This window comes from Python bivittatus, unplaced genomic scaffold, assembly GCF_059951505.1.
Source record: "Python bivittatus isolate LINGU-HERP-01145 unplaced genomic scaffold, Pbiv_v1 ctg000850_np1212, whole genome shotgun sequence".
Lineage (NCBI taxonomy): Eukaryota > Metazoa > Chordata > Lepidosauria > Squamata > Pythonidae > Python > Python bivittatus.
Window position 1 is genome coordinate 30,153,033 of NW_028277112.1, and position 72,089 is coordinate 30,225,121.

Sequence of the window (72,089 nt, forward strand, 5' to 3'; positions counted from 1 at the left end):
GATCTGAGGCATTTTCACACTATCTTTCACCTGAGTCTAGAGAAAGAGAAGCCCAAAATGTATGATGTATAGAGAATAGGGGTATTCATGTATATATCTATTTCAAATGCACTTTGCATATATGTATGTGAAAGACTAAGGGAGGATGGGAGGAACATCTATTGCTAAATTTCCAATCATCAAACTGAGAACACCTCCTCTAATTACATGTGACTTTGAATAAAGTTTGTGTGTGTGTGTGTGTATGTATGTTTCTGTGTATAAAAAAAAAATCCCCTGTCATCTCTATGGGTAGTATGTGTCTTCCTCAATCTTGGGTCTTCTACCAGAGGCCTGGGAGTTTGAGGGTTCTGTGTAGTATCTTAGCTGTTCCTAGCACCACACTCTTCTGGACAGAGAGCTCTGATGTTGTTCCTGGGATCTGTTGGAGCCACTTTCCCAGCTTAGGAGTCACAGCCCTGACTGCTCCTAGCGCTACTGGGACCACTTTGGCCTTTACTTTCCAAAACCTTTCTAGTTCCTCCTTCAGGCCCTGGTACTTGTCCAGCTTCTCATGGTCCTTCTTCCTGATGTTGCTGTCACTTGTCACTGCTACATCAATCACCACCGCTGTCTTCTGGTCCTTGTCTACTACCACAATGTCTGGTTGATTGGCCAATACCTGCCTGTCTATCTGGATCTGGAAGTCCCACAGGATCTTAGCCCTGTTATTCTCCACAACCTTTTGTGGAATTTCCCATCTGGGCTTGGGAGGGTCTAGCCCATACACTGTGCAGATGTTCCATACACAATGACAGCTACTTGGTTGTGCCATTCACTGTATGCTGTTCCTGCCTGCATCTTACACCCTGGCACTGTGTGTTGGACTGTCTCTGAGGCTTCTTTGCACAATCTGCACCTTGGGTCCTGTCTAGTGTGGTAGACCCCTGCTTCTATGGATCTGGTGCTTAGGGCCTGTTCTTGTGCTGCTATGATTAGTGCCTCAGTGCTATCTTTTAGTCCAGCCCTTTCCAGCCACTGGTAGGATTTCCTAATGTCAGCCACCTCAGCTATCTGTCAATGGTACAGCCCATGCAGGGGCTTGCCTTGCCATGGCACTTTCCCTGCTTGAACTTCCTCCCATGTCTGTTGCTGCCTTAGGCATTCCCTCAGAAGCTTATCTTTGGGTGCCATTTTAGTGGTGTACACCTGGATGCTCTGGGTTTCATCCAGGACAGTGGCTTTGACACTAATCAGACCTCGCCCACCCTCTTTCTGCCTGGTGTACAGTCTCTAGGTGGAAACCTCCATACATTGTGAGGAGCTTCTGGGTCTTCACATCGGCAGCCTCCATGTCCTCCTTTGGCCAGCTCACTATACCGGCAGGGTATCTGATGACTGGCAGAGCATATGTGTTGATGGCATGGATATTGTTCTTCCCATTGATGGTACTTGGATGTTGCTGTCTTCCTTGCCTCCTCCTCATGGTTCCTATGTGACTGTGGGATACCAAGGTACTTGTAGCTGATCTCTATGTCTGCTATGTGGTTTGTGATAGTTCCACCCCATCAGCCTTAATTACCTTCCCTCTTTTTACTATCATTCGACCACACTTCTCCAGTCTGAATGACATCCCAATGTCCTCACTGTAGGTCCATGTCAAGTGGATCAGTGAGTCAATGCCTCGTTCACTCTTAGCATACAGCTTGATGTCATCCATGTAGAGGAGGTGGTTGATGTTAGTTCCACTCTTGAACTTGTATCCATATCCAGTCCTTGTGATTATCTGGCTGAGGGGGTTTAAGCCTATGCAGAACAGCAGCGGGGACAGTGCATAACCTTGGTATACGCTGTACTTGATGGCCACTTGTGTGAGCTGTCTTGAGGTGACTTCCAATGTTGTCTTCTGCAGTCCCGTTGAGTTCTTGAGGAAGGTCCTTAGTGTCCTGTTGACTCTGTATAATACCAGGCATTCAGAAATTCATGTGTGTGGTATTGAGTGGTAGGCTTTCCTGTAGTCAATCCAGGCTGTGCTCAGATTGGTCTGCCTAGACCTTGAGTCTTGCGTGACTGCTCTATCTATGAGCAACTGGTGTTTTGAGTCTCTGGTGTTGTTCCCAATGCCCTTCTATGCTCATGTACCCATATGGTCTTGTAGCTTGGTGGCTAGGATGCCTGATAGGACTTTTCATGTTGTGGGGAGGCAGGTTATTGGCTGGTAGTTGGATGGTCCTGTTCCCTTGTGAGGGTCTTTCATGATCAGCACTGTCCTTCCTTGTGTTAGCCAGTCTGGGTAGGAGTCTGCTGCTAGCAGCTGGTTCATCTGTGCTGCTAGGCATTCATGAACCGCTGTTAGTTTCTTTGGCCAGTAGGTGTGGATCATGTCTGGGCCAGGTGCTATCCAACTCTTCATGTTCTTGACCCGCTGTTGGATGTCTGCTACCGTGATGGTGACTGATTCCTGTTCTGGGAGATTGCTGTGGTAGGTCCTGCAGCCACTTTGCACTGATGTTATATGTCTTCTCTTTCTCCCATATGTTCTTCCAGTACTGTTCAGTTTCCGCTGCTGGTGGCTCTGCTGTTACTGTGTGGTTGCACTGCAGTTGGGAGTACACCTTGGAAGGTTCTTTGGAGAAGAGGGCATTTATCTTCTTGGCCTCTGCTTCTCTAGTGTATCTCCTTAGCCTGGCAGCCAGTGCTGTGAGCCTTTGTTTAGCAGTCTCTAGGGCCCATGTGTTTTTTGTGTGTGTATACACACAGACATACACACATGTATACCAATATACATGCATGCTTAGGAAGAGCACTTTTCCATTTTTCCTGAACCATTTTGCTTCCTGAATATCACCCACTGCACATGATATATTAAACTGGAAAGAACTTAATTTACCTCAGGCTTCATATCATCCACACTTTGGCAACAGGATCTTCGTGATTCCTTTTACATCCACTCTGAAAACTTACCAAGTTGTCAGCTATGAATTACTGCACATTGTCAGCTTATTACCTTAGATAGTAATGATCTGCACTTCATAAAATGGTAGTACTTAAATCTCCAGAAAGTACATTTCTTTTTCTCCTTCATAAATGTTGCAGCGCTTGCCCTCTGGAATGACATCCCTCCAGAGGTATAAGCAGCTCCCACCCTCATTATGTTCTGGAAGACCTTAAAACTTGGCTGTTCTCACAGGCCTTGAGGTAGGGCAGTTGTGGAACCCCTGCTGACTGTATTTATGAAGTGTGGTTTGTCCAGATTGCTATGAACTTTTTTCTTACTGATTTGTTTTTTTTTTTCAGAATAAGCTGCCTGGAGTCATTCTGGAATTGGACAGCATCTAAATCTAAACAACAACAACAACAAATTTCTCACATTCAGATAAAGGACATATGAGTTGTTCAGTTGCCCAGGCAATATAGGAGATGAACAAAAGCCAACGACTGTTTATCCTACGTCCAGAAAAGAATCCAAAGAATTTTGAAAAATGCGTAAGAAAGCTGGAACATCTGAGTTCTTTTCCCTTCAAGAAGATCTTATATGCTCATAGCAGCAGAAACATTTTCTTTGCAGAACTTCTTCTTCAACTGGCCAAGTGACCACACAACTTTATGTGGCCATATTCATGGCATGGGATCAGGTTATCTGAGAGACCGCCTCTCCCTGGTTACATCTGCCTGCCCCATTAGATCTGGCAGACAGGGCATGCTGTGGATCCCATCTGCTAGGGAGTTACACTTGGCGGGTCCCAGGAGGCAGGCCTTCTTCATTATATATTTTAATAATGATTGTTTTTATATTTTTTAATAATGATTGTTGTTCATATATTTATTGTTTTACTTCATTGTTTTATGCCGCCCATTTTTTTGTGAGATGGGCGGCCATATAAATTTGATAAATAAATAAATATTGCTGTTCTGAGAAGTACTTCAAAGAAGGTGAAGTCTTTGCAGAGATCCCATATTGCTGTGAAAAGGCAAAGCCCTATTTGTTGGTTCATTTATACCTCTTTATGGGTATAAATGAACCAATAAATTTATCTCCAGATATTTTACTATTAAAAAGAAAAAAGAAATCCTGGTCATAAATCTTCTACAGCACATATCTGCCCTACAAATTGAGTAGCAAAGAAGACTTGATTCATATAGATTTGCATATTCCTCTACAGTAATATCACCCTCCACAGGAGGGAGAGAGGAAGAGGAACAAGAGGAGCTGGAAAAGGAGGAAGGATAATTGAGAGACAGTTGCCTCTGTAAACAGACAGAGGAGTGTGACACATGCAAACATCAACACAGAGAGCACAAATACATGCAGCATTAAGCAGGGAGAAGCCATACTTAGAGACTCGTGCTTGATCCAGCTGTTCATTTATTATACATACAGTTTTCAACAACAATATGCTAATAGGACAATAGAACATTGATGGAAGAGAAAAGATGTGAAACCCAGCAAGTTGGAAGATAATCTTTCTATTGTAAGATTGAGGGCTGATCTGCACTCCCTGCTTGTCCCAGCTCAAGGACTGGCTACATATTGTTTTGGGAAGTCAGGAATTGATATAGTTCTCAATCTGTCTCTAGCCCTCTGGGAAGACAACATCCACTGGAATTTTCTTGTTCTGCATCAGAATTAGTGTTTTCTCCCTCCACTGATCCAAGCAGAGCAATCTGGTCTGCCTGTGGCACTTCATTCTGCCTTACATACATGCCTCTTTGCCAGTTGACTGGGGTGTGTTTTAGTAGGCCGACCTGTTCCTCTCTGCCTTTGAGGCAACCTGCCACTTTGTTTTTCAGTTGTTGTTTTCCCCAGATTCAGTAGTGGAATGGGGAATTGAGGCATTTTCTTTGTTAGGTTTTTTCTTTAAACCGGATGAAATTGACAAGAGTCCAGCAAAAGCGATAGGAAGAAATGTAAAACAGATGCATGTTCTGTTCAAGCATTATTTTTCTTCAATTATCATAGTTGTATCAACTGAGCTCTTTGATTTGATAAAAGCTTCTCTTTTCATGTATAGTGTTATACTTCCAGTTCTTTCATTATAATATTGATATTTTTTCCTCATTGTGTATTACTCAAAGGCAGAGTTCTGATTTGACACTGTTCTATGGTTTTTGGTATCCTTCAGAGATGATAATGATGAGAGGAGGAAGATAAGCTTCTTTCAAGGAATTTGCTTGACAATATTTTGGCTTAAGGCTTCTTTTAAAAAAAGAAATATATTAAGGCTACTTCATACATGAAAAAGAAAACATCAAATATTTATCAGCTCATTCCTAACCATTTGAACTGAGCCTAAGAAGTGGAAAAAAACAGACACTGGTACTCTGAGCATAAAGGTAAATGCTCACTGGAACTGTGAAGTGGGATACATAAGTCTGCTCCATTATTTTTCTCTTCTTTAGTGTAGATCTCTGATACTCCTAATTTTTTATTGACTGGATCAGACTTGGGGTCTGGAGGGGATTTAACCCTATATTTTAGGACAGTGGAATTTAGAAATAAAGCAACAGAGCTAGGGTGGATCAGTCAGGAACAGCATTAGGTCTTAGCTTATGAACATAACTATGAAGGGTTAAAAGCAATCAAATTTTCATTGGATCAGGATTGGCATATGAATGGAAAGAGACTTTGAGAGCCATGGAGTAGGAACAATGGAAAAGAAATGACACCACCGTAGATCAAAGGAAGCAGAACAAAACACCTGATATTAATTCAAGACAAAAATATTGAAAATAGCCTAGCTGCAGTCAACATATTGTCTTCACTATACAGCTGAGTCTTTGGAACCCTTAAAAATGGAATGTCTGTTCACATTTGTTTCAGAAAATTAAGTAGCAATTTTAAAGCCACCCACATCTTTGGGCAAAGCTTATTTGTAAAGCTGTTTTTCTGTGTGAACCCTTTTTAATATTCATCTCCATCCCTGGAGAAGTATGCATAGACACCCTGCAATTTAGTGGTGTGCACTTATAGCATTTCTTAGAAGAAAGAGCCCCAGAGAAAATACTGAGTTGCTATAGCAATATGTTTCTGTTCTGAAATGGTATGATACTGCTTTTCTTTCCCAGTTTATATTTTCTGTAGGCTGTAAATGGTTGCTGTACTATGCTGTACTAAATCAAACTGTCAGTAAAATTTCCAGCCATTATCCTTTGCTGTGGCTATATTGTTCGGAGGTCCTGGCATTAACATATAGGTTGACCACAAAGAAGGCAGTGCATGAATTGTCTTTTTGGCCAATATACACCTGGGGTCATTCATGAGCAGTGTGAATTAGTGAAAACTGGATCCAGTGAATACTATTTGAAAATATATTTTCTTTTTTTCCTCTGAATATGGTGCAGAGAGGCCATGCAGTTGCTGCAACGATAGTTCAGATATTATTTGATGATGTCATGTCAAAGGAAGAATAGATGATCACAATTAAATCCCCGTGAAATATCAGGAGCTGAGAGGAATGCTAAACAGGCATACTACCATGAAGTCTACATCTACTGCTAATGGTGAGTTGTCTTCATTAGATGGAGACACCAAGTTTAAGTGACAATTTAATATGGCTTATACTTACTGACCACAATTGAGACTGGCAACCCGGTCAATAACAGTGCAGTCGTTAAGCACAACATCACATGACTGTGCCAACTTATGATGTCAGTTCTAGCTGTGGTCATTAAGCAAATCACACACATTTGTTAAGTGCAATATCATGTGGTCACAACTTGCAACTTCCTGCCAGCTTCCCCATTGACTTTGCTTGTTAGAAGTTGGCTGTGAAAATCACAAATGGCAATCATGTGGCCGTAGGACACTGCAGCCATCATAAATGCATGCCAGTTGCCAAGTGCCCAAATCACAATCATGTGACTGCAGGGACACTGCAATGGCCAGAACTTCGAGGACCCATCATAAGTCTCCTGACTATGCTTTTAAGAAGATTAAGTGTTTCCTGCATGGTGAGCAGCATTATGACATCCTCAGATTCTTGAGACATCTTCCTAATAATTATTACTTCTTCCCTTTCCAGGGTATCTCAGCTATTTCCCTGAACTCTTTGGGCTACAAAAAGTCTCTGCTCTTTTTTCTTCCACTCCATTTTCAGGGTTCAGTCAGCACTGATCAAGCCCTTGGACATCTTTGCCCAGCATACAGATTTGTTAACTCTCTACAGCAGCTGTTAGTAAGCCAAGCAATATCCATGTTCTTGGAAACTGAAGCTATGACTTTTTGTTCTAATGCCATATTTGTGTACAATGTCTGCCTCTTGCCATATTGCAGGATAGGAGAGATGAGGCATCCTCCTGTTTCTCAGCCTAAGAGGTTCCAGTTTATCTCAGGTCAATTTGCACAGTCAACCTGATTTTATAATAGGAGCTGTTTATGGCAGGTGTACTTAAGGACGCCATAAATCTAATGATAGGGGCTGTCATTTCTTCAAAAGAACCATTGCAAAGGGATATGCTATTAATTGATCAGGCACTTTGAATGTTTTAAAGAGTCTCATCAACACATTCAGAACATTATAGCTCAACCATATCTTCTATGACCTTTTGTATACTTTCAAAGATAACCTAATATGGCTGAGTGAAGAAACATACTGACTAGGTCTTATATAGCTCCAACAACCCAGAAAGCTGTTATAGTACAGTAAAAAAAAGGGGGGGGAGGGAATAAAATATTTGGAAGTCGTAGATTTACAATCTATTAAATACAAGAGTCTGATGATAAGACTACCCACAAAGATTATGAAAGGATGGATGTAAACTGTTGAACCTGGAGCCCTCTTTGAGAGTTATGGAAGAAAAAATGTTATATATTCATTGTTACAGGTAGGCCTCACTTAATGACCATTCCTTCATGACCGTTCAAAGTTATGACAATGCTGAACAATTGATACTTATGCCCAGTCCTTGAAGTTACAGCCGTTGCAACACCTCTGCAGTCACGTGATGAAAATTCAGGTGCTTGACAGCCTGCCCAGATTTATGACTGCAGGGTGTGCTTCAACTCCCCACCCGCCTATTCCCCCCTTCTCTGCTCTTTTGGAAGCCTTGCACTCCACCACCTCTGCTGCCCCCCATGTTCTGCTGTCCCTGCTGCCCCACACTCTATGATCCCTGCCACCCCCAGGTGACCTTCACCATCTTCTTCCTCCCACTGCTGAGCTCTGCCCGGCCTGGACCCTTGTGATGCCGCTGCTGGCTGTGTGAGGCCTTCTTCCCAGCAGGGGTGGCAGAGGCAGCAGAGCATGGGGCAGCAAGGTTGGTGGAGCACAGGGCAGCAGTGGAGGCAGAGCACAGGGTGGTAGGGGTGGCAGAGTGCAGGGTGGCAGGGGCAGCAGAGCACAGGACACCCAAAAGGGCAGAGATGGGGGGAGATGGATGGGTGGGGGGAGCTGAAGTGAAGGTGAGTGTGACAAGGCAGGAGAAGCATGAGGTCCTCGCCTAATGACAGTGCAGTTCTGGCCTAATGACCTCAACCTGCATTACTGAAACTGCTGTTGCTAAGCGGTGCAGTCACATGATGTTTTGCCTAACTATCATATTGCTTAGTGACAGAAATTCTGGTCCCAGTTAGGATTGTTAAGTGAGGACTACCTGTATTTCTAAGGTTTGGTGACTGTTCTAAATTGATTCCCTTCAAATTATTAATTTTTGTGGCATGGATTTTCTGTCACTATAGCAGTTCTCCATGCATTTAAAAATCTTGGAAAATCAGTGTGTGTTCTGTGTGTTTTTGGGCAGGGACAGCTATTAGTATATGATAAGATTAAAAAAAAATAACATTAAGTAATCAAGAAGGTGGAGGTAAAGGTCTGTTCAAGCTAAGCTCAACTCTTGGTGACTGCATCCCTGCAGCCTTCTTGGTAGCATTATAAAAGTGATTTACCATTATCTTCTGAGTTTTGTTTTTTTGTTTGTTTTTTTACTTCCCAGTCTAGCCAGCAATTCTCAGGTGATCCCTTGTCCAAGTCCTAAAATCTGACCCTGCTTTGCTTCCATGTTCTGCCATGGTTGGCTAGGTTCTCGTACCTGCTGAGGCAATCAATCAATCAATCAATCAATAGTTGGAATTATTTATGAAATGCTGTATGTCCCAACTCTGAAGCCCAGTAACAGAACCAAGTCTTCCAGGCCTTACGAGGCATGCCTTTATTTCCAGATCTGATGGGATGGGTAGGGGGAGATGGTCCCGCAAATAACCTGGCCCTGTGTCATGAAGGGTTTTATATAACCATCAGCACTTTGAATTGATCTTGGAAGCCTACTGGCAACTAGTGCAGCTTGCAGAGCAGAGGTATAATATGCACTGATCAAGGTGTGCACATAAATGCCGTTGCTGCTGCATTTTGAACTAGCTGCAGGTTCCAAATGCTGTTCAAGGGCAACCCCATATAAAGCACATTGCAATAGCTCATATGGGAGGTGACTAAGGCACGACTGACTGTCCAGGAACAGGTACAATTGACATATAACATGAAGCTGTGCAAAAGCCCTCCCAGCCACAGCTGCCACCTGTTCCTTGAACAGGAGCCATGAGTCCAGAAGGACCCCCAAATTTTATACTCGTGTCTAGAACTAATGATGGAAAATCCTGGAATCTGGATACCCTAAAACCTAGAGTCACTTGGTCTTGCTAGGGTTCAATTGAAGCCTATTCTTCCCCATTCAGTTCCACACAGCCTCCAGATATTGAGACAGAACCTCCACAACATTGCTTGGTTGGGGAATGAGATATAAAACTGAATATTATCAGCATGCTAATGATATCTCAACCCTTGCATTCAAATGACTTCACCCAGAAGTTTCACATAGATGTTAAACAGGAGTGGGAGAGCACTGAGCCCTGCAAGACCCTGTAAAATAGGGGATGCAGGCTAGACCTTTCTCTCCATCAACACTGACTAGAAGTGGCCCCAAAGAAAGGAAAAGAGCTAGCACATGACAGTGCTGCCTATTCCCAACACATGAAGCTGATCCAGATCTGAGAAGTCAAGAAGAATAAGGATGGATGCACCACCCCCATCCCATTCCTGCCAGAGGTCATTCTCAAGAGCACTTCAGTCCTATGCCCAGGCCTGAATCCTGACTGAAAAGTTATAGATAATCCACTTCTTCCAACATCCTCTGAATTTGCCACATAGCCACGTTATCAACAATCTTCCCTAAAAAAGGAAGGTTGGAGACTGGACAAAAATTGTCCAGCATTGTTGGGTCTAGTGATTGCTTCTTGATGAGTAAATAGACCATCAGCTCTTTAAATGAAACCATCCACTCTCTCAAGGAAGAATTCATCACTGCCAGAACCCAACTATACATCACCACCCAGGAAGCCTTGGCAAACGAGGTAGGACATGGTTCTAATACATGGTAACAGTCCCAAAAACCCTTCCACTTCCTCAGGACTAACAGGGTCAAACTTCTCCCAGGTAACTAGACTGAGCTGCAGACATCTCCACAGGAACTCCTTCAAGGCTTGAGTCCAACTTGGAGTGAATCCGAGCAACTTTATCTGACAGACGCCTAGTGTATTCCTCACAGTGACCTTGCAGATAACCCTCTGAACCAGTCTTCCCCAGGAGGTCCCAGGTTACTTTAAACAAGACCACCAAGCAGCTATCTGTGGATGCAATAAGGGTGGAGAAATATTGATGTTTTGCCTCTCTTATCACACAAGGTAGGCAGCTCTAAATTGTGCTTGGTGTGGTTCACTCCTCATTGCCCCCCAGCACTCTGTTAACCTCCCCCACCTCCTCTGCAAACCAGGGGGAGTTTCAGAATCCATAGGAATAGAGAGGCTGAATGGGCATGATCCAATCAAAGCTCCCACTGCTGTATCATTTCAGGAGCAACCAGGGCTTTGTTTGAGCTGTGCAGCAGACTCTCAGGAGCAACCCCAAGCTCCTTCTGGAACCCAGTAGGGTCCATCAGTCACTTGGTGCGGACTGATCAAATAGTTCCAGCCTTCCTGCAGTGGGGGGAAGCACCAGAGAACTCCAGGACTACCTGTAATGGTATGTGGGAATGACTTTGGGAGACAGAGGGAAGAGTCACAACCAGGGGAACAGTTGGACAAGAGACAGCTTAGCCCACAAAAGGAATGTGGGCATGGCAAACTTCTCAGAAGGGACCCTCCCTAGTTTTTTGGGTTGTAAAGGTAAGGAGGGAGAAATGTATTTTCAGACTTTCAAGATTCTGTTAATGTAATCTTACAAAAAAGTAGAATTAGTCCATCTGGTCATGCTTCCTGTCTGGACTACCACACTAGGCTGACACTACCAGAGAGTGGTCTGATCATAACAGGGGAGTGATAGAAATCTCTCCCAATTCCAGATCACATTGCCATTGCTCTGACTGGAAAACCAGACCAGGTGTATGACCACTGACATGCATCATGACCTCAGTGACCTGGGACAGGCACATGGCTGTCATGGTGGCCATCAATTCCCAAGCTGATTCAGACTATGCCCCCAGAGGTTGGAGTCCCCCAATACCTTAAGCATGAGGAACTCCACCACCAGCCCAGCCAGAGAGTCCAGGAGCTCAGGCAGGGAGGTTGCTATGTAGCAGAGAGGTTGGTACAATAGCAACAATCCCAACTGATCTCTAGAGCCCAACCTAACAAACAGGTCTCACATCCAGCAACCTGTGGAGCAATGCTTCTTAATGCAACTAGAGAATCTCAAATAAACTTAGACACTCCCTTACCCTGCTTTGGGATCTCAGCTGTGGCCACACCCCAAATCTGGGTGGACATATATCCAAAAGGGAACACACACACTCTCAGAGCCCAGCCAAGTTTCAGTAATACATGCCAGGTCAGCTTTTTCATCCATGATCAGATCACAAATGAGGGAGTACTCATTACAGACTGATCTGGTGTTCAGAAGCTGAAAGCCAGGGGCTCTGAAGATCTTTTGACCAGGAAATGGGGTTGAGTATGAGGGACTGGAATGTGACATTGGTGCAAGACACTGGGACATGTTCCCTGCGTTCTGCCTGCCCTCTGCCTCACACCATACCTCCCCCTAGCTGTCACCACACCCATCACTCATATCCCTAATATCACCATTTTAGTATGAATGGGCAGATAATAGGCTACCAGTGGAAGTCTTCTGGGCTCAACCTTTATTTATTTTTTAAGTTTTAAAAAAAATGGGAAAAGCTAGCTCTGCTGAACCAGTAAAGGTTGGTTTTTAAATCTCTTTATCCATCCTAGATCTTCAAATTGGTTTCCCTCAGCATCTTCCTTCTTCTCAAATTTCCTTCCTTCAACTCCCTATCTCCACTGAATTTCTTTCTTCAGTCCTCTGTTTGTTCTCCCCATTTGTCTGTCAGCATTTTTTCTCCATCTGTTGTCAGCTCTGCCCACATTTAGCAGTTCTGTCTCCAAGAGCCTTCTGCATTATACATCCCCACTCTTCTTTCAACATAGCTTTACAATCACAGCTCCTTCTTTTCAATATAGCTTCACCTTCTGCCCACACAGCTCCTGTGGAACGTAGACCATAGGGGAGTTCTTTCCCTTGTTAAACTGTCTGCTCACTTCCATAAACAACTGCAGACAGAGTTATTTTAAGTGGTTGGAATTTTATACAGTGATAGCCTGTGAAGAGGTGGGCAGTGCAGTGCAATGTACAGCTTGTTGCAACTCCAACCAGCTAACACAAAATGATGATAAATTGGAATCCTGTGGCAGCAGAAGTAATAGAGATTATCTGGTAGTATATAGGTCTAATATAGGTCTCTAATATGAAGATTTGTGCATATGTACTCTATGTGTGTGTGTGTGTGTGTGTGTGTGTGTGTATGTAAGACCTTACATGCTGTAATTCAGGGGTTTTCCTGTTGAAGAAAGCAAACTGGTTCACATCAAATCGGGGGCCTGAAACCAATTTCCCAAGAAAATATTACCTGTAGATGTTGAAAATTCCTTTTTCCCCCACTGGAAAAATCTCTCAGAGGCAACATGCCAAGCATATTTAATTCATCTGTCGTTATTGGATTTCCAGTGGGAGTCTGATGTGACCCAGCATGATTAATTTAATTAATATGTGCTGCTTAGGATCACTTAGCTATAAAATTAATATGCAGTAATTTTGGATTAACATTAGCAGCTGCCTTTGTCTATGAATATATTGCTACCATTCTAGTAACTAACTTAGAGGGTGAGTGTACCTGGCAATGTTAGACTTAATCTTCTCTCAGAAAAAAAAAGCAATTAGAGTAATCCCTAAATAAAACCATTCAAATGTATGAACTGTTTGATTCACAAATGATAAACCTCCTTCTCAAAAGAGAAAAAAAAACCCCTCATAAAATACCACTATTACCCAGTAAAAGGTGAAGCACTCGTCCAAAATCTATAGTTCCAAACTGCATATATTATACCAATACAAGAACATCCTCCATTACAGGAACTCTTTCTTCTTTAGCTGGCCATAATAAGCAAAAATGTAATCTTTCTCTCTTCTCTTCTCAGTTACTCCTCCTTGCTGCTGAGTGAAGACACCCACTAACCATTTGTTAAGGACATGTCCCGATAATATAGCCTCCATCTCACCACCAGTCTATGACTGAGGAAGGCTTAAGTCAGGCTAAAGTGTCCAGCATGAGAATAGTGTCTTCCTGGATTCATGGCATTGGGCCTCCATGTGGACATGCTAAGGTGCATGGAAAAAGAAGTCTTTTGAGGATGGGCTTCAGTTGGTTTGGTAGGTCTGTGGGACTGCCTCAGCCATTTGGTTACTGGTCACTGTGCTTCCAAGGCCATTTGTCCCTGGCTACAAGAGACTGGATCTCACTTCATTGACTGATTGATTATGTGCCATCAAGTCAGTGTCAGCCCTTAGCAGCCACGTAGATAGACCTCACTTGGACAGTCTGTTTCTTGAACAACCATGGTTTTCCTGCCATTTGAGAAGCACCGCCAGCTCACTGCTATACTTTTCATTCTCCATTCTTTACTCTAGAAGGTAGCTGAACATTAACTTTGGGAGCTTTTCCCTCAGGATTTCTGCTTTTTTAGAACATCCTCTTCCTCCCTTTCCCTCCAACCTGGTTAAGCTCCAAGGTGTAAATAATAGAATGGAAAGGTTCTGAAGGAGTTAAAATTACCACTGTTAATAGAAAAACTCTACTCTTGGGAGATTGATATTTCTCTAAGTAGAACTTTTTAAACAACATTCTGTGATGATCAGCCCCTATAAGAAGAAAAGTAGTCCATTCCCAGGGTGGTATACCTTCTTGTCATGATATGCTCGCAGTGAAAAGGTAAGGTAAAATAATTACATAATAAAATGACACCTCAATTATTGAACCTTGCTTTGCCACACATTCAGAAGAGTGATTGATGGAGGGTTTTTAGTGCCCTAAAAGTATCCTGCATTACTTTCTATGAGGGCAGCAAAACTACCAGCCTCATGGATGAGACATGGTAAAAAGTAGGCTTCTTGCTAGTAGAGGCTGTGATCTGATAGTGTGTCAAGTAATATGGAAGAAGACAATGGAACACCAATTCCATATTGCTGTCAAATCAAGCTACATAGATATGTCCAGATAATTTACATATGTCCATGTAATCAGCAGATTTAATTGTTTAATATTTTATTTTTATTAAATTTTTATTTTTATTTATTAAAATAATATTTTGATAAAAATAATAAAATGTTTAATAAAAAAACTTGTTTAATAGCTTGGGAGCTAGCTTTACTACACCATCATCTATGGGCTTCTCCTCACAAATGTTCATTCCTTCTTCTTTCAGTCTTCTGATTCTTTACTTGAAGCCAATAACTCTCTCATGGATTATGTGGTCTGGTATCTAACTCAAGATCACAGTGGTCAAAGTGCTATCTGAAATAACCTTTTTGGGGGTGCCAGTGGCTGGGCTGTTAGTGGAACAAGGCTGTTGGTGGAACTAGTCTCACTGTCTCAGCCAATCTCAACACTTCTATCTGTTCTTTCTCCTTCCCCAAAGAGGAACCCTAGGGACTATGACTTTCTGCATCTGGAATATGTGAGGAAGAACTTGCATACTCAGTGATAAGCATTTGGGATTCATATAATTCATATTGCTGGCACAGGACCATTCTTTACAAATTTCACAGAAGCCTGAAGCCCTCAACACCATTCAAGTATGGGAGTCAGTGTTCCAGCATCCCCTGTCACCAAAGTAACTTGCAATAAAGAACCTATTCCTAATTTATTTCCATGCTGAAAGTCACTGTACTGTGACAGGGATATCCAGAGGCAGTCTAAGATCATACTAATTGGGTGATGTCCCCTTTGCACAAATAATATAGGAAGGTAGCTAGAATCATGTGTATACAATGGCTTTCCACTGGTTCTCAAGTTAAACAAAGCAGAACTCAGAGCATCTGCACACAAAATTAACAAGCTATTCATTTGTTTCAGCCCTCAGGTTGCATCTTCTTAAAGTACCCATTCATGGTTAATAAAGGAGACGTAAGAGGAGTTTATTCAAACACTAAGGAAAAAATAGTGTCATCACATGAATGCTCCAGCAAAATATACACAACCCACCTAAAAAGGTAAAAAGAGGCTAAGCCCAATTGTGTGGAATAATTCCTTTTGTCCAGATGGCATATTTGCTATTGTTGACCAAAACCAGAGTGGATGTTTATGAGGCTTTCATACGGATGGCAATTATTGGTTGATGAGAGCTGGAGGGAAAAAAGCTTAAGCAGAGCTTTTCAAGGTCAACCTAATTCCCCTCCATTCAGATTGACCATCATTTTTAATGCTTTCTGCTTGGATACATAGAAGCTTTAAATATGGGGCAAGTTTAGAAAAAGCAACATCCTGCTCAGCTATTGCAGCTGTACCCAAATCCATGCCTGAAATCTGTCTTGTTCCGGTGGTTGCCTTTTCCAATGACTGTGGCATGAGAAATTGATTATTTTCCATTAAAAAAAATTAGAGGCAAAGGTAAATGTGATTTATTGAAATGAAAATTCTGGCTGTTAAATGCTAGTGGGTATTTCCAAGCAAGGCTTTTATTGTACAAATATCCTGATGCAAGGCTTCACCAGACAGTAATGAAATATGCATTGTAATGCTCTACTTCTGGATTTTATTTCCTCACTTTTAAGTGCCTGATGGTCCACCCGATTTAGAGTTCTGTTCATAGGGATAGGGTTCTTTACCCCAGCCCAATTGTTTATAAAAAGTGCATTCCCAAAGGGTGTTTTCTTTTAAGTCCGCTGGGCCAGTGCAATTGTTTGTTCTAAATCCAGTGTACTGAAATGGATGAATTTTAAAAATAAAGCTGCTTGGTGCCATGATGTAGACCAGGATCACCATACATGGGAAGGGAGGCCTAATTTTTTCACCGAGCACCCTTGTTTGGAAAAATTGAAAAAAATCAAGTAAAACCAAGTAACTAAAAAGGTAAGTAGAGCAGAATGATACATATTTCATATATGAAATTGTTTAGCTCACAGCCATAAACACTTTTATTTTTAACCCTTCCTTTTTCACAGGTAGGCTACAAAATTATTTGAACATTTAAAAAAGAAAGCATTTCAAGTACAATTACTATGCAGCATTAAAAAAAGACACGAAACTGATAGAAGTTAATATTCCAGTAAACTGATGATGCTTACAATTAAGTCAACCACAAAAACTGTAAAAATGTTTTCAACATGGATGGCAGGTTTGTCTTCCTGGCTCATATTAGGGGGCTTAGGGGAAGCCACCCTTTCTTGTTCATGAGAAATGAGTGAAGATTGCTTACATAGGACCTCTGTTTCAACCTGCCAACAGTGCATTCAGGCGTCACTTCTCTAAGGCTGTGCTTGCTCTTTGCCTTTCCTAGCATCTCTGAACTTCCCCAGGAGGATCCACTGAAGCAACTGGAGAGTTTTAAATAAGGATCTTCCTAGCGTTTAAAGCACTGGACATTTAAAAACCCTTTCTTTCATATGATTTCTTATTATTGCTTTATACTGTTTTTAATTGGATTCAGAAGGGAGAAATAAATCATCTTGTCAATATCCTAAGTTAAAGATGATCTAGGAATGCAGTAAATTAAAAAAAAGTTTTTAAAATTTCAAAAGTAGATCAGTTCTTAATTATCTGGGGAAGGCTGTTGGAACTACAGTGGGAGGATATGATCAAAATAACAAACGTAATAATTTTCTTAAAATTCAAGAGGGAAAAAACCTCCCTCCCCCTGCCACTTCCCTAGCCAGATGAATAGGGAGGGCTTTAGGACTCAAAACATTTTTCCTTTGTTTTATACACTGTGTGAAGTAAGTGTCTCTTCCCAGGCCTCCCATAACACCAGCTCTATCTGGACTGAACACTATTGGTTATCAAACAAGGTGATATGTGCAGGGACTCCAAAAATGAAACTATAATTAATAACTAATAATATTAATTTTAATATTAATTATATATTAATAATTAATAATAATATATTAATAATTAAATATTAATTATATTAATTATTTAATAGTATTAAATAATATTTGGGTCTAATGGTTTACAAGGCAATCACATAATCACTTGATATTCATTAGTTCTAATGAGCAGTTTATTGGCAAACACAGTGATCTTAGGTAGTTGACAGTCTATGAGAAATTTAATACATTCAGTTCAATGAGAGAACAAGGCAGGTTCAAAGATAGGCAACAGCAGCTTGGAATTTCTCAAACCAAATCATTTTAATGAACATACACAGAGTTTCCTATCAATGGAGAAAAGATCGAAGTAACGTAAGTTCTTGCCATTGCAAAGAAAGCAAGGAGTTTTAAGATGCAGCATTGACACATGCACACATGTGATAAAAGGCAAACAGAGGACACTGGTTAGCTTAAGAATAGAGGATAAGGAAAGAGAAAGGAGAACATAATTATTGGTTTGAGGAGAGAGTGAAAGAATCAATTTTCTTGGCAGCACTAGGGACCATTCGCCTGCATATGGGATATTGGGTTGTCCAAGAAAAAAGGAAGAGAGATGTGTTAGTCTATAGTGGCGAAGAATCAAGAGCCTGGAAGCAGCTTTCCCAACTAACACATTTTATTAAAAGGCATGAGCTTTTATTTTGTTCCCGAAAGCTTATGCCGTTTCATAAAGCTTATACCTTTCAATAAAAAGTGTTAGTTGGAAAAAGTGCATCAGGAAGGGCCAAAGAAAGGGATTTTGTTGAGTATCTGAATTGCTTCATGACATTCTTCCAGGCATGAACAAAACATTGCAAAAGAAGTTAATAGCTCAATTTTTTATGACTGACAAAAGAAATTGCCCAGGAAGAACTTGTGGTTCAGAGCCATTCCTATATAAATGTCCTCCTCATAGATCTGTCAGTGTTTTAATCAGGCTCCAGAAATCAGTGATGAGAATGGGAAGAGACACCGGTGGGGCAGGGAGGTGTTTGCATGCTGTTATAGTCATATATCTCTTTGGGAAAGTCATCCAGAATTCACCTTCATACCATGTTATACCCTAATGCTCCTGGCTAAACAGGAGGCCACAGAAGGAGCTTTGAGAGCACCTCAGTTCTGTGCCTGGCTAGAATCCCTTTGCAAGCTAACCAGGCAAGTCTGCCAGTCTTCTTCTAGCACATCAGGATGCCAGCTGTATCCTAAGAGTGGGCCACTGGCTGCAATCAGTGTTTTGGCCTTCATAAGCTTTAGCCCAAGCGGGCAGGTACAGTCTAGAGAGGAGGTAGCAAATTAAGTATTGGATGGCTTCCCCTAAGCCCCTTTGTATGAACCAGGAAGACAAAAGATTACACAAAGCATGTATATTGTAGGAGGGGAGATATGTTAGTTTATGTTAGCCCAAAATCAGAAGGACTCTAGTAGGAAAATATTAAATTTCATTCAAAGGCATAAGTCTTTGTGTATTGTGGAATTATATATTTCTTTTAATGAACTGAATGAGGAAAGTAGCTGAGCAAGGACCCGTTTTACTGCCTTTGATATAACATTTGGGGCCAAAGCCAAGTAAAGATCCCTCTCCAGATTTTTGCTATTCAGAGAAATGATTGGGGGAAAATGGCAGCTGGTGGTAGCAGTACTACTGTGAAAGAGCAGCACTGACTCAAAGCAGTATGGTAACTTCCTCTCTAGGAACTGATTTTATTTATAGAGAACAATGGTACATCATAGCATGATGTTTGCCCAGCACTAATGAAAAGGAGAAATAATATGTGCCAAAAGGTGCAAGTTCATAATTGTTGCTAAGTCTTCCTTAAATGTTTCGTTTTCTATTTTTATCCCTTCTGAACATTGACAAGACAGATCTCCCAGTTTTGTCACCTGCAAATCAGATGGCTAGAATAGGGAATCAACACCATTCATTTTTTTTTAAATCAATGTCATTTATTAAAAGTAACTTCCCTGACAGAGAAAAGTTACTCATCTTTCCTTCTGACACCAAGTGTCATGACTGAAAGAACCCTTTTTCTTCACAAGAACTCTTACCACCTTTATTTTTAACATTGCATCTGAAAATGTAAATTACACCTCAAACCTTCATCAAGAGTACATGTTCTCACTCTAAATCTCTGATTTGATTGTTTGTCCCCCAAAAATGGTTATTCTGAGACAATAGTTGTATATCTTTGAAATGTCATGTACGGTATTTCCAGTAAGGACCATGACTGTATTTTGCTGCAACCTTTATGTGCGGTTCTGCAAAGTCTATTTTATTTCTTAGTTTTCCACTTGGAAGATGGTGGTGATAGATGGGGAGGGGATATTTTTAATGAAGCAAAGTCCAATGACTCAATATTATAGTTATATATTCATTCATTTAAGTTATATTCCACCTTTCTGTTCATAGAACAGTCAAGGCACTTAATAATATAAATGCAGATATTCAAAAATTAAAAAAATGAACCCAAATGGTTAAAAACAAACAGTTACATAGAAATATTCTGTACCACTAAAATTGTTAACATGTATAGGCTTAACTGACGAGACATATCTTAGCTGCTCTTCTGAAGGCAGAGAGACTCAAGCACAATTCCCAACCAAGTTTATTTCATAACTCTGGAGTAATATAGCAGAATGGCTTTTCCCATATAACCCACAAACTTGCTATCTTTCCATTGTTGAAATAGCAAGGGAAACTTTTATTTCCCTTTTCCTCCCTCCACATTCATATGTAAAACCAGCCTCCTGTGGCTTTATTTGTAAAGGCAGGCATTACTGTTACACTTTTTCAGGATGAAAACAGTTCCAGCATCAACTCAGGCAATATTCCTTCAATCATTTGCTCACAAGTCATTCATGCTCCCTGGCATTCCAAAGGGAAAAATAGTGTTTGTATCGTAAGCTGCTTCCTTGCTACTCCTGCTCACACAGTAGACTGCATCACTTGGTCAAGTGCCATCTTTCACATTTGGGTAAAAAAGGAGAATTTGTACAGTGATTGGTACAGGAAAGAAGTCCAGCTCTCAAGAGAATCTCAAGATGTCACTGAAATCGAACAGAGTTGGATCAGTTGTGTTAGAAAAAGCCCAGCTGTTCAAGTGGCAAATGGCAGTAGAGTTTCAGCTTCATGCTTCATAGAATTGCTTTTATGAACCTGAACTAAGCCTTAGGCTCATGGGCCTCCCTCCCCCTTCTGCACTGCTCAAAGGACTTTGGCAACTATAACTTCACTTTTAAAGAATCTCAGCCTCTGTTAAAAGGGAAGCTAAGCTCTGCTGAAGTCCTTTGGGATCAACAATTTACTTGGGCTGGTAGAAGTTTTCATGCATTTTGCATAATGTTCTGAAAGAGGACTGGAAGCACGTTTGAGATCCTGTTTATAGTCTTTTGGTTTCATAATCACAGAATATTTTAGATATTGACATTTTTAAAAGCAGTTATATATATGGAGACGTTAGAAGACAGATTCCCCAATAGCCTGCAGAAGGCTAATAGATGTATCAGGGATCAAAACTGTTCAGATGCTGAGTGCCATTCCACAATAGCATGGCAGCAAATCACCTTTTTTTTAAAAAAAAAAAATCCATTTGAGATTGCTGAAGCTTGCAGGTTTTCTGCAAGCTGATTGTTGATACCTTGTACAATTTCATGCAGGAATGCCAAAAAGCATGTGAGATTTTTCCATTCTGACCAGAAGTCTCATAATATCTCATGTAGGAACATTGCATTATCTCAAGATTTTATACTTTTAGAATAAAAGTTTTACCATTTTTCCTGTCACTTGGGCTACAATGAGAAAATGGAAGAACTCTTCTCAATTTCAGCTCCTTGTTTAAAAAAGAAGACAGGCCCATGTTTTCACTGTTCCATCAATGAAACTGTAAAGAGAAAAAATTAAAAACTCAGGTCTGATGTTTCATTGTTCCACTGGTAAACTTGTAAAAAAAAAAAAATGGCCCTGGAGGGAAGGGATGTTCTGACACCAATTGGAGTGGAAGAGCTTGCTTACAATGAAATGAAGAGCAGGACATGAATCAGAGAGTACCTCTTGAGCTGCACAAATCAGAAAACATTACTTTAGATGAGTAGCAAAAAAAGATGGGTGGAGGTTGACTTCCTGATGGGCTAGGTGCAGTAGGGGATGACGTTGCACATTCTGCCCTTGAGAAATGGTCAGAGGCCAATACTCATGCAGCCCGTAGTTCTTGAAATGTGACACAAATTGGCCCTGAGGGCGGGAAGGTTATAGCTATCTCCCCCTCTCCCTTCCCCCCCTCCCCGTAAGAGGAGAGTCCTCTTACTGGCAGATTGCTTTTTACAGTAAATGCAGTAGTTCGTTTTTTCTTTTGCACAGAGCAGCATTCAGTCACACAAGCCCAGGCTAAACAGTTCACAAGAGAGGCAATTTGGTGTAGTGGTTAAGGCACCAGGCTAGAAACGGGGAGATGGTGAGTTCTAGTCCCATCTGAGGCACGAGGCCAGCTGGATGACCTTGGGCCAGTCCCTGTCTCTCAGCCCCAGGAAGGAGACAATGGCAAACCACTTCTGAAAAACCTTGCCAAGAAAGCTGCAGGGACTAGGTCAGGCAGTTGCCAGGAGTCAACGCTGACTCAAAGGCACATGCACACACAAAATGTTTCACCAAGCTGATGAAAGCAAAGTTAGATATTTTACTTATATGATTAGAAACAAGACTAATTTTAAAAAATTAATATGAAGTGACTGAGGGAAGTGGCAGTTTAACTGTCCTTTAACCAGCCATGACCATCTTCCCTCTGCAAAGCCATTTCCCTTAGGAGATACCCAAACTCCCATTGGCACTGAATCCCTGTTTTGGATTCCTGTGAAAATCATCCCCATAATATTAAATTGGGAGAGAGATGATTTCTAAATTAAATTAAAGTTACAACTAGTTGGCCTCTGAGAACCAGTCCTCCATGACCACAAAACAGTTATCTTTCTTGGACAATTTCAGTCCTGTTATTGCTATTGTAGTGTCTTGTTTCTGAAACAATGGCATCTGTTCCTCTAAGGTGTTAAGAATAAGATCCATGTGATAAGAAAACTGCACATTTAAGACTCTGGTAGGAACACACACTTTGCTTTGGCTTACATATTCTAAAACATAATATGCACAAATTTGGTGGGGCCCATGAACTTTTCTCTTTGGGGTTCATGCATGAGAAGCTATGTCAAGAGTTGCTAAATAGAATCCCAGCATGCCTATGGCCTCCAAGCTCCTTTTTGTGGCCACCAGACCCCCACTTGAACGCTTTTCCAGAATTGTTGTCTCAGTTTCTCATCATATCCAGATGGGAAACACACAAAAACGGAAAGGTGACCTTTAATTTAGACTCAACATTTTTTTTTTTAAAAAAGGAAAATAAATCAGAAAATCATAGCACTCCCTGCATGCATGGCACAGCCCCGCTCACTTTGCAGCACAACGACCTCACCTCACGTGGCCCTTGCTTGCCTAAAAATATATTTCCAGTCTCTGCCCCCCTCACCCAAATGGTGCCTATCTCAGGTCTTTAAAGGTCAACCTTACAGAAGGACAAAGTTTTATCTTGAGGGAAGGGATAGGAATATTGGGATTCCTAGGTGCTACAGGATTGCTGTTTCCTAGTGTCACAAACGACATTAGACAACTACTGAAATTTTTCTTCTTAACAGATTTTTTATTAGGAAAAAGTAAAGAACTGGTATGAAAAAGAAAGGACTACAAAAAAAGAATACAAGTACATCTGGACCTTCCTGTAAGACTTCATAAATAAAACCAGGCAATTAATCAATAAAAATATCATCTGGAAACCCCCTTAGATTCAGAAATGAAAGTATATGTGGTAAGCATCAAAACAAAACTAGATGTAGGAATTCAGAATTCCATTATAGTGATGGAATAATCAAGAGTGGAACTTCTGAAGCAATTCAGAGAAGGAATTATCCAGAACTATTTTTATACCTTTGAAGTTAGATTCAAAATATTTGTGCTTTTCCAGAGTAATTTCCTCAGGAAATTGTACAGCAATTAGATTTCAACCCAAATCCTGATCTATGTATAAAAGACTGTACCTTACATATTGTAGCTTGCCTTTCTGGATGGCCTTTCTGGAGGAAAAAGAGACAGAGAAGGAAAGAGAGAGTAATGTTATTAAAGTGCAAATTGTGAAGTCCTTCTGATTAACAAGTTGCATATTAGATTAAATAGATGGTTATTTATGTATCAATATTCAGATACATAAATAACCATCTTATTATAGAAATACTTGAGACAAAGAATCAATGTTATATAATATTGTTCAGTTTATTTTTAGCCTTTTATCCTGTTCAAGATGCTCTCCCTTGTCTAAACTGAGAATTTATGAAAGGTTGAGAAAAAAGACTGGCCATGTTAATTGCCTTTTTAAGTTCCATTAATGTCATGCCTTTATCTCTCAACTTCACATATTGTTTTCATAGTACTATCACTTGGAACCAGCTTGCTTGGGTAGATATAAGATAGCCCTAAATAATATTCCCAGAGATGCCCTTCAGCTGAAGCCAACAATGCCACTTACAAATAGGGGAAATGACTCTGTTTTTAAGGCAATACAAAATATTTTTTTGACATTTGGTTTCCCACTCTTGTGTGGAGATGAGATTTAGGCATGGGAAAGAAAGAAGGAAAGAAAGAACAAGGCTGGCACAGAAATACAGTCCTCATACACTGAATTATAGCAGGAGCAATTGCCTAAAGTAATTGCTTCACATGATATTTTTAGGCTTCTCAAACAAATACCTCCCACATGATCCCACCATCCTGTTGGAATTAATTACAGCTACAGTGAATTAAACAAGATATGAAGATGTCTAGTTTTTGAGGTGGCTTAAAATAAGTACACTAATTAATTAACTTAAAAAAAAATTGCAGAAAACACTGATGTCTCAACTTTGAGTAGGTTGATTCAAAACATGGCAAGTGCCAGCAAATGGTCCCTTTTGGGTCATAATCCTTTTTTGCCCAGCTTTGCTGATGGAAACTCTCAAGGTAACTTCTCTGCTGGGCTTTCTTTCCTGCAGACACAAGGAAGGAAAGAAGGATGGAGTGTCAGGTTTCTGTCAGAGAAGGATTTCCTGAAAAGATGGAGGGAGGACTTCATCATCTGTTTTTCCACTGTTCCCTCACATAGCTGCATCTGAAAGGCCTGCAGTCATATGGCTGGACCAACCACATTCTGTTTACCACAAAATCACTGTTTGGTTGAAATGAAGATTTCATGATCAGTAAGATTAATCTGATCAATCAGTAAGTGTGATTGATCCATGTCTTACAACAGCCGTGGAAAAGCAGTTCCATGGTATACCCTGACACTGAAAGAACACCCATTAGGAAGGAACAACCTTTTTGAGGGAAACATCTGGTAACTGGGTTGAACAGCAGTGATTATAAAATGGCTTCTTTGTCCTCCTTGTTCAAACATAGGAGAAGTAGGCAAGGGATGAGCAGCTATCACTCTCCACAAGTCATTCTTTTGATTCCTTATGTAAACATTTTAAACAGTATTTGTGTTGGAGAATCGTTCTGCAAAATTCAGAAATTCATGAATATTGAAGCATAATAATGTTTCTATAGCATGTTGCATGATGGTAAATTTACATTAAAATATAACTTAGATAAATGTCTCTTACTTTTCCACCCTGGCTGTTATGGTGACCTTTTCTCCTTCTGAGATGCGGGCTAGAAATGTATTGTGTTATGTTTCCAGCAAATAACTGGTGATGAAAGATTACAAAAAAAGACCTGCTTTTTATTGTGGTGAGTCATGGGATCAGTTGGTGTAAAGGTCAAACTTGCAGAAAAGAAATTATTTTGCTAGAACACAAGATAAATCCACCTTTAAAAGTGGGGTGCCCTCCCCTGAGTTTCAATGAACAAAATATATCAATCACGACCTGCAGAAAAGAAGAATCAAACAAACACCTGAGCAAGTTAAATACATGTATTTTCCACTTTTTTTAGACAGTAATAGGGATGTCTGAGTTACAACAATCAAATGTATTTCTTTGTAAAAGCACATAGTCACATCTCCCTAGGAAGGTTATTATAATTATTGATAAATGCTAACATATCAGCAAATGCTAACAATACCAACGTTTATATAAAGGTGTTCTAGCCTTTGTATATCTGAATATAAAACATATAGAATTCTGTTCAAGTTTTTCTTGTGCGCATAATACACATACATGAAACATACATGAAAGGTTTCACATGGAATATTTTATTCCTTTATCTTGTTTTTGTCTTGGTTGTTATCCCTCTTGTGTTCTTTCCCAAAGGCCAACTGAAAACATTACAGTCCTGCAGTTCAAGACTGCCTTCTACCAGCAATACTAAAATGATGAGCTTCAGCTCTCAAAGCAGCACAACTGAACTCCAGCTGATGAATATTTTCAGGGAAGGATGATCCAGTACATGAACTTTAATATTAAGATGAACAACGGACATTGCTTGTCTAAATCAAAGGAATGAAATCTGCTTAATTGAATAGGTAGGATCTTTCCACTTGACCTAGGAAGACCATTTCTGGTCCTGATTTCAGGACAATGAGAAAATATCCCACTTGTTTCTGATGAGTGAAGCCACTGAGAAGAAGGAGGCATTGTAGGATTGTTTCTATGTGGCCCAGTTATGTGATATTTAGGATGTAAACATTCCTTGGCAATATGCTGGCAACTAGGAGGCACTTTGTATGTCTGTCCACTAACTAGAAATGTTTTCTTGGCTTGCAGTATGTGTTAATTCTTGCTTAATGCAAAAGAACTTTTTTTCAAGGGCTCAAAGGTGAAAATCATGAATATTTTTTTAATTTGCTTTATGTTAAAACTTGAACTGAAGAACAGTTTACGCTCACTGATCACCCAGTTTTCATTCTCTTTAATTGTATATAAAGGGCACAGAAGAGGAGGGAGGGGGAGGAAGACTTTCTCTTTCCTCTTTTTCTTGCATTGATAATATATCAGGATTAAAAAAAAATCAAAATTACTTCGAAATGTGGTTGTAAGCCAGGCTTATGCTCTACATTCATAAAATTTGCTCTGCCTTAGGAAAAAAAGATCTGCTTCTATGTCACTGACAGGAATTCAGGTAATGTACAATGGCAAACCACATCAATATGGCTGTTAAATACATCATAAAATATGATGAGTGTATCCATATGGTCATCAGAAACCACACTCAACTCCAAAGGTCCTTTTTACCAGCATGGTAACCTAAACGTCGCATGGAAAAGGCAAGCACATAAGTACAGTAGCACTCCTTTTATAGGATGCTGATTTCTTATTGTAACCTTTGCTTATTGGACAGTCATCCACCCTAAAATCACATTTCAAAAAATGGTCCTAAACAATTGCTGCAGGATAAAAATATAGATTGGGTAGGATGGTTCTGAAGCAAACCTCATACCCTATCTATTTCCCCATGTATTCATAGGACAGGTAATCAAGGTTGAGGGCCCTACAAATTTCTAATTGCAAGTATTGAATTATTCACAATGTAACACAAGAGAGAATGCACTATTAACCCTTAATTTCCATGGCCATATTACAAGGTGTAAAGTGCAAATAAAACAAAATTGTAGTTTGAAACAGGAAGATTACTTTTAAAGACTTAAAATATTAAAATCAGCTTTTAAAAAATAGCAACCAAAGAGATTGTTTCTATCCAATAATGAGTTTCTTGCATTTTAGTCATGCTTCCAAACATCTTTTGTTGGGGGGGGGGTAGGGGGCAAGGTGACAAAACTCTCAAGACAAACTCATTTTATTTCTCACACACATACTACAGTTCTACCTTAATCCATCCACTTTCCTTAAGATTTTAACTATGGGTGTTGTGGGGGTGGGGATTTTCTCAAATTACTCTGGTCAGACAAAGGGGCTTTTCTTAGCATTTTTGTTTAACCCAGCATCTAGCCTGAAGAGTCCAATAAAGCTTGTTGGCTTATCATAATTTTGGGGTTGGTTCTAATAAACAAATTATCCCAACAGTACTTTATTTTTTTTTCCTAACAAGCCAACACAGCTGCAAACGTTTTATAAATAGACTAATTCATGTTAAATTAATTTTTATTTTTGTCCTGTTGTTTACAAAGATCAATTAACTGTTCCATTTTAGACCACATGCTTGGGGTTGCAAAGAAGCATGGATCTGTCTGGGGCTAGTTTCATTTTTTGTTTTGGAAAACCTTCTGTTGAATATGTTAGTGCCTCATCTATCATTTGAAAACATTAGATAGAAGTCCCATTAGGCCCTTGAGAGCTTTCTTCATATTGAGTTTGCCACAGGCATAGTTTCTATATCAAACTCACTTTCAACTTGTTTTTGTTCATCTACTTCCCTGCTTAGTGTATTTCCCTGAGCCAAACTGCAGAAGGCCAAGTCTCCTTTGAAAAACTGTTTTGTGCATTTGCTTGGCACAGCACAAGGGAGAAAAAGATTTCTGTTGCTTCACCATGCAGGCCACCTCCCACAGCTGGTCAGCTGTTAGTCAAGCTCCTTTTGAATGCATCAGTGCAACACCCGCCATCCGTCACCATTCACTTCCTCCGCATCCCTAATCCACATTGAGAAGGAGGGATATGTGTTTTCCCCCCTGGCTGGTGACTTTGGTGGGAGGGAAACAAAGCTGGGAGCAGCCAATCCAGTCTTTTTTTTAAGTTGTCCTGTGCTCCTTACGTTTGGTGGCAACTCAGAATGGCAGATCAGCAATGGCAGGAGGGATGTTGGGTGTGGGTGTGGGTGCATGTGTAGAAAAAGCCAAAGTGGTTGCCACAATCATGTGCTTAAAGTCTTGCCCCCCCCCCTTTTTATGGGTGTCATGAAGGGGGCAGGGGTTCAATTACTTGGTCATGGTCACCTTCTTGATTCTTTTGACCCCTTCTGTAGATGCCACTCAGTGGCAGCAGATTTTAAACTGGCATACTTTTCTATTTGCTCAAGGACAGGCAGACACCACTTTAACATGGCTCCATCCTGGCTTTCCATTACTGATTTCTTGTCCCAAAGAGTTCTCCAAAAACACATACACACTTTATGTTTGGGCCCTGGTTTCTGAAGAAAAAAATTAACAGCAGCTATTTCTGTCAGTAAAACAAACCACCTGTGTATTTTAAAAGTCAGTCTTCTCCCACCCCCCACCCCCCATTAGTTAGAATACCAGTAGTTCATTGGAGGAGAATTGTCATTCATTCTGGAAAATGATGGACTTATACAAACTTCAGATCTAGATGAAATCATCAAAAGAACTTTGAAAAATAGGCTTGAAATATAAATTCAATTATAGAATCGCATTTGCAGGACAACTGGATTCTGCCGTGTGAGTCTCATAATGAAAAAACCCCCATAAAAATGGCACATGAAAGCTAAGCACACTGTATCCCAATTCTCAGTTGCAGCCAGTATGATCCACATTTGAGATAAAAGGCATGGCTGTGGAAGTAAATGTGGAGCGCCAACTTTATCCTCACATCTCTTCTTATGGTACTTATCTTTGATGGTTCTCATGTATTTGTCTAAATAAAAGCATTATGTCTTGCTGGTGATACTGTACACACACACACACACACACATTTAAAATATGAAAATAAAAATATCTCCTCAAAGACTGTATTAATATATTAGATACTCATGGTGCTTCTCTGTATTAGTTCATGTCTTACCAAACAAGTAAACTAGGTAAGGGAAATTAAAAGAAAAGCCCTAGGTAATTTTTTCTGGCATCATAGTACAATTTTACCATGGATTACGCACATGTCATGCTTGTTCATAATCATAAGGGTAGCTGAAAACTGTACTTACCAAGACCTTCTCTGAGTGTTACAAAATAAAAATAAAATGCCCCTCATAAATGTTTCTCCCCTCCTTTCCAAAATTAATTGATTATGTCCCATCAAATCAACTCTTAGTAACCACATTGATACATAGATTTTCTCCATGATGATCTGTCCTTAACCTGGTCCTTCAGGGTCCCCATCACCACTGTAACTGAGCCCATCTACCTTGCTGCTGGTTGTCCTCTTCTTTCTACCTCTACTAGCATTAGAACTTTCTCCAGAGAGCTAGGTCTTCACATAATAAGCCTGAAGTAAGATAATCTGAGCCTGGTCATTTGTGCCTCAAGTGAGAACACTGGGTTGGTTTGTTTGATGATCCATTTCTTTGTTTTCTTGGCTCTCGATGGATTCTCAGGAGTCCACTCAACACCAAATTTCAAAAGTGTCAATACTTTTCCTATCCTGCTTCTTCAAAGTCCAATTTTCATTTCTATAGAGTATCACAGGGAATACCATTGCTTGCACTATTCTGATCTTTGTAGGTATAGAGACATCATGGCATCTGAATATATTTTCCAAGGCCTTCTTCATGGCTGCTCTACCAAGTGCTAGTCAGCCACATATTTCTTAACTGCTTGTTCCTTTACTATTGATAATCCTAAAAGGCAGAAGTTATCTTGATTGTGAAGTCTAAGGCTGTTTGTTGTCCCTGTTGTCATTAGTTTGGTCTTCTTTATGTTTAATTTTAGTTCCATTTTTTCACTGTGCCCCTTGACTTTTACTACTAGAGCTTGCAGATCTTTTGCATTTTTGGCTGTCAATGTAATGTCATCAGCATAGTGCAGGTTATTGGTGTTTCTTCCTCCAGTCTTAAAACCATGCTCATCTTCTTCCAATCCAGCTTCCCTTAATATATATTCAGAATATAGATTGAATAAATAAGGGGAGGATATATGGCCATGTCTCACTCCATTGCCAACCTGGAGCCAGAATATTTTACCATCTTCTGTCCATTCTGTGGCTTCCTCACCAGTATATAGGTTTCACATGAGGACAATGAGATGTTCTGTGACATTTTTCTAAGTACATTCCACAACTTGATGTGATTGACACAATTGAAGGTCTTTCCAAAATCAATGAAGCACATGCTGACTTCTTTTTGGTATTCTTTGGCTTTCTCAACTATACAGCATGCATTAGAAATAATGTGTCATGTTCCTTAGCCTTTTCTAAAAACCAGGTTGAACATCTGGCATCTTTTTTTTTTCTATGTAGGGCTCTAATCTGCATTGGGTGATCCTAAGCATTATTTTGCTGGCATGTGAAATTAAAACTTGGTATGATATTGTGTGATAGCTCACATACTCTGTTAACTCTCTCCCCCCCCCCCCCCGGTATTTATTAGAATGTAGATTGATCTCTTCCAGTCTCTTGGCCACTGTGTCTTTCTCCAGATTTGCTGGCATAGCTTGATTAAAACCTTTATTGATTCTTCTTCTGTTGCTTGCCATATTCCTGTAGGCATACCATCAGTTCCTGTAGCTGGTGACCAGTGCTGATCTCACTTCATCTTTTAGTACTAGAGGTTCTTGTAAGTTGGGAATATCTACTAAGGTATCTTGGATGTTGACATCTCTACTCTATAGTATTTCAATATACTCCTTATATCTTTGATCCCCTTTGAATCAGTTACTATCTGTCCATTGGCATCCTTTAGCGTACCAATTACTGTAGAGGTTGGAACCTCAAGTATCACAAGCTGTATGTGGTGTAAGGTTGAAAACTATGAATTTCTACTGAATTGATAAATTAATCTATATTGCTTATTTATGTCCCATCCCATTTCTACAGTAATATTGTTGTTGTTGTTTAGTTGTTAAGTCGTGTCCGACTCTTCGTGACCCCATGAACCATATTGCGCCAGGCCTTCCTGTCCTTCACTGCCTCCCTGAGTTTGCTCAGTTTCATGCTCATTGCTTCAGTGATGCTATCTAACCATCTCATCCTCTGCCGTCCTCTTCTCCTTTTGCCTTCAATCTTTCCCAGCATCAGGGTCTTCTCCAAAGAGATCTCTCTTCGCATTAGGTGACCAAAATATCTGAGCTTGAGCTTCATTATCGATCCTTCCAATGAGCAATCAGGGTTGATTTCCTTTAAGATTGACTGGTTTGACCTCCTAGCAGTCCAGGGGACTCTCAAGAGTCTTCTCCAGCACCACAGTTCAAAGGCATCAATTCTTCGGTGCTCGGCCTTTTTTATGGTCCAGCTCTCACAGCCATACATTACTACTGGAAAAACCATAGCTTTGACTATGCGGATCTTTGTCGGCAAGGTGACCTCTCTGCTTTTTAATATGCTATCTAGGCTTGCCATAGCTTTCCTCCCAAGGAGCAAGCGTCTTTTAATTTCATGGCTGCAGTCTCCGTCTGCGGTGATCTTGGAGCCCAAATAAATGAAGTCTGTTACTGCTTCCATTTCTACCCCTTCTATTTGCCAGGAATTGATGGGTCCAGATGCCATGATCTTAGTTTTTTTAATGTTGAGTTTCAAGCCAGCTTTTGCACTCTCCTCTTTCACCCTCATCAAGAGGCTCTTTAGTTCTTCTTCACTTTCTGCCATTAGGGTGGTATCGTCCGCATATCTGAGGTTGTTGATGATTCTCCCTGCAATCTTAATTCCGGCTTGTGATTCTTCCAGCCTGGCATTTCTCATGATGTACTCTGCATATAGGTTAAATAAGCAGGGTGACAGTATACAGCCTTGTCGTACACCTTTCCCTATTTTGAACCAATCGGTTGTTCCATGACCGGTTCTGACTGTTGCTTCTTGGCCCGCATACAGATTTCTCAGGAGACAGGTAAGGTGGTCTGGTACTCCCATCTCTTTAAGAATTTGCCACAGTTTGTTGTGATCCACACAATCAAAGGCTTTTGCATAGTCAATGAAGCAGAAGTAGATATTTTTCTGGAACTCTTGTGCTTTCTCCATGATCCAGCGAATGTTGGCGATTTGATCTCTAGTTCCTCTGCCTCTTTGAAACCCAGCTTGTACATCCGGTAGTTCTCGGTTCATGTATTGCTGAAGCCTAGCTTGTAGGATTTTGAGCATAACCTTGCTAGCATGTGAAATGAGTGCAATTGTGCGATAGTTTGAGCATTCTTTGGCGTTGCCCTTCTTTGGAATTGGAACATAAACTGACCTTTTCCAATCCCATGGCCACTGTTGCGTTTTCCAAACTTGCTGGCATATTGAGTGCAGCACTTGAACACCATCGTCTTTTAGTATTTTAAATAACTCAGCTGGAATACTGTCATCTCCACTAGCTTTGTTGTTAGCAATGCTTCCTAAGGCCCACTTGACTTCACTCTCTAGGATGTCTGGCTCAAGGTCAGTGATCACACCAGCGTGGACATCAGGGACATTAAGATCTTTCTTGTATAGTTCTTCTGTGTATTCTTGCCACCTCTTCTTAATCTCTTCTGCTTCTGTTAGGTCCCTGCCTTTTTTGTCCTTTATCATGCCCAACTTTGCACTAAACGTTCCTTTCATATCTCCAATTTTCTTGTAGAGATCTCTAGTCTTCCCCATTCTATTGTTTTCCTCAATTTCTTTGCATTGTTCATTTAAGAAGGCCTTCTTATCTCTCCTTGCTATTCTCTGGAAATCTGCATTCAGTTGCTTATATCTTTCCCTTTCACCCTTGCTTTTCGCATTCCTTCTTTCCACAGCTATTTGTAAAGCCTCATCAGACAGCCCTTTTGCTTTCTTGCATTTCTTTTTCTTTGGGATGGTTTTAGTTGCTGCCTCCTGTACAATGTTACGGACCTCCGTCCATAGTTCTTCAGGCACTCTGTCTACCAAATCTAATCCTCTAAATCTATTCATCACCTTCACTGTGTACTCACAAGGAATATGATCTAAGTCATACCTGAGTGGTCTAGTGGTTTTCCCTACATTCTTCAATTTAAGCCTAAATTTTGCAGTAAGAAGCTCATGATCTGAGCCACAGTCAGCTCCTGGTCTTGTTTTTGCTGTCTGTATAGAGCTTCTCCATCTTTGGCTGCAAAGTATATAATCAATCTGGTTTCAGTATTGACCATCTGGTGATGTCCATGTGTAGAGTCGTCTCTTGTGTTGTTGGAAAAGAGTGTTTGCTATGACTAGCTTGTTCTCTTGACAGAACTCTATTAGCCTTTGCCCTGCTTCATTTTGTACTCCAAGGCCAAACTTGCCTGTTATTCCGATTACTCCTTGACTTCCTACTTTAGCATTCCAATCCCCTATGATGAAAAGGACATCTTTTTGGTGCTAGTTCTAGAAGGTGTTGTAGGTCTTCATAGAAGCGGTCAACTTCAGCTTCTTCGGCATCAGTGGTTGGGGCATAGACTTGGATGACTGTGATATTGAATGGTTTGCCTTGGATACGCACTGAGATCATTCTGTCGTTTTTGAGGTTGTACCCCATTACTGCCTTTCCCACTCTCTTATTGACTATGAGTGCAACTCCATTTCTTCTAAGGGTTTCTTGCCCACAGTAGTAGATATAATGGTCACCCGAATTAAATTCACCCATTCCCGTCCATTTCAGTTCGCTGATTCCCAAGATGTCGATGTTCAATCTTGTCATCTCATGTTTGACCACATCCAGCTTGCCTTGGTTCATAGATCTTACATTCCAGGTACCTATACAATATTGTTCTTTACAGCATCGGACCTTCTTTTCGCTTCCAGATACATCCACAGCTGAACGTCCTTTCAGCTTTGGCCCAGCCGCTTCACTCTTTCTGGAGCTACTTGGAATTGCCCTCCGCTCTTCCCCAGTAGCATATTGGACACCTTCCGACCTGAGGGGCTCATCTTCCGGCGTCATATCTTTTAGCCTTTTAACATTGTCCATGGGGTTTTCTTGGCAAGGATACTGGAGTGGGTTGCCATTTCCTTCTCCAGTGGACCACATTTTTTCAGAACTCTCTGTCATGACCTGTCCGTCTTGGGTGCCCCTGCACGGTATAGCTCATGGCTTCACTGAGTTACGCAAGCCCCTTCGCCACGACAAGGCAGTGATCCATGAAGGGGACAGTAATATAGTATAAATAAAATAAAATTACATGAAATAAATATTTAATTGCCTTGTAAATGTCTTTAAAAAACAGGGTTTTTTTTTTCAAGTACAGATATTTAAACATAATATGAAACCCTTTTGTGCTGAAACAGGAAATGTAAAAGGTGATAGACTATGAAAGTTCTAATGTGTGTAGATAAAAGTTGTGGACCTGGTAAACTCACAGTCATATCCAGATTTACAACTATCAAATTCCTGAAGCATTTATTTTTATATTTATCTAAAGTGTGATTTTTATCATCCTACCACATCACGATTTCCAGTTTCTAGACACAATAATCACTCTAGTTTTTTTTCTTCTCGTCCTCCTTCTTCTTCAATATCATCCCCTCATTAGGATGTTTGAATAGCCACTAAAGAAGATATTATTGCTATCCAACCATACCTTCTACAAAGAGCAACCAGAGCTTTTGATCCGCCATCTTTGACTTCTCTCCTTTGATTAGTACCCAGACCTTCTTTGAACTTTGCATTACAGAACACTTTTTTATTAAGTAGAAGTTGTTCTTAGCACGAAAGGGAACCCCTGCTGTTAGTCAGCTCACAGAGCTTTTTAAAAGGCTTGATTGTGTATGCTGAAAAACTTAGGAAATAAAATTCATCCACGGTGCTTCTCTCATCTTACATGTCAGCCAAATTTATAATGTATCTTTTAAAAAGCCAGAGTATTACTTTTAATATAAAAGCATAAATAGATGTAGGGCCAGATGTAAAAGAGGAATATTTAATTAAAGTTGGCTAGTTCCTCCAATAATGGATGGTTCTACAAGTTCTAATTATTCTGCCTATATTATTCTGGCATGTTGGCTGGCAGGAACATCTGGTGGAATGGGGGTTTCAAAAATAATTCAGAAAGGCAGTTCTATGCCACTGGATGCAAATCCTTCATCATCATCTTCACATAAAGAAGTGTTGTGATGCACCATCTTACATGTACTGCCTTGTAGCTGGTCGGTATCCTAAAAATGAGAACCACAGTCATAAGTAGACCTGTCTCCACTTGAATATAGGATCCCAGAGCAGTGTTTCTCATCTTGGCAACTTTAACAATTGTGGGAGTTGAAGTCTATACAGCTTAAAGCTGCCAAGATTGAGAAATACTATTCTAGAGCACAGTGAAAATAGTACAGTGTCTCTGGTGGAGTAGAAACAGAGCCATACTCCAGATCAGAAAAATTCTCAAAAGACTTCTTGTGACTTCTTGTACAATGCTCATTACAATAATATAAAAGCAGCCTTCTCTGCAGTGCATTAATTCAGAGACCACAAAGTATAAATCAAATCCTTTAGGGGAACACCCAGTCACTGGTATTTATCTAACAAGCATTCAAAACCAATTATTTACTTGCTGGGGCTCTTTGCAGGGATCTAAAGGGAGACTGTTCACAATTTCACAGGCTGTCTAGTAAGTATTACATGACATCGCCTCCATTTTCCTTTGTTCCTCCTCAGCTTCACTGGAATTGCAATACCACTGATGACAACCGAACAAGATTGGCCCAAATAACAAATTTTCTTCATTGAAACTCACACAATAGTTGTATGCAGTTTGTCAGTAGCAATACTTCTTTGCTACTGGGGACAATAACTCAGGAAACCCTGAGAAATACAACCTTGAATTGTCCTGGGCCTTGGAGGGTGTCTCCAATGATGTAAAAAGGTTTGTAGAGTCTTTAAATTCCTCTTTGGTACCTGAGGTCACTTCTTCAAGAATATAGCCCTTTATTTTTGCAAAAAAGCACACTGGATTTTTAAAAAGTCAGAGTGAAATGTGGCCATTGCCAAAATGTTTCAGGATGTTTAACCATTGTCTCCTTTGCTAAAAGTGACATGTGTTTCCCTTGTGGCATATGCTCTGCGCACATTATTCTGTGTATGCCCAGGTAAGTAATGACCTCCCCTTGAAGGACATATATTGTGCACATGTAGAACCATGTGCTATATGGAGACATGTCTGGACATGTAACTGACCTCCCTTTACAGAACACGCTTTTGCACAGGTTTGCAATCATTGCGAGGGTGTATGTGATGGAATGGTGTTATGAAGGCCACTCTCAGGGAGATAAACGTTTCCTTAGCCCTCAACAGAAGCGTGGGAAGTTTAAGAAGATGAGATTGGCACCACCCTAAGGAATTCAGGGTATTGTGGCTTGCTGGCTTGGGAACTTAGGTTCAGTCTGGAGAGATTTCTGTATTGAGGTGAAGCTAATAAACGCAACAGAACTGTACTGCACTGTCTTATGGAGTCCTTTGGGCTGAACCTGACGGTGTATCACCGCACTGCTCAGTTGCAAACCTTCGTTAAACCTTCACACACAGATGTTTTATGAGCTTTATTTTTCTTCAGAAAGTCTCAAAATAGGGTTCGCTTACCATGCTGCTTGCTGGAGGATTGGATCAGTTTCTTTCTCATATATATATAAGAAAAGGCAAAAAAGGTGGCTGAATCTGAAAACATTCTTTTTTCCTTCATTTCCTTCCAGTTAAATTTTGAAAAATATTTGTCTTATGTTTTCAAAAAAGCCCCCCCCCCCAAAAAAAGTAGGTACTGGTACTCGTATTAAAACACCACAAAATTAAAACTTTATTAAAGGTTTATTTATTTCAAGAGCACTCAAAATAGAATTTACTTAAAAAACATAGGTTTTCAATACAGTTAAGGCGGAACTCAATACAAGCAAGCAGAGGATATTGTTAATCCCTAACTTTAGGACTGGCCAGCAGCCTTTCCAGATGGAATTAGGTAATACGTCATATCTGGTATGGTTCTGGTGACATTTGCACAATGTGGGTTTTGTTTGATGATAACTTTGATGATGTCACTGATTAAAACCACTGATAACCTCTCTTTTTAAGTTAGCATTTCCTTTGCATGTCCAGATAATGCAGATGGAGAAGGAGAAAAGGAAGATAATTCCCTCTCTTTAGTGCATAAATTTTCTACTTTGAATTCATTATTTTGCTGATTAGTGGCAAAAACAGAAAAGCTCCTGATATACCTTGACCTTGCCAAAAAAAAAAAAAGGAAAAAAATGTACATGTCAGTGTTCCCGGGAGTATGGATGTGCTACAGTACACAAAAGTAGTATGTATATGGGATATGATCTCATTCTTCAAGTACTTGGAAAAGTGTCATACAAAAGAATGCCAAAGTCTTGACAGTACTGTCTCAAGAGTGTAAAACATGGAAATCACAGAAAAAGCCAAGGAAGTCCCAGTGAATACAAAGAACAACTTCCTAACAGTAAGACAGTGGAACCTAGAGAACCTGCCACTTATGGAGATAGAGAGCTTCTGTTCATGTCAGGAAGACGACGACTGAAGACGACGTTTCTTTTTCTTGTTCTCCTCTGGTTTGTTTTCTTTGCCATCTTTACAGGTAGTTCTTGACTTACAACCATTTGTTTAATGACTGTTCAAAGTTACAATGGCACTGAAAAAAGTGACCTACTACCAGTCATCGCACTTACGACCATTGCAGCATCCCCACGGTCATGTGATCAAAATTTGGGTGCTTGGCAACTGGCATGTATTTACGACAGTTGGAGCATCCCGGGGTCACATGATCACCATTTACAACCTTCCCAGGGGGCTTCCAACAAGCAAAGTCAATGGGGGAAGCCAGATTCACTTAACAACTGCATGATTCACTTAACAACTGTGGCAAAAAGGGTCTTAAAATTGGGCACGACTCATTTAAGGACCACATTGTTTAGCAATCAAAGTTCTGGTCCCAATTGTGGTTGTAAGTTGAGGGCTACCTGTATTCTTTTGTCTTGTGCTGTTTATGTGTTTTTGTATTGTTCTTTGTTTTTAAATGTTTTTAACAATTTATATGACCCAGAATCATATTATTATTATTGTTGGTCTCACAGTCAGTCAGATGTTTAGACTGGATTTGGCATTTTTATCCACCTATCAAGTCCTTCCCAAGGACCTGGGATAGGCAGATGTTGCTGTTTGATGGTGTTAAAGGTATTGTCACAGGATGTTGTTATTATGGTTGGTCATGCAGTCAGTCAGATGTTTAGATGATGATGACAATGATGATGATTTAGGGCATTTCTACATGAAGTCATTGCACCATTTCATAATCACCTCCAGATCTGTCAAATCTCAAAATATTGCCTGTATCTAAAAGCTGAGTTGATTTATTGCTCTCCCAGGTGCAGTGTGTCTGAAATCACAGCAAAATTGATCTTTTGGATTTCAAAACGAGAGATCTGTAGAATTAGGGAGAATCCTTCACTTCACTTCACTTCACTTCACTTCACTTCACTTCACTTCACTTCGCCTCATCTCATCTCATCTCATCTCATCTCATCTCTCGGTTCCTTTCTCTCTCCCACAAAGATTTCATCACCAGAGTGTTCTTTTCAGTGTTTCAAGATTAGTAGAAGTGAAGACAATCCTAGACTGGCTGAAACTGCTTTTGAGAGATTGAGAAGTGGTAGCAGGGTGCAAGTGCCCTTAGAATTCCCTCACTAAACAGGGGTTTGGATCACAATTCTGTTTGTGTGTGCTCATGTGAGTAAGTAACTGTATACATCCAAGTTTGTGAATGAATGGATTAAGAAGCAGCCGAGATAAAGACAATGAAAGAGAAAGTGGAAGAAGACACTGTTGACTCTGTATCGTTAAGAACTGTGTATGTGTTACTGCTGTTTTTAGGTTCTGTTTATAGATTACATTTTTATACTTATAGTTTTTTTAACAGAACAGGCCATTACATTATATTGCTTTTCTTTTAAAAATGTTTTTCTAGAGTGTGTGCAGCTTCTAGGATATGAGGAAATGAAATAAAGTGTTTTCATTTTCTAAATTAGGAAATTATTTTAATGTGACCATGTCACATTTTCTTTTATTTACCAATGAACAAATAGTGCCATCTAGGCTTCATTGTTGGGAAGAATATACATTTCCTGCTGCACTTCCAAAAATGGAGCTTTCTTTTTGTTAAACTATATATAGAAAGGCCCCAGAATTTTCTAGGTAGTCCCTACCATGTAGATCAGTGTTTCTCAACCTTAGCAACGTTAAGCTGTATGGACTTCAACTCCCAGAATTCCCCAGCCAGCATGCTGGCTGGGGAATTCTGGGAGTTGAAGTCCATATAGCTTAAAGTTGCTAAGGTTGAGAAACACTGATGTAGATGCTTTGACACTGCAATTGGGCACTGCAATTGGGCACCCAGAGAACCAAAAAAGCCACTATAAAGTTCTTCAGGTATGTGCGGCATAATTTTCAGCATGTACTATGACATCTACCAAATCTGTTGAGCATACATAGAAGAATTTGATTTCAGCCCTGGTTTTGTCATGTTATATGGTGGTATTAAATGTTTAATGTGACATTTAGCTGTTTAAAGGCAAGTCTTATGCAGTTTTCTGGGCACCTCTTGAATCATATGCTCCTCCACATTCCCATTAGATAATGGGAATATCCAATTTTCACAACTGATTCTTAATGGCATTAATTATAGAAGATCATCAAATTACAGGATTGATTCCCCCCCCCCAGGGGGTAGTTCTCACAATTTTTTGCACTACTGGGTTCCAGCTGGAGTTCAGAAAAGATTCATAGTGGATTCAAGGAAGTCAGTGTTGTGCTAAACACTGCTAGGTTTGGGTGATGTAATTAATCCATTTCAATACATCAGGCTTTGGTGCATCATATTCTACGACTAAAGAGATTATGTCAGTTTTCCAAATGAACCATATTAGACAGCTTTGTGACTCTAATCTATAAATATTTTAGATTGGGGATTTCAAATTTCCCAAGTGGGAAATTTAAAATAATAAGGGCATTCTGTAGATTGTCTAACAAAGTGCTTTGCCGGGAGGGGGGTGGCATTCACAACATGGCCACTACCATAGATGTGGCCAATGATAAAATACCCATTAACAAAAAAGCAAATTAGGAAAGGTGCTTTCCGTCACCCCAACTTACTTTTAGGTTTTTCCGAGGCCAGTAGGCATACTTCTAAACAAAACAATAGACTTGATTACAACCATTTCCACCCTAATAAAAGTGCGTTATTAGGCCTTTATAAGACCCAGCAGTACTCTTGAAAATAAAAATAATGCTAGAAGATGGTGTTTTGTTTTGAAACTTGACAACTTTCTTTTAAAAGAAAAGTACTAAAGATAATAGTAGTAGTAGTAATCATCATAATTAAGCAGGGTAGGTATCCTGTTGAACACCAAGATGGCTGTATATGGGCTGCTTTGATAGACCAAAATTGATCAACCTTTGAACTGAGAATTTTTTCCTAGTTTCAATCTGTCATTATCTTGGGAGTCTGAAAAGAGGAGAGGCTCATTCAATTGAAACAACAAAAATAAAGATTTGTGTTAATTATAACAATTACCCAAAGAGGCTGAGTTTAACATATACTTTTTAGGGAGACAAGATTTTAGCAGATAATCTTCAGTATCCTATGCACACATTACAAGAAAAAGAGCAGGTCTGGATAACAGTGAAGCTGAATTTTCCATTATCACAAAACAAAAATGAAGCTCTTAAAATAAATTAACACATACTTTTAATGGGGTGAACATGTGTGTTTCTTTTTATTGTTGCATAGTTTTTAGTGAACCTTTTGTCCACAGCAAGGTTCACCGAAAGTCAGTGAAGTATCTTCACACTTGATTTTCATAAATGCCATGAATGCAGTACGAAATTGCATGCCTGAACTTTATATTGCTTTATAGAGTTCAATTGGTCATTGGTTATTTACCAGTAACTGTAGTTCTTCAAGTCATTGTGAAATGTCATCTAGGACACAAACCTGCACATGGCCTTCCGGAGCTTATATAATTGGTTGTTAGGAACATTATCCCTCATGCATGCCACACAACTAGGCACAGCTCCAAGTGAACCCTTTCAATCCCAAGTCCAAAATAGTAGATTCAAGGGAATAGTGAGGTCAACTGAGACTAAGTAGGACTTTATTGAAGACAAAGCCCAAAACCTCAGTAACATGATATTGCATGGAATTAAATTGCTGCTTCTGGTGAAATCCTGAAATGATACCCATTTAGCTATATAAGAAGTCTTTGTGGAAAGCTTCCAAACAGGAATCATAAACTGTTCTATTTTATCCCAGTGGGGAGGTGTGGAATTAAAGCTTTCAATCTATAAGATGGAGAGAATTTGGGATGAGAATAAATAAATAAATAAATAAATAAATAAATAAATAGATAGATAGATAGATAGATAGATAGATAACTTTGATGAATGGAGAAGAAATTGGGTCAGGCTAGAATGTACAGGTACTTCCTTCAAGCAAGAGAGAACAACAGGGTGAACCACGGCTGCCGATGTCACCAAGACATGCTGAGAATGTAGCTGATTTTTACCAGGCTCTGATCATCAGGGAAGTGGGCTTTAACATGTAAAACAGATTCATCCAAGAAACAAGGAAATGTTGCCAAGAGACTGGGAATCTATCCTGCTGCTGCTGCAAAATTTAGGCATAGTCTGTGGCCCAGTGACAAAAAGAAATGGGATTGCCACATGGAATTGATGGAATCCACTGCTTTTTGTGGATGACTGTTCCAATGTGGCTGCACTGGTTAGCAATATGGATTGTCAGGATGAAGATGGGGAGACGGAGGCATCAATCCCAAATGTGTAATGTAAAGTGCAAGTGCACTTGTGTGTGCCATGGAATTCTTTAACAAGGCCTCGACAGTCTGGCCACAGAGACAGGCCTAGAAGGCTCAGAGTACCTTCCAAACTATGAAGAGCTCAAGTTTGTCAATGTGTTGCATTGGTTCATACTCGAAGTACCTAAGGTGGATGTGAATTTCTGATCTGCATATGGGTGTGTTAGGACAAGTTTTGGAGAGGGAGTCATGAAAATAAAATATCCAGTGACATAAAATCAGCCAACAATGGAGGTGTTTTATGCCCACACCCTAAGAAGTAGAACAGAAGTTCCATGCTAGTAGAGGGCACATCAGAAAACAGGCAAAGCTGTATCAATCATATGGACCAGTAACTGACCTCCGTTAGGCAGATTTTGTGTATAGCAACTGAAGTGTATGAAATCATGGCAATGATAGAAAAGCAACTCTGTTTGTGTTACCTATTGTTACATCTATGAATAGGATAACCTATGAAAGAAGAAGGGAAGATTTTGCATAAGTCACTCTGAAGGCAGGTCTTCCACAAAGACATCCTTGGGATTATAGGAATGCATGGGGGGGGGGGGTGTTCTAAAAGGTTCCAAATGGAGCTCTGCTCAGATGTATAATGCATGTGTGTGAATCACAAAGACCACAACAATTTAACTGCAAAGAAGCAGTTGCATTTCTGTCTTGTGAAACTGAAAACTGGAACTGCTTTCTTTCCTTTCCAGCATATCTACTCAAGAGAAGGGTTGCTACTGCATGGAAGGGTAAGAATCGTCCTCTTTTTCCACCTCTTTGTGAGTAATGCTGGACTGGGCGCAGTGCAAATGTAAAAAGTCAAAATAAGATTGGAGGGAAAAGACTTCTTACTTAGAAAAAGCCAAGGACTCTTCTACTATTTGAGCTGATGCATGAACCCAGCTGCTCATAATTGATTTTTAATTACTGGATATTTTTCTCTTATTAAAGCAATATGAGATAATTTTGATTACTTACATTTCCAAATACCACAGCCATCTGGGTCCCTGGGTTCCAATTTTGACCTTTTAATTCCTTCTTGATCCCTTTGATTGGGGAGATCTCCTGGGTAATATGCTGGATTCTTCAGTGGAATCTTTTCAGCAGTAACAGGGCTATTAAGATAAAAATAAAACAGGTGTGTAGGCACAGAGGACCAGCAGATACACATGCATTAATTTGAGAAATGTGTAAACAATACAGAATAAATCTCAGCTTTTTTTTTCCAGAAAGAATGGAAGAAAAAAATCAGAACACTGAGACTCAGAAGGAAACAGTCTTTTTCTGAGGCCAGTTTGAAAATTTGGAAATGAGATATGCAAGTAATGATGCTATCTCAGCATTCATTAGAGCTCAATACTTCCTTAAAAATTGCTTTTTCAGGAACCTTCCTGAACCTTTCTCAGCCAACAAACCACAACCTTTGCCTCTTACTTCTGCTCCTTTTCTGTCTGCAGAATCTTATCTGGCGGTATGGATAGCAGAACTGCAGCTGAAAGCCCTTCTCTAAAAGTCTATTTCTTTCTATGGGATCCTGAAATAGTTGAACCTCAGATGTGGGTGGCCTAATACCTCTGTATATTGGGAAGAATAAATGCATGCACTCAGTTGGCATGAAAAATAAATTGTTTTGCTTGAGGCTGAAATACTTGACATCGCTATTAACCCAGTGGAAGAAATAATAACTTACATGCATTAATAGAGACAAAGCAAGAAGATCAAGATAATTAAAGCAATGGTACATCAGCTTTCAGCTGTGAAAGCTGGACACTGAGGAAGAACAAGAGAAAGAAGATAAACACCTTTGAATTATGGATTTGGAGATAGTTACTTAAGAGTGCTGTGGACTGTAGGAAGAACCAATCAATATATCCTGGATGAAATTGACTGATTGCTCTCTCAAGGCAATGAGCAGCAAGCAGAAACTTGGGGCATCTGATGTGACTGATGATGGACTGGAAAAAAATTACTTGGCCTGCCAAGGTTGTGGAAAATAAAAGAACAAGAAGACAAACAGATAAGGTAGGTGGACAGGATCAAAGAGATCATCTAAATGTCCTTGGAAAAAGCTGTGAGTTGTCACCAGGGATAGATCAAGCTTCATCCACACCACTTCCAGAGGTCAGGTGTAACTCAATAGCATCTGATTAACCAGAATAATTTTCCAGGCAATAATACTTAGCAGAGGTACCAATGGTTTCCAAATTTTTTGCAATATTCTCTATATAGTTTAACATTTAAATAGTGGCCAGCAGTGGAACATAAACAATACACAGCAGAATGCAGAAAGAAAGGAAAACTTTTCATCCATCTTCATTATTGAGCTTAGACTATAAACTAGTCTTCCAAAGCCAGTGCCTTCTGTATTGCGGACAATGACTTCCACGTGGATCACAGCTACCCAATATTACTCTTTCGGCTAAGGATAATGGGAATTATAGCCCAACACTATGGAGAGTGCCAGGATAGGTAAGGCTAGTTATAAGAATTTAGTTATATTTTAACTAAATTCTCACTGATTTTATTGGGAAATTCAAGTACACTTTAAATCTTTCCCAAGGAGACTTTCATTATAAGAGAACAGTGCTATCGGCGGGATGGGGAGGGGAGGAGATCTGCAATGAGAAATGCCATTTCCTTCCCTACACAGTGAAACTTGGTAAGTTTTACAGTCTTAGAACATTCAAACTCTTCTCCATTTTAAGACTATGGGGCATCGTTTTCAGTTTCCACTGCCTTCATTTTTCTTCATGTAAAGCAGGGTTCCTCAACCTCAGCAACTTTAAGATGGGTGGACTTCAACTCCCAGAACTCCCCAGCCAGCATGGCTGGCTGGGGAGTTCTGGGAGTTGAAGTCCACCCATCTTAAAGTTGCTGAGGTTGAGGAACCCTGATGTAAAGGACAGTGCTGTTGGTGATCAGGGCTATGCAGCACTTTGGATTCAAAGGCAAAAAGGTGCTTCAGAAGATGCAGGGATACATACCTAGCATCCGTCTGCAACCCTTTAAATAACATGTAGGTTTTGCCAAGTCATGCTGCAGTTGAAAAGAGCAGCTGGGTGATCCCAGGAAAATTGCTTTCAAGAGTTTCATACAAGTGGGAAATGAGCGCCCCTGCTGAGTCCAAGATATCTTCTTGTCTTTGAATCTGCACAGCCGCACCTTCCTATGGATAGTACAAATGCTCCATAAATCACAAGCACTGGGTGCAGGCTGCTAGTGACCAAGATAAGAAGCAAGCTATTTCCTCTATGTAACATTCCTTCCTCCTATAGGATCCAGAGACAATGTATTGGTGCTGATTGTCTAGTGTGATCTACTGTCCTATAAGCAATGACAAAACTAATAGGTAGAATGAACAGTTTATTTACTAAACCTGAGAACTCCCAAAGATAACCAACAGGAACAGCACAAAGTCTCCTTCAGATCAACATACATCCCATGTATACTCTGATCATCTGCTGAGAAGATGGGCTCAGATTTGCTCTCTTAGAAAGCTCTTCAAGGAACAACTCATATGCCAATCCTAATTTTTTTAAAAAATATATTTTTATTGAGAATTTTAATTACAATAGTAAAAGCAAATACAAACTAAACTCAGAGAAAAAGAGATCGAAAGAATTAGAAATGCAAAGAAGAAAGAAGAAAACGAAAAAGAAAAGAAAGGTTTAAAGAAGTGACTTCCAATCTTTGTCACAAGTATAAACAAATTTAATAACTCTTCACCCCCCCCTAAGGTTACAAACAAATATCTCTTCTTCCCATAACCTTGTATGCAAATCCATAAATCATCACCTTTTCAGTCCTGGGTCAGCAAAAAGTCCGTAAAGGGTTCCCAGAGTTTTATAGAAACATGTCTTACTTTAACCTTGGTCAAGCAAAACAACTCTACATTCTTTCCTTTTACTTCTAACAATCTTTATCTTTAATTCAGATATTGTTGTAGGATTTAATCTCTCTTCTATTTTCTTCTTCCCATCTCAAAGGCTTCTTCAAGGCTTTAGCAAATCCCTTCTGTAAATCCAATAAAAAGTCCTTATCTAGGTTGTTCTCTTGGTTTATCATTGGTATTTCCACTTTAATCTTCAAAGTTTTAACCAACTTCTTTTGTATATCCAATAGAAAGTCCTTATCCAGGTCATTCTCTTGGCTTGTCATTTGTATTTCCACTTTAGTTGTCTTTTTTTATTATCCAGTATTTCTGGTTCTAATATTTCTACATCAGGCAAAATTTGTTTCACATCTGTCATTCCTTTGTTATCATCTTTTGGACATAGTCTATTCATAGAAGCAGACATCATTTCCAACCTTGTAGCTCCTAATTTCTGACCTCATTCTTCAAAAATCTCCTGGAGTATTTCAAATGTCATTTTATTTATTTATCAAATTTGTCACTGCCCATCTTGTTGAAACAACTCATAACATTTTGTCCATTTGTAAATTCCAGTAGTATCCAAAAACAAAAGCCAAGCTATCACTTTTTTTTCCCTTTCCCTTTTCTTCCTGGAATCTTTAGTCCCTTCTAGTGTCCAATTTCTGAAACCTTAAAGTCTCAAATCTCTTATCACTTAGGACAGACAAAACAATTTAGTTCCCATGAATGGCTGTTTATTTATATAATTATTTCCAAAATCTTATAGTAAATGTCCTAATATTCCAAATATCTGTGGTCCCTTAATTCATTTATAACTTTCTTGGGTCAAAATCTTATTTAGCCTTTTGCTATTTATTTCCAATTCTTTAAATTCTTAAGCTTTCAGTTCATTTTTCTTTTGTTCAAGAATGAAGGTAAACTCACCAGGTAACTTCTCAGACTTGTCGTTCCAAAGGTCTCTAATAGCTTTAAGACAGTTAAATAGGCAATCTCCAAAAATGATTAGAAAGTGAGGTAGTGAACTCAGTGTCCTTTAAAAAGCTCTGCCGCAGTTGTGGGCACGATGGCTTCTTTTTCTCTCCCAGTGCTGAAACCTACAGGAGACCGCTGTCCTGCAGTCTCCTTGTGAGAAGCAGCCATCTGGAGCCTATGTAGGTAACTTCTCATCTTCTCCTTATCCAGAGAGGTTCTGTAGAACCGGTCTAGTCACTGGTTCTTCTGTCTTTGCCACAGTTGTCAGCTCTGCTTTTTCGGAGATGTGCTAATTCACCATACCTCCCCTGGAAGTCTTACATATGCCATTCCTAATTCTTGTTTGTAATTGAATAAACTTCAGAACAATGAAATCTTCTTGAAGATGAACACTTACTGGAATTCAAGATAGCTATCAAACTTGGAGAATGTTGAGCTCTACATTCCTATTTGGAGACTAAAACTTCCTACAATTTTCTTATATAAACAGGAGTTTATGGTGCTGGTTCACATTGAGAGGATCAAAGTTGATGATGGGAAATGAATTCATTTCACTCTCACTCAGACTAGGATATTTTCCAGCCCAGTTGGAGCCTTTGGGGAGCTTTGGATCGTACAGATCTTCATTTAGTCTCCAAGTGCACCAAACGACTTCCTTTAGCAGCAGAATGTTCTATAGCAATTCAAGTACCTAGCAGCGGAACTCCTTTTCCATGGTGAAGAGAGAAGTCTTAGTATCCAATAATCTAGGAATACCATATCTGGACTGCAAAATCTGTATGACTGCCAGATGGCATCAAAGAACTATAAAAAAATTTAACTTTTACCTGCCATCTGGTGGTCATCTGAATGTTCACAGCCCAAGTACGTTATGTTTTAGTTGTCGGGCTTTATAACTGCCTGCCCTGGATTCAGACACAACATACCTTTGCATGTTTATCTTGGAGTCCTAAATAGTAATAAGGAAGAAAGTTATTAATAGCAAAATTTAGAATGAGGATTGGCTTGAAGTTTCAAAAGGGCATGTGGTCAAAAGAAGTCCAAAGTGTTACTGAATTCATTTGATTAAAATGATCTAGGAGGATCTGAAAAAGAATTATTCAAAGGTTTATTTAATATGGTCGATTATTCAGTAAAAGCATGAAAATAACTGGACATCTTTTTTTACAGTTTTGGAACACATATTTTCAGGGAAAGGTTTTTTTTATGACTCGATTGCAAATAAGAGATACAACAGACATTGCTGTAAAATTAGTGCCCAATTATTATTTTAGACTTTTAAAAATAAAATAAAACTAAGAATTAGATCCAAATTTATCCTTGCTTAGAGCAGACTCATTACTAATTTGTTCCATTGAATTCAGTAGATCTATTCTATTCATGTACAGGTCTGAATCTAATCCAGTATCTTTCCACATAAATGCAAAAAGCAAATTAGAACAACATAAACTCTGCATAAATATAGATTGAGGCAAAGTTACCTGCTCCAAACTGCCTGTGGTTGTAGTGCAGTGAATTTCATACATTTTGCAATTGAATATACAGTGAAGTGGTTAGCTAATTATTCCACTGGGTGAGTTATTTTCAGCTCTGAGTGTGTTAACTTTTCCTGTATATCTCACCGTGGGCTGAAAATATATCTTACTTCATAATGGAATGAACAGATGAGCAATTTGCTGGGCAGCCAGCTGTGAAATGCTTATTGTCAGTTAGGGCATGTGAATTGGGTCAATTTTATAAGTTTGTTGAAATGTTGGGTCCCCAAAGCACAACAGAAGCAAACAGAAGATCAACCCAAACTCATACAAACTCATGAATGGAATAAAGAATGTTCAATGGACTTTTAAGAAAAGTTTGTCGGAGAGATATATTTGCCTACACTAATGTAGTTTCAAATCACTATTGATTCTGTCTGAAGTGTTTGTGTTTGTTTCTTTGTTTAAGTGATGCCTTCAAATCCATTCAGAGACCATGATTGACCGCTTTGGGATTTGTAACAGCCTGCAGTTAAGGATCTCCACAAGATCCTGCTGGAAGAGAAAAAAAATGCTACTTCTATTACTATTCCTATCACCAAGGACTTTGCTTTCCTGAATAATTCATGCCTATAATGATCGTTCAGGTTCTTGTCAGGAAAATGAAGCACCTTATTATTATGCTGCCAACAAAAGTAATTAAAAATTGATCACTGTAGCAGCTTAATTCCCTCCCAAGCAATGGCCAAAGATTTAGAATCCTGATCTTGAAACATTTCTGCTCCTGCCTGTAACTGGCATGACACAGCTTTGCACAAGGAGAACTGAACTTGCCTTCTAGCCAGTCAGTGCTTGTCATATATTTTTTTTCCACTGAATTTGTTCATGCAGTCGATGAATTAAACAAGTGCTCCCTCACTACCCAAAGAAAAAAGTGAAGGCTATACTTCATTTGAAAAGGCAATCATAGTTCTCTGTCTTGCCTGTGGCAAGTGGGGAAACTGCGAAATCTCAGGACCTCAAATTACTTCTTGCAATTATTTCCTTCAAACTTCCCAGCTTATAGAAATATTGTTCAGGCATTTGATTAACTTTCAAGCACATTAATCACTCTCTTGCCAATAGGGTTATTGTGCAGAGGCTCAGAGCCTCCATAGGCATTTAGTTTCTCTCTTCATAATGTATTAGAAAATCGATGGGAAAAAGTTGATTGAGAAAGCTGTAAGCAACGGGGTTTGATTTGCTGAGGATCACAGAATAACAGAGGAACACCTGCTGCCTTCTCCTTAAGGCGATTTAATGCTTCACAGGGCCCATCATTTTGCCCTGCCATTGAATTGCTCCTATCCGTTTAGACAGTTCAGATGCTTCAGTGTCAGAAGCTGCTTTTTAGTGAATCAGTCCATTAGTGTAGCTGAGGATTACCTACTGCAGGGGGTAGGCAACCTGACAATTGCAGCAGCATTGTGACCCAGACCTCTCCCCACAAGCCCCCAAGTTCACTGTCCTACAGTATTTGACAAATGAGAAGGTAGCATTATTTTTATTTCCAAGTATCCCACAGTATTTCAATCCAGCTCAATAATGCATTCTTAGAGAATTTTTTTTTTTTTAAAAAGTAGGAAATAGAAATTGGATATTTAATTTGGATATGTGTTCTGCCAAGAAGAAGAGGAAGACTTAAGTAAATAAAGATGCCATCAAGCTAGGGCTCCCCTATCTGAACTGCAAAGATCCAGTGTTTGAGAATATACTTTTGCTACTATCAGGTCATTGTCCAAATCTTTGTAAGTCAAATATCCATTATGCCATGAAGATTCAGAAGCAACAAATCAGCTGGCTGACAGTGACTCTTCTCAGTCCTACATGGAGAAACCAAGGAGGGGATTTCTTCTATTAGAAACATGTGTCTTTCACAGAGCTATAGTTCTTCATGGTAAACAGGTTGATTGCTGCACAAGTCCCGCCTCCCAAGTTCTTTTCTCTTTTCAGTTGTTGAAATCACTGTTGGTAGATCCTTGCTCTTAGGCATCACTAGGCTGTTTGGATCACTGCTCAGAATGTATAGCACATAATCAAGCTATTTTTACTGTATGTTGTACAGAAGGCAAGAACCTTTTGTTTTAGGTGTGTGTAACCTCCCCAAATGACCTAGGAGGAAAAACATCACAGACTCTGCTTAAACATAGGTAAGCTGAAGGTAAATTAGGAGGAAGAGAAAGAACATTTTTTTTAAAAAAAGAAAAGCTTATTAAACTAAAAACAGAAAATAGGTCAGGTGGCAGATGGAACATTAGATGAGAGAAGAATGGAAAGGTTGCTTAGAGAGGCTAGAAATAGTGTAAAAGAAAGAGAAGATACATGACAGACGGTCAACCAGATATTGACAGAATATCTGAAGTTTGATTTTTTTAAAAAAGTAGAAGACACCTGAAGAATTGAGTCAGTTTAGGATTCAACAAAAACGAACAACAGCCTTGGTTCAAATGACACACCAGTGAGAGTTGTGGTAATGACTCTGTGGCTCTTCTAACAAACAGCACCCTGCTCCAATGTGACTTTCCTTTTCCATCCCCATCTCTTCCTATTTGTGGCAATTGGACTGTAAGCTGGGATTGTCTTTTCTTTCAATAATTGGACTGCATTTTTAAACATTAGGCACTTTCAACAAGAATAGCAACAATGAATTATGGCTCAAAGAATAGCAATCTTGGAGTCATGGTTGAAGACACAGAAAATGAAGTCACCATTGTAATAAAATCACAATATATTTCTAGGGTGCAGCTGCATATGAAGTGCTTTGTAGTATTCTAGTCATCTCTGAAAGTATATTGTAGAACTGAAAAAAATCTGCAGATAAAAGCAACCAAATGATCAAAGTATCGGAGCACTATTCCTATGATGAAAGGTAAGAACATTTTTTATAGCTTAGAGGAAAAGGAGAAGATGGAGATTAATAAGATGTGTAAGATTATGCATGAGTTGGAGAAAGTTGATAGAATGTTTTCTTGCTTTCGCACAGTACTAACGCTCGGGGTCATTCAATGAAAGTTTCAGGACAGAAAAAAGAAAGTACTTCTTCCCTGAATCCATTATTAATTTATGTAATTTACTATTACAGGATGTGGTAATGGTCATGCACTTAGATGGATTAGAGGAAATGCAAGAACAGATCATGGAGAAGGCTGCTTCGCAGTTGCCATTAGCCACAGCAGCTGAACGCAACCACCATATCATTCATGGCAAAGTAGTATTCTGACATCATCAAGAGTGCAGAGCAAACAAGAGTATATTGTTTCAACCATATGAAAAGCAGACATGTTGACATGTTGATGAAGCGATGCCAAAATGGAAATTATGATGCTACAAAATGTCAAAAATTTCAGTCTTCTACTCGCTTATCTAAGATTTACCCCAGAGCAGGGCTTGGAATATAAAAATGGAAATAAAATCTGTAAGGTGGTAAGAAATAAGATATTGCCATTGGCCTTTGCCCTGACTGACTGGAAGGAGTTGGTCCCACAATGCTAATCAATTTGATCAGCTCCAGCTATACTGTACAATCATACTTTTGAGGAAGAGTACAAAGGCATTTATAGATTCTGCAACAGTAAACAATAAAGATAAATACAGCCTCAATTAAGCTGCTCCACCCCAATGACTACACAGACAATGGCAGCTGATTGTTTAAATCAATATTTCTCAACACCAACAACTTTGAGATGTGCGGACTCCAACTCCCAGAATTCCCCAGCTAGCATGCTGGCTGGGGAATTCTGGGAGTTGGAGTCCACACCTCTTAAAATTGCTGAGGTTGAAAAACACTGTTTTACATAACCATTTCCTGAGTCATTACTAGTCTGAGGACTAACCATTGATTGATTTGTCTGTTCGCATATAGAATGTACCAAAAATCAGGCTCCACAGATGATTTATTATATAAATTATTTAAAACGGAAAATGAAATTATGGTTTCATTTGATGTCATAGCACTCTTCATGTCCATAGATCCAGGACTAGTGAAAGAATCCATGGCAGCGGTACACAGGACACCTAACCTAGCCAGATACACTAAGACTGAAATACCCAGATTCATGGATCTCATCAACCTCTGCCCCACTACCTACTACAACATACAGTGTAAGGACTCTAACAGCCACTATGTAGGACAGACAGGCAGAAGATTAGCAGAGTGCATCCATGAACACAAACTAGCAGTCAGAAGACATAATGAAAACTCCTTAATCTCACAGCACATGGACAGACTCAACCACAGTTTCCTAGATCAAGCCACACCCAAAAACACTAAGGAATTCCTGGAAGCTTGGCATTCAGACAAATCAGCCATAAATAAACATATAGAAATAAACCATATTTACACACCATTCAAAAGAGGCAATAAAAAAGCTAAGAAAGGAACAAAAAGACCAGAACACATTCTCTCCAGCAGCTAACACCCAGATAAGCAGGGATTAACACCAGACAAACAATCAGGAAGAAAACAATACCCTAATCAAGGAACTACCAAGGAGCAAACCACATGTCCACCAAATCTGACAAGGCAAGCTACTCTATATAAACATGGAGCAAACCCCACATTTACTCACACTGGTGATGTTACCTAATTGGGTGATGAAACATCCAAACAAACAACCAAGTTCACAAAGCACCAAGGAGTCCACAATGTTACTTACCCTGGGAGCAAGCAATCTTTTTTGGTACTTACCCTGCCTTGAACTCATAGTAGGCATGGCCAGTGAGTTACATTATTTTCTGATTTGGGGGCTTTTAAGGGACTTGGGGAGCTTTTGAGTTTTAAAGGGCAAATAGGTGTCTTAACTCAAAGCACTTTTTTCTCCCCAAACAGCAGAAATTAGACCATTTGAGGGGTGTCTGCAGGGAGTGGTCACATAAAAAGCAGATGGAACTTTGAATGCACTATTATGGCTACCATCTTGACATTTTTTACTATATCTTGTGGAGACTCCTGATTTGGGGATTAAGCGTTTCATTTATCCTTAGCCTGATCTCCAGTAAAAATAAATGGGTCCAAAATTTCCAGCCCCATCCAATCTGAGAGGCTATAGAGAGCCCATCTGGGGGCTGTCCATCTGCTTTGGGTGCAAGGTTGCCCTCACTCATTTATATCCTGCTTACTTTGTTCTACAATTCCCCCATTCTCTTTTCCTAGCCATGCCCATTTTAGTGTTCCACTCTGCAAGTCACACATGACTGGACTGTAGCCTTTATCTTTTTGTTATTGCTGATATGAAATAGTCCTGTTCCTGTTTACAACTGCTTATTATTTTTTTCCCCTGAAAATAAGTGCAGTTGCAGATTTAAAATACTCTATGAAGAAGACTAAAATAAAATTGAGCTTTATTGTGGAGATCTCACAAAGGTAAAAGGTAGAAGGCAAAGATATGTTAAATAATAAGAAAGAGGATCCTCTTGACATTTGAAGGAGAGCAACAGAAAAATGATTTTCGTGACCCAGGTTTCCTGTTGACATTGCCAAGTGCTTTTATTAAGGCACAGTGCTCCTTTTGCAATCTCACTGAGGAACAATGTGAAGGAAGTTCATGGATGGCAATGTCCATTTGCAGTGAGAATTCACCATGAAGAAAGCCATTATGTTCTTATTTATTCTGAGGGATCAGCGCAGGCATGGCCCTTGCCATCAAGGGTGCTTCCAGAGCTCATTACTCAGTGAGATTCTGCGTGGTTTATCTTTGGGTGAATGATGTGGAGATTGCACTTGCACAGCATCATAAGTATGGCATTTTACATGAAGTTAGCAAGATTAGCCATTTGTTTGAACTAACGAGGTAATCATTCTCTTCTGTCCCCTGTTTCTCCTGATTGGGATATTATCTAACCAATCAGTCTAAATTCACAGGCGTACTACATCTCTACTTCCAGAGTGAACACAATCCAATCTAGGACTAAAGCACTGAATATATTTTAATAAAATATTGAACATATTTCAGCAGAAGGTACTTTGTTCAAGAGGATAAGCAAAGGAAGGAAAAGGGACATGATTTCATCCCAGTAATATGCTATTTTCCTATGATGTTAGTTTAAGTCCGTGTTTTTCAAACTTGGCAACTTTAAGATGTTGGACTTGCTGGCTGGGGAATTCTGGGAGTTGGTCCAAACATCTTAAAGTTGCCAAGTTTGAAAAATACTGGTCTAAATCTTTCCCCCCTGATCTGTTTAGCTTTCCTCATTCAGAGTCTATGGACACAGACACTACACTCTTAAGCTGCTCCTGTCCTGTGTCCATGCCAGCTTGATTGCACCTGAACTGAGATACACTGGAAACTGCTGGCAAGATATTCATTCTGCAGTGTGGCTACCAGCTGTTCTCAATGGATGTTTCTCCTTCCGCTGTGCCCTCCCATCCTTCTGTTCTAGGAAAGCAATTGTCAGTACTTTCCTTCCTCTAGGAAGGTCTTATCAGACATACATACTTTTATATGTGTTTCTGTGTACAGAGATATACAGACATAGTTCTATGCACATACACACAAAAAGGTAAGTTTTTATATATATGCAAGCATAAAAACCACCTTTAAAATGAAGACTCCTTTCTTGCCCTACTGTTACACTCTGATATCTTCTAGTTCTCCTTTAAGAATAGTGCTGACACTTAAAAAATCAGAAACCCTTTACGGACTTTTTGCTGAAAATGGATAAAAATGACTTGTTGATTTCTGGATTTGCTGACTGAAAAGGGTTGAATATGGGAAGAAGTGAACTATGTGATGTAACCTTGCTGGGGGGAGGAGTGACGATAAGTATGTTTGTAACTATTGTAAGGAAGGCCAACAAAGAATCAGATCAATATTTAAAGTAGCTTCTTTAAATATTTCTTTTCTTTTTCTTTTCTTATCTATTGCACTTTTTCTTTTCTCTTTATCTCAGTTTTGTTTTCTATATTTTTATTTCTATGTTTTTTAAAAAAATGCAAATAAAAATTATGATTAAAAAAAAAGAATAGTGCTGAAAGAGGTACCTAGTCCCCCCCCCAGCTTTTTTTTTTTTTTTAAGTCCAAGGATGTACCATTTCATTGTTCTTCCAGTCACTTAAAGTAAAAGGATTTCACACCCAGCTTCCAAAGAGGATAAATCAGAGGAAGAAAAATAGTAATTAAAAAAAATCTACATTGCCTACAGACAATGGTCATAGCTACTATGCTATTTAAGCACTCATGTTTAAGAAAAGTTGTAGGACTCAGGGCAACTATTAACCCAGTTGAGAGGTTGTTCTTTCCTCTGTGAAGTAACTAATGAACTAGTGGAGTTAATGAACTACTGGAGTTAGCTATAAGAAAATAAAATGTTCCTGCTAAAACAGACAGGAGCACTTGAAGTGATATAAAGTAAAACCAGTACTTTACAGGAAAACATGCCCAGGAGTCAACTTTCTCCTAATACTGTGGGTTGGAGAATGCTAGGGTTTATTCCTTTCTGCTTTTCCTTTGTGGATCAATCAATCATGATATATGCATGTATGTATTTGCCCAGCTCTCAAGACATTGTGTTGTCTTGAAAGGCAGCTCCATGTAGAACACATTAGAGTAGTCCAAACGTATAAAGCTCTATACACTTTGATACAAGGTTACTGTAGGAAGTGTCCTCCAGGTGGAATCTGCCTGAATTATGCATATGAGCAGGGAAGTAATAGTTATGGGCCTGAGCCTGCTAGGAGTCAGAGGGACATGGACCCAAAGGTAAGATATTCTAGAACAAAGGGCCCAACTCAAGACTATCTTTGGGCCCTTTATGGGTCAAACCCAGAATTTTGGGTTCAGAAACTAACTGGTATGAGTACAACTACTGGAAAATCAGTACAGTAGCAGCTTTTTCCTGCTAACATTCTGGCCTCAGCATTTTGCATCAGTTTCTGTGTTGTCTTCCAAGATAATTTTATGTAGAACACATTGGAGTAGTCCAAATATGTAGTAATAAGGACATAAGTCATTGCCACTCAGGCTTCACAGTCCATGTGGGGCTGCAATAGATGCACTAGTCTAAAGTGAGCAATCACCTTACACAGCTTCCATCTGCTGTTCCAGAAAGTGCTGTGAGTCCAAGAGGACCCCCAAGTTGTAGATCTCTCCTTCAATAGAAGAGTGACACCATCCAGAGCAATAATTGAAGCCATCAATGAATTAAGATATTTGTGGATGAACAGTAACTTCTGGGATTCAGCCTAAGGTTACTTTGGCCCATCCAGACTCTACCAGTTACCAGACATTGGGTTAGGATATACATAATATCTCTGGCCTGGCTTGGGGTGAGTATCTCAGCATATTGAGAATACCTCACCCACACTGACTGATGATCTCTTGTTCTGGATTCATATAAAATTAAATAACACTTGGGAAAGAATTGAAGCATTCCTCATTGGAATAACCATTGACTTGACTGCCTATTCCTCAGTATTGATTGTAGCCAGCATGGTTGGATTTTTGGAGCCCATGAGATTGTTGTTTGATGTATGGTAGATTAGCTTTTATCTTGGTTGTTATTATTATATGTATTGTGGTTTTATGGTATTTGTATTATGATTTTAAAAGTTGTTAGCTGCCCAGAGTTGCCAAGGTGAAATGGATGACTATACAAATCAAATTAATATAAATAAATAAATAAATAAATAAATAAACAATCAATCAATCCAAGGGGCACCCCAGGTTTGGCAACCAGAGAGTTCTCTCAGGAATAGCCATATCTAACACTCTAGTTCTAGGCAACCTGAATGATGGTGGAACTGTCCACTGTAAGGTTTATCCCGTTCGTCTCAGAGAAACTCTCGTGACACGTGCGTTCAGCAAAGAAGTTTACTCAAGCGTAACATAAGTAAGTACAGACAAAGCCAGGGTTGGCTTGGCATAGCTTACATGGTATTTTATAGCTTCCCCGTTCCCGTGCTTTACCCGTTGCTTACTTACAGATTACCCACAGTAATCCCCCCTCGCCCAAATGGCAGATTCAGTCCAGTGCTTTTGTCTTTCTGATTTCAGTCTATGGGTTGTGCTGTTGTTGCCTTTGTTGGGTTTGCCTGTTTGCGCACAAAGTCTGGAGTTCTCAATTCATTGATTGCTTCCCTTCTGAGCCTCTGCGCTTTCCTTTGTTTGCAGCGCCCGAGGGGAAACCGTGCTGATACCAAGTATCCGCTTGCGGTTTTGAGTTAAGTGTCACCACCTGGCCATAATCAGTTCGCAGTTTTCACTTCCCGTTTTCCTCGGCTAGCGCCGGGGTGGTGAAATTGACTAGGTGCAGCTGAGCAGCGCTTTGCCGTGCCGTGCCGTGCCGTGCAGTGCAGTGCAGTGCAGTGCCGTGCCGGCTGAATCTGACATCCACCAGGTCACTGGGAAAATCCCTAAGTGCCTGCAGGAAACCTTTTGTATCCATCACACATCAGGGACAACATGCAAGAAATAAGATTTAAATTTTGTTGACAGTGATTTGCAGATGCAATGGTTGGTGTTGCGTCATGTCACTATATGGACTTAAAGTTAAGTTTTAAACTTAAAAACTCAACAGTAACTGCTTTGAATTCACAGACTTTAATGCAGCTATTCCTTAGCAATGTGTGCTATTTGGAAGGTTAAAAAATTCTACATAACTTGATAAGCCAAACAATCAGACATAATTATTTGGCAAAAAACAAGAGATACAACTTGATTGCATTTTATCATAAATTAGCTTAAAATTCTGTAAAACACAGTTGTTTCCCACAAAAACAGGAAACTGCTCTGTTCATTTACCTCAATAAATCCAGTCCATTTTGTTTTCTCTCCCTATGGTACCCACCTCCCCCCACAAATCTAGTGCATAAAATGAAATGTGTAAAATGAAAACCAGGAGTTTAGATAAGTAATGGCCGTTGAAAGCCAATGTCCCTACAAGCTTTAATCATTTTTTCTAGAAACTTTAAATTCCTGTTCGTTTCTCTAGATAAGAGTTCTCTTATCAAACCAAGGGGGAAATGGGCCAATTTCTGCAGGCCTGCACTGCTATACAACATTAGATAACAGATGAAATTAGCTTTATGGAGATGGGGAACAGTCATATAGTGTGTCACAGCATGATCTAGTGGTGAGATATAAGAAACGGTGAAAACAGTAATTTTTCCAACTCTTTACCTAATGCAATGGGACTTCTGAATAATCCTAATACTTTAGCACAAACTGACCAAGTTGAGGATCCTGACAATATTAGCTGAGTTTCACTGAAAATGGAAGGGTTTATGTTAATTATGGCCATGTTCTTGACAGGAATCATGCACAACTCACTTTCTTTGGGAGTGGATCCTTAGCTTAGATGAGTGCATACATTTCAAATAGAAATATAAGTGGCAAGGTAACTCTTTTGCTGCTCTCTGTATCCACCCACCAAGAGTATTGGGGCCACAAGAGCCACTATTTAAATACACAATTTTTTTATACCAAGCTTTAAGGCATACAAACAGGGCCTCTCAATAGAAAGGCTGCATTTACTGAAGACCTTCTTAAATCTCTCTATTAAAAATATAGCAGCCCAATAAATGTATGTTGTCTTCTTTTATATAAAACATTCATGAATGCTCCATTATACCATTAGCAATATCTCATGGCCAACACATTAGGATTGGCTGCTTTTAATAAAAGGCAGTGGTTACTTGCCTGAATACTGGAGTGCTGGAGATGCTGAGCTTTCATTACCGAATTTTTTTTCCAGAAAAATCTACTGAGATTTTAATCAAGCAGCTACTGCTTAAAGATTACTTGGCAGAAATAATGTATTGTTTGTAAGCAATGTGCCATACCAGTAACAACCTCAATGCCACATAGATTTAATGTGCTAGTCTGAAAAGCAACTGCACAAATTCATGTTAAAATTTGTTTCCAAGCAAAAATCTGCTTTTTAGGTATAGAATTCCAACTGGCTAAATAAAATGAAGTCTGCTGGCTTGCTTCACTACTCAATTGTATGACTTCAATTAACTTTAATGGTAGCTTTGGTTACTCACTAAAGGAGGAATGGATGCACATTGTAGAATTATCCATGTGCACATTGTAGAATTCATTAACTGTTGGAACAAAGATTTATGAATCAATTGAAAAGACATCTCTTGCTTACAAAATCCTCTTGGGGAGATTTACATTACAGGTACAATAAGATCAACATCTAGAAGGACTCTTTTGTGATTAGCTGAACCCTTTTGTAGGATACAATGCACTATGCTGAGGCAGAAATCCATGGAGAGCTGAGAGGCTGCATTTGTTCTGCTGGCACAGACAACAGTGGATTTACACGGCTGATTTATAAGAACCATGTTGGCCTTGGGTTCACTAATACATTACTGTAGTCATGTGCCATGCTGTTAAGTGAGCGGCAGATGATGTGCAGGGTGTAATTCTAGAGAAATCAATCAGCTTCTTTTGAAAAGTATCCAGCACTGAACCTAACATGACATCCTTTTACATTCATCCCTCCAAATCCTAACTTTGTATGTGGTAACACTTACGCAATTTTACTTTATCCTATAAAGCTACAGGTAGTTTGATCTGCTTAGAATTTGGATGGGAGATCACCAGGAAATCCCAGGGCTGAAAACTAGACTGAGAAGTCCAAAACACTTTCCAAAGAAGGTGGTAGAAAACTACTAACATGTATTTTTCTCAATAAAATTACATGGTCATAAACATGTATTAGTTCCCAGAAATCAAACTTAAATCTAACCGTGGTATAAACATGTTTTGCCATGTCCCCATGATTTTGCCTGTATTTTATCCCCAACCCATCAGTAAGACAGCCTTAAGTTGTTTTACCTGCTAGTGTTAAAATAGTGTTCCCCTTAATTTAACAGCAGGTGACTGATAGCACGCCTTATGGAAACTCAATGTTGATGAGGTCAAGGCCCCCCCTTCCTTTCAGACCCTGGGAAATCTCCTCTATTTTCTTTTTTCTCCACTCTGAAGAGGTAGGTATAGCTGTTACTTTTCCACTGCTTCTGAAGGTTGACACATGAGCAATCTCTAGATATGCAGAGGTGTGGTGTTGCGGAAGAACGTGAGACCCATGCTTCCCTGTTTGATAAATATTATAATCAGAGATAGGGGAGAGATACGCACAGGGCTCGTCCAAGGCTCTGTGCCTTCTCCCTTCCCCTGCCTGTAATGTTTATCAAAGGACAGGACTGAAGTGTTCCCTTTTGCAAATAACATGAGCTTTTTTTCTTTAAAGGACTACTGTCCTTAAGGAACAGCTGCAGTGAGTTACCTATGCTTAAACATGCAGGGCTGAGCCAACATAAGTGCATTTTAATACAGTAATCCAATAACTTGGTGCTTCTGTGCTGAAGACATCAACCTTTTTTCTCCCAACCCCTCCCCAATTCTATTTTAGCATTCTTGTCTCATGCTTTCCATTTTATTTCAGTGTTTTCTCACTGGATCAAAATGGTGCAAGCACAGAATGATGGACAAACTGCACCCATGCCTCCAAACCCAGGGGAAGTTGATGGAACAACCCAGCAATGAGGAAAGGCCTATGGAGACATCTGCCCAAGCTTCTTGGGAAATTTATCAAGCAACCATTTGGGTTAGTGTGAGCCATTTGAAGTGATGTTGATGTGAGGATGCATTCAGACAAACTTTCCCACAGAAGAAGAACTACCCATGTGTTTTTCTACATTACTGAACCAGCTTATAAGCAAAACAGGGGGAGGGGGGAGAAGTACCTTGTAATGATAATGCATCTACACTTTTATCCTTCCATATTATATGTTTAAGAACTTGCATCAGATTCAACAAATTCCCACGTCAAATTGGGCAGCTACAGAGAAATTCTTTGGCTTCCTAAAACAAAATGGAATTTGCTTATGGATTGAAATAGAATATTGATTTTATTTTTATTTTATTTATTTTATTCATCAAATTTGTCACTGCCCATCTCGTGAAGTGACTCTTCATTTCCAAAATAAATGCTGCTACCTTATATCTGCAATTTCTTCCCATTTCAACAGAGGAAATCTCCTTCTAACTTGGCAGAATCCTCCCTTGTTTTTCTGTGGTCACTTTACGATATAAGGGATATCACATATCAGGCAGCATCACTATATTCCTCACAGTTCAAATGCTGGTGCTAGCATTTACTTACAAAGATTGTGTTACCATCACCAATCCTTCACCTTTTTGGTAGAACTTCTACAATTCTTTAACCTTATCTCACCCAGGGACCCTGTACTATTCTCCATCCCCATAAACACAATGACTTTAGGGCTTGCCTTTTCCTCTACTTCATTCCTGTAATGTCATCAATTGGTCAGGAGATGGCTCTAATGGTCTTCTGAAGTGAGAATTCTGCAGGCCGCTTCATTTCAGGTTTACTTACTGGAAGTAATTCACTTAATCCAGGTAAAGCTTTTGTGTATTCTTCCTGGGTTGCAATTAATTACAGACAGGGTATTTTCTGATGGCCTTCACTGATGGTTAAATTTACTTCATGCATTATTTTATAAAGTGTAAGCTCTTTTGCTCAGCATGACATTTTTTGACAAGGCAGTTGTCATATGTATAATTAGTACTATGCATCTATATGAACGGTTTGGATGCATCCTGGGTTATTCTCTTTCTAATGATTTAAGACCTACCTTGGTGTGAGCTCAGATTGCTGTTTCCACACTGCAAGTCCAGTAACCTTGGTAACTCCTCAGAAACTGGTTCCCGGAAAAATGACTAAAGGTCTCTGAAGGGAAAGGCATTATATCACTGTGATGAATGAAAAGCGACTTTCCTTAGCATGACAACATCCAGAAACGTTGGGGCTGCAGGTAGCTAGGAAATCTAGAGGACCTAGCACATCTGGAGGACAACAGGTTGGGGAAGGGTGATAAAAAGGGCTGACAAAATAAATATTATGTTAGAATCAGAACTAGCCTTGTTTAGGCTTTGTTTAGGGGAAAATTTGAACGGATGGATGGGTGGATGATGGATGGATAGATGATAGATAGTAGCACATTTTTTTCCTTAATGTGCTAAAGAAGCCAGTGCTAACAGATACCCCCAACATTGCCTATACCATGTAGTCCCTTTCCTTGTGTATGCAGTATGAATTTTGCAAGAGAAGAATATTGCAAGCCCAGGCATAATTTCTGCAGCTCTCACGCAAACAAGAACCTGAATAGACTTGGAAACTGCTGTGCGTTAAGTTGTACATGTGAAGTCCCTTCCCTGGGAAAAAGATTGCTTCCTGAGCACTGATCCCTCAGGAGAGGATGCAAGAGTGCCTGCAGGGTGTGGTTAAAAAGGTAAAGATGGCAGCCACAGTGGTGCAATTGAAGTTCTGCCTGCCCATAAAAAGCAGGAATAGCTTCAATCACCCTTCATGGCTGCCATCTTTACCTTTTTAACCACAGCGGAAAAGACCCTCTGCCTAGATCCCACCAGTCGAAATTCCTTGACTGGTGGGGTCTGCAACATGCCCCTTCTGCCAGATCAAGTGGGGCAGGCTGAAATAACAGGGGCGAGACGGCTCCTCAGGTAACCTGGTCCTGTGCCATGAAGGGCTTTAAAGGTGATAACCAACACCTTGAATTGGACCCGGAAGCAAACTAGCAAGCAATGCAGCTTGTGTAACAGTGGTGTTATATGTGCCCTCCCTAGGGGCATTCAGAACTGCCACACTGCTGCATTCTGCACCAGCTGTAGCTTCCGGATCTCTTCAAGGTAGCCCCATGTAGGCCGTGTTACAGTAATCCAACTGGGAGGTGACCAGGACATGAGTGACTGTGCGGAGGGCCTCCTGATTGAGGAAGGGGTGTAACTGCTGCAGAACATGAAGTTGCACAAAGGCCCTCCTAGCCACAACTGCCACCTGCTCTTTGAACAGGAGTTGTGAGTCCAGGAGGACCCCCAGATTATGCACTGGGGTAGTGCGACCCCGTCATGAACCAAAGATGATAAACTCCTAGATCTTGAGGCTCCCCGTACCCATAGCCACTCTGTCTTACCAGGGTTCAGTTGAAGCCTGTTGTCCCCCATCCAGGTCCCTCCAGCCTCCAGGCACCACGAGAGGGTAGTCACAGCATCACTTAGGTCACCCGGGATGGAGATATATAATTGGGATCATCAGCATACTGATGATACCTCATCCCATGGTGCCTGATGATCTTACCTATTGGTTTCATGTAGATGTTAAATAAGAGCAACGAAAGCACCGAACTCTGAGGCACCCCACAGAGTAGGGGCCGTGGGTTGGACCTCTCGCTCCCTATCAACACTGATTGGGTTCGGCCTTGGAGAAAGGAGCCGAACCAGGACAGCACTGTGCCACCCACCCCTAACTCCTGCAGCCAACCCAAAAGGATACCATGATCGATGGTATCGAAAGCTGCCGAGCGGTCAAGAAGAAAAAGGATGGATGCACTACCCCCATCCCACTCTCGCCAGAGATCATCCAAAAGTGTGACCAATGCTGTTTCTGTCCCATAACCGGGCCTGAACCCTGATTGATAGGGGTCCAGATAATCCGTTTCCTCCAGGATCCTCTGAAGCTGCCAGATGACCACCTTTTCCACCACCTTTCCTAGAAAGGGAAGGTGGGAGACTGGATGAAATTGTCCAGAAGGGTGGGATCTAGCGATGGTTTCTTGAGAAGGGGGTGGACCAAAGGCTTCAGGAACACCCCCTCCTGCAAGGATGAATTGACCACCGCCAGTACCCACCCTAAAGTCACCTCCCTGATGGCTCTAACCAACCAGGAGGGACAAGGATCTAGAATACAGGTAGCCTCACTAACAGCCCCGAGGATCCTGTCCACCCCCTCAGGGCCAACAGGGTCAAACCATTCCCAGATAACTGGGCAATTCCTATTGCATGTAAAAGTAATGATGACTGATGCCACCTGAAGAACACTTTTAGGAAAGACAAAATAGAAAATTCAGGCCCTTGTATTGCAACAATTTCTGGTGAGAAGCATATGCATATTTTTCAGCCCTTTGGCACCATTTCAAGTGTGCCAGTTGTTCAGATGATGAAAGCAGCACTGTGGCATCACAATGCAAGCTCCACCCTTGGTATGGGCATCACAGTGATACATGCACATATACAGGGGGTAAAGTTTCACTGCAGTGCCACAATGCTGCTTTCATCATTTTGAGATAAGGATTGGCTCTTGCAGAACCCTTTGTTAAGGACATTTTTTATACTTCAGTCCAACATTATCAAAAACCAATGCAATTGCATTGTATGTTTGCTTAGTCTAAATCTATGCCAAAAAAGGCTCCTACCAATTTTGTAACCATTCTCATTCAAACAGATGAAAGAGAGAAAGAAATTCTCCCAGATGGAGTGTGGTGCTGCTGCTTAGAAAAGGTCCTCCATTTGTCCAACAAGCCCCCCTTGCTTCTCACACTTCAGTTTAATCCGGAAGGAAGACTTAATGAAAAAACTCCACTGATTAGACCAGGGGTCCCCAAACTCTTCAGCTTATCAGCCCCTTCATGAAGTTTCAGATTGTTCATTGATCCCCAAACATTTATTATATGAAAATAATTTAATAAATACTGCTGTGACTAATAGCACTACAAATAACAATAATGATGAGACAACTCAAGGCTGCTCTCACTGGTGGCTGACCATCATCCAACCTGGGTAACACTGTCTTACTGCTAGTCACCTCACCTTCAGGACTAGGGACTAGCATGAACTCTCTAGGATTAAATGACCCCAATCGACCTTCCATCATTTATCAACCACCTGTTGACTCCCAAAAGTTTACTGACCTTTTGAAGTGTGTGGGCAGCCAGGGAGGTGTTAGGGTGATAGAAAGATGTGCAACAGAAAATAATGCCAGCAGTAGCACCTCCTGCCATTTCCATCTAATATGGTAAACTCAAAAAGCTCAAAAAGACCAGCAGAAGAATCTGGAAGTCTGTCTCAGAATAAGGTAGAAAACCAGAAGCCTTTTCAAAAGGTAAGTGATTTAAAAAAAAAAAAAAGGCAAGGCCAGCATAAGAACTTTCAGTCCACTATGCATTACAAAGATATAACTTTGCTGCTCTTTGGTATAATGCCCATTTTATGAATCTGATTACCTTCCAAAATTTAATTACTGAAAATTGTTTTTATAAAAGAGGCAGAAAGATGACATTTTGGATGCAAGTGTTTTGCTATTAAGGAAACAACAAGGAAATATTCATTTCAACCCCACTGGCAAGAAACAAAGAGTTAATATAGATTAGTTCAAGCAGGCATACTATATCTGGGGATAGATGCCCTGACAAGGGTTACATATGCTTCTCGTGCCTCTGCCTTTGAAGACTATCTAGAAGTTGCAGTTGGTACAAAATGCAGCTGCTTGCTTGCTTTCAGCATGAGCTGCCAAGGGCATATAAGATTCTGATTCAGCAGCTTTGCTGACAACAGTGTTTCTCAACTTCAGCAACTTTCAGATGTGTGGACTTCAACTCCCAGAATTCCCCTAGCCAGCATGCTGGCTGGAGGGATTCTGGGAGTTGAAGTCCACACATCTGAAAGTTGCTGAAGTTGAGAAACACTGGTTTAGAATAACCTGCTCCAGGCTGGGGAGGAGCAATGAGTCACTTGCTAAATTCTTCAAGGATAAAATTGCTGCAGATCAATTGGAATTTAACACCTCTTGGATTGGATCTATAAGTTATCCAACTGCAAATGATACAAGTTTTGTGTCATAAATGTTACGGCAAGAAAAGTTACGTCTTGGGTATGTCTAACTGCAGGATTAACATTCTTTTTCCATTCAGAAACTTGATTTTATGAATAACTATTGTTGTACTGATGGTGATTTTATGCCTCCATAAAAATACTTAAAATGCCAAGAGATGATGTCATGTACTGACTAAGAAGCTGGGGTGAATTCACATGTTATCTCTGCTGTGAACTAGATCATTTAGCAACTGGATCATCTTTAGCAAGCCCCAGATAGCCATCTGAAATAAAAGCATTAACAACTTTAACCTCAGGGACTTGTGAGGATTTTTAGTAAGATAAAGCAAACAAAATCCTCAGAACTTCCAAAGCACCATATTGTGGACAGTACTGGCTCATAAATACTGTAGAATTTAGACTGCTAGAGAAGCTATGCTTTTCTAAGATTAAACTTGTTTTGAGGCATTAATAGACACATTTCATTAAATAGCACTTTTTATAGATCTCTTCACAGAAAAAATCAGACTAGACCTAATGATTCACAGCAGGAAATTTGTGAAAAACATCTTGATGGTAAGAGCAGATCAGCAATGGAACAAATGACCTAGTGGGATGGTGTCTCAGTTGCCTGATTAAATCCAAAGGCTTCATGTCAATAAGCTCCTTATAAAAGCGTCTTGACAAAACAAAAAACAAAAAAACACCACGCAAATCTCACCAGGCTCTTGAAGACACTAGGATTTTGCAGTCCTATATTCAGCACATGTATTGGTGAAGGATAGCTTTTGCCAATACAGCTTTACACATGTTTCCTTCAAAATGAGACAGGACCTTGCATAGAGTCATACTTGCCTCTGATGAAGATTTGGTACCTCTTCAGGATCAGGACTTGCAGAAAGAGAAAGAGGATAAGATGGCCATTTCCCAATGGAAGGAGACCCAACTGGAGAGGAGAGGATGATTTGCTAAAATCTGCTCCTCTTCTGGGTCCAAGAGTAGAGAGGGAAACTGAAGCTGCTGGAGTAAAGATGCGATGAGCACCTTTCAGAGCTGGAAGAACCAGTACTTCTCTTGCAATGTAGTTAGGCAACATCTGTGTGACCCCTGCTTTACAAATCTGTGTCTGCCTTCTAGACTCTCCTGTATGTTGCTTACATCTGAGACACTTCCTGAAGCATCTCATAAATTCTGTCATTCACATCTGGGTATTAGCACCCTCAAACTGACTTGGGATGTCATCTTCTCAACATAACCAGAATTTTGCCACTGAACCAAGAGCAAGTCCCAGCTACAGACTGTGCTATCTGTTAGAAGCTGCTGACTGCTGATTTTTTTCTAGCCAGATTTTCCTCTGTGTTAAGGGCAGCTATTCTAACTAATTTAGAGCATTATAGGAGTATGTCATGAAACACTGGCTTATAGCAGTTGTGGCCATAAAACAGATCTCATAAGTAGAAAGGCTTTTGATCTGAAGACTTTCATTGTAAATACATGAATATCTATAGGAGAATGACATCATTTGAGCAACAGTAAGAGGTGGTATATATCCAGATGTTGAACATCCTGGAACCATTAACACTTGAATAGTCCTTTTTTACTTCAGATCTTCAGATAGAGACTATACAGCCATTTACCAGACATACTTGAGCTGTTAATTTCCTGAAGAAACAAGAAGGAAGATTGAATTAGATAACCTAGGAGTTGTGCACCCTTCACTGATTCTAAAATTGTAATTGTATACAGTGCCAAATAACTTGCATTCAGTTCAAGAAGCTTAGATGCAAGTAAATAGATATCAGATTGCAGCCTGATGCTGCAAATTTATACATACTTATGTGACATAAAGTCCTAAAGAACTTCATTTAATTTCTGAATAGGGGTGGATAGATTTGCCACATAACTATGGTATCATCTTATAAGTTTGATAAATATGAAATAATTAAATGAATGGGAAATGAGTGAAACAAGTGTTTAAAAATAAGTGAATCAGTTTTAGCCTCACATTATTTTCCATTTTATGAAATATAATGTTATTTTTATTTTCCAAGAAAGATTATCTGGAGGAGTTCATAAAATGGAATCGTCAGGTCATCTTTTATTTTCACAATAATCTAGCAAAGTAGACTAATTTAAGAAGCAGGCTATCTTGAAAACTTCATAGCAGAGGTGGTTCTCCCAACTAACATTAAAATAATTTTTTGCATGTGCTTTATTAAACAATAAATATTATATATAAAAGTAAGAAAACAATGTGATATATTAAGATAATATACAAAATTATGATAATGCCTGAACACTTATATTTATAATATAAATACAATATATTTATATATATGCAGATTCATAGATATTTAAATTTACATTATAAACAACATTATTTCATAAAATCCATCCATATTAGAAAAAAAGGTGTGCCCTTACATCAAAAATTGAGTGGTCAAATGTTCATAAGGAACATATGCCAGCAATACATGGTGGCAAATTATATACAGATTTCTTCTTCTGTGTTGTATAATCATTCTTGTGGTCACCCCGTATGACACCGATTCTTGATGTTGTGATACCTTCCAGGTCCTGGGGATATAGCCAAGAAAAACATGTGCATCCTTAGCGAAAAGTGATATCTCTAGAGTCATGTTAACAAACTTGCAATTTTCAAGCAGTGTTACCCTTTTATTATCCACTGAGCTATGCAGAAGCTGGTTGCAATCATTCTGGGAAGAGAATTCTGAGCACATTGAGTACCCTGAAATACTGACTTCACCTAATACCTAGAACGGTGGTGACCAACCACCTGGATTCAGCATGTCAGTCCAGAAATCAACTCTTAATAAGAGATGGAGTTCTTTTTACATTTCCCTTGGATGTGTATGTCAGTATTTATTTAGTTGAGAAGAACAGAAAACAGAAATGATACATAAGCAAGAAGACACTAGGCCTAACAAAGCTTACCAGCTGGAGATGTTCCAACTGCAATACGTCTCTTCTGGAAGGTGCCATAATCCATGTTGGGAGGATTGCTCAAGAAGCAGACATTACAACATGAAAAAGAACAGAACATGAGGAATATTTCGCCAGTAAATCTAAGTGTACAGGTTCAGTAGGGACATATCCTTTTGGGAGAGGCATAACATACAGTGTCATTCAAGCCTGACATCTAGTGGCTTTGTATGTACTTAATCCTAATTGGAAATAAAAGAACAACAATTTGGATCCAGTAAGACTGCATGCAGAGACAGCCTGTGAATCATGTATCCATGAGAACATTAGATTTTCCTGATGTCTCATTTGCTCCTCTCTCAGTACTAGTTCAATCTGTACAGTAGCCATATCACAGAAAAACAATTTACTTTCTTAGGACCGTCTCTTCTCACACATATGAAAAGGAGAGTACACACTGCTTTTTAAAAGATACATTGTCACTGTAGCTTGTAAACCCATTCTGAACCAATTAAACCATGAGCCCAATAACTAAGCAAATAGGAAACATATAAGCTCGAGTTGTTAACTGATACACATTCATGTGTCTCAATGTGCTCTTTGTCAAGTTTGAATTCCTTATGACTTGCCCTTTTCAGACTATCATGAAGAGATTTAAGCTGAAGCTTCAAATGGAAACTTTACTTAGTATATTGAAACACTGCTGTGTAATAATACACTTTACTTGTTATTTATGCAAGTTAACATAAATGTAACATACAAAAGCATTAAGTATAGTTATAAGGGAACATAATTTCTGGTCTCTACCAGCACTTAAGAGTTCTAACGAGAATAATTGATAGAATATGAGATAAAAAGAGATATGCGTAACATCAAATGGGGTCGTTGCTTTGATCAACCCTTTGACAAAATGTGTCTTATTTGCCTTTAAAAAGTGAAAGAGCATCCCACTGGAACCATCATGACATGTCTCCACACCCTTTTGCTGGCTTTCAGAGGTACAAGTGTGTACGCAAGCTGAAGATGTTTGCATTTTTGGGCAAAGAAAAACAGCAACCTCCAGATTTTGACTGAAGGTGTCAAAGTAGACAGCCTTGCTGTTCTGTCTAGTGCCACAGCATTTTTCTGGTGATTAGAGTCAAGCCAGCTCCATTAACTGAAGTCAGACTGCTTTGCCTGGATCTGCTGAGAAAACTTCAGCACTCAGCCCCTGTCTCTCACCCCTGCAAAACACAGTGATCACCCCTGTCTATTAGCCCTGTGCAGCTCCTTGGATTCCAAGACAAAGAGATACTTTTAGGGCATGTGCAGTGAGATGGGTGGTGACAAATTTGAAATATAAATAAATAAATACATAAATAAATAAAATAAAATAAAATAAAATAAAATAAAATAAAATAAAATGTGGGAACGCACACCTAGCACTTGTCTGTAACTCCTTAATCCAAATATATCTTTTCCTGGAATTGTGCAGCATCTTTTCTCAGGATCCTGTGGCCCATAAACCTAGGAAAACATATAGTTGGTTTAAGCAGTTTCAGAGAGATGCTCTATGCAGGCTTCCATGTAGCCTTCCTGCACAAACATACCTGTTGCTTATTTCACTCTCTGAATCACTGGTAGAGATACAATCTCAAGGTACTATCATTACATTTAAGGAAACATTCTAGAATCCTAAGTTACTCAGAGTTGTTTACTCTATAGTCCAATAACTAATCAGAATTGCTTTCTCACCTGTCAGCAAGTATTCTTTCATCCTAAATTCCATGGATGCCACAATGTCATTTTTCATTTCATTCTATGAGAAATGGCCCTACCTCAGGACTGGACCTATCTTTCTGTGTGGGGTAGCTGATTTTCAGCATCATGAAATGGTGGCCTACTCCAGGTCAAATACAGAGCAAACCTAAACTAATGAAAGGGAAACTCTTTGGTAGGACCACCACATTTGTTTCAGTCTTTGCCAAGTTGCTAAAAGTGAAGGAAAGAGATGAGAGGTTTTCATCCTCACCCCCATCATGTCTGAGCTTTTTTGAAGGTGTGCCCCACAACAAGGGAGCAGTGGAAACTGCAACTCCTCAGTTACACCTTTCTCAACCAAAGACCTTGAGACACATTGCCAGCAAAATAGAATGGATGGGATGTCCATTCTGTAAAACTTTCCACAAAGGTGCTTTCTCTCCACCAGCAAAATAGCAACTATAATTGGCTTTAAGATTGCACCCTTTCTTTTATTACAGTCTATTTAATGCTGGGTTGGAGAGGAGTTTGTTTAAAGTTGTAGTCCAGGTAGTGCACTGTGACAAGGACAAGGATACTTGTCCTCCGTTCCTCCAAATCCCCCACTCTACTATAGAGCTCATTGAGAAAATTTGGGCCGGTCATGTTCTCACAGTCCAACCCACCTCCTAGGATTTCTGTGACAGAGATAAAATTAGGAAAGATCCTCATATATATCGCCATGAGCCCTCAGGGAAAAGGAGGGATATAAAAACAATAAATAAATACCATTCCCAATGTAAGCACCAGAATCATTTCTTTGGCTTTGTATAACTTGAGTTTGGTTGGACTGGGGAGTGGCTTTATGCAGTAAATCCCTTGGCCTCACCCTACAGCTATTCAAACCTCCCCCCTGGTACTTTTGAGCTTCAGCAGTTTCCTGTCATTACTGAATTATAGGCAGGGCTTTCTATTTTAAGGCCCAAAGCAATGTGTCACGAGTAAGCACAATTTACTGCAGTGCCTACCTCCTTACATTCTGTAACTTCATGGACAGAGCAAATAAACCCGGGATGGACCCAAAGGACAGTTGCATCTATCAATGGGATGACTGCTTCATCCACAGAACATACAGTGGATGTTCCAATCCATTATCCTCATGCTATTTTTCTCAGCTGCTTTCATTCCTCCTTCAGCTGCTTTTATGAAGATGCCTTTGGGCAACTGCGTCTACAAGTGCTGCCAAATGCAGCAGTTTTCAGAGGTGTGGCACTATTTGTTTTGCATAAAAAAGGAAGAAGCACACTATTTATAAAAACAGGGAAAGTCAAGGGCAGAGATTTCCAGTTTTAAACTGACTGAGGGCTTATCACATTGCTTGTACTAGGAAATTGATTAGAGAGTGAGAAGGCACCAGTAAGATGATGGGAAGAAGAGGGATCCCCTGTCTTTACTT